At 42.0% G+C, this 72,089-nt stretch overlaps 2 protein-coding genes and 3 long non-coding RNA genes across 8 annotated transcripts; 2 read left to right on the top strand and 3 right to left on the bottom strand.

Moving 5' to 3' along the window:
- Positions 1-3,714: 3,714 nt before the first annotated feature.
- Positions 3,715-5,929, bottom strand: LOC139434118 (uncharacterized). The gene is made up of 4 exons (XR_011643547.1): positions 5,885-5,929; positions 4,927-5,107; positions 4,631-4,783; positions 3,715-4,341 (listed from the first exon to the last, which is right to left on the bottom strand). It is a non-coding gene; the product is annotated as an uncharacterized lncRNA (long non-coding RNA).
- A 1,806-nt stretch (positions 5,930-7,735) lies between these two features.
- LOC139434117 (uncharacterized) lies at positions 7,736-8,810 on the top strand. The gene is made up of 3 exons (XR_011643546.1): positions 7,736-7,834; positions 8,187-8,278; positions 8,660-8,810. It is a non-coding gene; the product is annotated as an uncharacterized lncRNA (long non-coding RNA).
- Positions 8,811-17,872: 9,062 nt separating this feature from the next.
- On the top strand, positions 17,873-32,994 carry LOC117449915 (solute carrier family 25 member 45). Of its 2 annotated transcripts, none has more exons than XM_034087844.2 (7): positions 17,873-18,006; positions 18,445-18,501; positions 18,602-18,645; positions 18,722-18,793; positions 18,899-19,087; positions 21,331-21,565; positions 32,481-32,994. In XM_034087844.2, the coding sequence occupies exons 2-7, from the start codon at positions 18,465-18,467 to the stop codon at positions 32,759-32,761; spliced, it is 858 nt and encodes a 285-aa protein (XP_033943735.1). In that variant the 5' UTR covers positions 17,873-18,006; positions 18,445-18,464; the 3' UTR covers positions 32,762-32,994. The 2 variants fall into 2 exon arrangements, with proteins under 2 accessions (XP_033943735.1, XP_033943736.1); XM_034087845.1 differs by lacking the exon at positions 17,873-18,006 and adding an exon at positions 18,031-18,088.
- Positions 32,995-42,697: 9,703 nt separating this feature from the next.
- LOC117450034 (solute carrier family 35 member E2A-like) lies at positions 42,698-53,575 on the bottom strand. 3 transcript variants are annotated; one of them, XR_011643545.1, is made up of 10 exons: positions 53,493-53,575; positions 50,313-50,758; positions 49,024-49,159; positions 48,746-48,873; positions 47,759-47,879; positions 47,624-47,677; positions 47,465-47,537; positions 46,646-46,791; positions 44,659-44,849; positions 43,135-43,215 (listed from the first exon to the last, which is right to left on the bottom strand). XR_011643545.1 is itself a non-coding variant. In XM_071203631.1 (9 exons), the coding sequence occupies exons 2-9, from the start codon at positions 50,590-50,592 to the stop codon at positions 43,053-43,055; spliced, it is 1,101 nt and encodes a 366-aa protein (XP_071059732.1). In that variant the 5' UTR covers positions 50,593-50,758; positions 53,493-53,575; the 3' UTR covers positions 42,698-43,052. The 3 variants fall into 3 exon arrangements, 2 of the variants coding, with proteins under 2 accessions (XP_071059732.1, XP_033943899.1); XM_071203631.1 differs by lacking the exon at positions 44,659-44,849 and having other exon boundaries at positions 42,698-43,215; XM_034088008.2 differs by lacking the exons at positions 43,135-43,215; positions 44,659-44,849 and adding an exon at positions 45,002-45,454.
- Positions 53,576-56,041: 2,466 nt separating this feature from the next.
- On the bottom strand, positions 56,042-57,725 carry LOC139434116 (uncharacterized). The gene is made up of 3 exons (XR_011643544.1): positions 57,634-57,725; positions 56,481-56,641; positions 56,042-56,343 (listed from the first exon to the last, which is right to left on the bottom strand). It is a non-coding gene; the product is annotated as an uncharacterized lncRNA (long non-coding RNA).
- Between the last annotated feature and the right edge of the window lie 14,364 nt (positions 57,726-72,089).

Below are 72,089 nucleotides of genomic sequence, written 5' to 3'. Positions count from 1 at the left end.
CTAGTTTTTATTTTTTAAAACAGCTATTTTTCAAGATTTTGTAGGCGTGGCAGATTACGTTTGATTGACAGCTCCCTTGTTTTGGTAATAATACTCTAATTAGCCAGTTAGGCTTTATGAAAAGATTTACTTAAAACGTGATTTGTTTAGGAACTTTCACTATCAATGTCCATGTTAGGCCCTGACACACCAACCCGATTTTGGGAGTCAGAGGCCGTCAGAGGCTGTCGGGCATTCGCGGCGCCGTAGTCAGGTTGGTGTGTCCCGCACTGTCGACCGTGACACGCCTTATTTGGACTGCCAGACCCGATGCATGGCCGATTCAACATGTTGAATTGGCCATGCATCGGGTCTGGCAGTCGGACCAAATAATCACTCTGATTGGCTGTTCAGCTAGTGAATCAGTGCATGAGAAGCGAAGCGGAAGTGAGGGACGTAAACAAACGATTTAAGAAGGCACACACAGACTGCTATTCATTTTCATCTCATCATGGCGATCTGGAATGATGCAAACGAAGACCTGCTCATCACCTTGATCCAGGAGAGGCCAGCTCTGTATGATATTACGGAGAAAAGATACTCTTCTTCTTCTCTGTCTTCCGGTTCTTCATGACGAATACACACTACCGCCGCCTGCTGGTAAGGAGAGTTATTGCCACTCACGCACTGAAGTCGGTGCGGTGTGTTCCCGTGCGACACATGGCCAAAACGCAGGAGAACACGGCCAGGCAACAGCCGACTTCAGCGTCGGCTAGTCCTCTGGTGACTGCTTGGTGTGTCAGGGCCTTTAGGGAGAGACAGGCTGCAGTCATAGGCGGCGCGTGAGGCTCAGGTTTGGGAAGGCTAAATCACTTTTTTTTACCTGACGCTGCCCGCCTCCGGCGTCTATAGAAAAGAGATCAACTCAGTGAAAGCACCGCCTGCTGAAAAATCAGAGCTCAGTGTGCGGAGTTTAAATCTATCAAGTCATATTACAGGATAAAGGAAATACAGTTTAAACTGCTGTATGCAGAGAAGACGCCGACGTGTCGCACTTATCATTCATATCACATTCAATCAGATCATCGATCATATCATATCATAGCCTATATTATCTCCTTATCTGAGTCAGCTGAGCCGTATCTGGCCGTGCAACACTCACAGTGTCACATACTGTATGTAGAAGCATTATTTTAAGCAACACATTAGGTTGACGAAACACTCAACTCAAATGTAATTAAAGTCAGTTCCACTCGTGTCTTAGATGGGGCAGTGATATCATAAAACTGTCACGCTTTCAAACACTCCGTAGTTTATTTGTTTTTTAACCAGTTGTTCTGTATTCACCTTGCAGGTGGCTTGTATCCTGGATTATTATGTTTAAATCATGAAGGTGGCTTCGTCACTATGGACTGACGGCTTCAGGCCGGGTGATGGGGCACTTTGTTGGCGTGATTGCACAGTATATGTTGTCTGTGGCTGATGATTGTGTGCACCAGGTGTTGTGTTGTCTCCTCCCCCCTCACCTGTGTCTGGTTGTGCTGATTAGAGTGGGATATAGGCTCGGTTTCTCTGTCTGTTGAGAGGGCTGGGTGTGTGTGAGATCCTTGTAGGAACAGCAGGATTGATTGAGGCTGTGAACTTTGTGTTTTTAATAAATGCCCACGCCGGGTTATATTTTTGGACGTTCTGTCTCTGCCTCCTTGCTTGGTCTGGGCCGCTCAACGGTCAGCTTCACAATGACTAATATTAGACAAATATGAACTTTAAAGTTCATATTTGTCTAATATTAGTTTACTTTTCATTAATGAAGTATGCCGCTGCGCTGTCAGTACACTTGTCCCTGTTTGTGATTGGTCAAATGTTGCTAACCCTACCCAGAGCCATAGAGAGATAAGAGTTACGACACTCTTTGATGTCGCCGCCAGCCGGTCACGTGGTTTATGTATGCCGGGATAGTTCAAAACGCACTTCCGGGGCAATGCTTCTCTATGGCAAAAACAGCACAAACATGGTCAAAATAGTCATAGATTAAACCAACGCTGTTATTTTTTAAAGATTGCTTTCATATTTACATGATGTGGTTACACTATGTATGGATTTGCAATATTTACAAGTTTCGTTATTTAACGATATTTTGAGGGGAAAGTGTGGTAGCACAAGCAGGCTATGTTGCTGTCACTGTCAGGTCAGTCACGTCCGTAGTATAGTTACGCTGCGCTGTTATGTTCTTCTATGGGACACACAGACAGCAGCGATTGCGTTATTGAATGGTAAATGTAAATATATATATTAAAAAAAACACACACACCCAAGTACTTTTTCAGCTGTAATTGCATTATTGCATACTTTTTATTGACAGTTTTGCATTTGGAGAGGCAGGGTGACAACGGAAAGCTTGGTAGCCTATTACTTATTAAGAACAGTGTATGGAAAAAGTGATGTGTGTTAGAACAAAAACAAAGTCAAATGAATGAGAAGGAGAACGAAGAGGGTTAGGGTTCAACAGAAAAAGATTAATTCAGCCAAAAAACACAATTTTGATTAATCTAAAGTGTAAAACAATCTTCAACACAGACCAAATGAGTGCCCTTGGTCAACAAAATATATGGTGGGGCAAAGAAACGATAAATTAAATTGAGAGAGTGGGAGACTGAAAATGATACTATGATAAATATTCAAACTATTTACAAAACTATTTACAGAAGCTCCTGTTGAGCCATGGTTCAACAGAGCAACACAAACAGGTTTGTCAACAATACAAATTAAAATGACGAGGCCACTTTGCCAGGGGGAGGTGATCCAGCGACGAGACAATAAAGCAATTCATATTAAGTTCTGTTGAGACACCACAGGATATAAAACCTTCCAAGCGATGACCTCTCCTCACCTTTCACCTGTCTTTCCTCAGGAGACTCAGGTCCTTCAACGTCTGCAGCACAATAAGCACCCACCCACAATTGTTGTTCGCACAAGCATAATTGTGCAAACAACAATTGTGGGTGGGGGCATTTTACAAATATTTACAAACAACTATTTGCAAAAAAGCAACTATTTACAAAAAAGCAATACAGAACTCTAGTCTAGGGCATCCAGGGGCCTAATCATTTTGAAAAAAACAAGAAGGTTCTTTGTGAAAGGGACATCCTCTTCATCTGTTTCCTGGGCCCTAAAAAGCAGAGCAAGAATAGGAACAGTGGTGAATAATGGGAGAGAATACAGTTGGGAGCAGACTGAACAGAGGACAGCAATATTCATGTTAAAATGTTTGCACAATAAATATTATGGCACTTTCGTTTATATTGCATTTTAATAGATCAGTTGTCATACATAGCATTTGGGTGCTCTAATCGATCCGAGAAGGGGTTCTGGATGTATGGCTTCCTAAGGACGTAGAGCGAAGGAAGAGATGGATGCCAATGGTCAACAGACAAATCCCTGTGTCTGACAGAGGACAACAACAGCAGAAAACTCTGTCATGTAAGTAATGTTCACAGAGGTGACATGACTTATTAACATTTTAAAGGGCATCATATTTCCAAGTGTCGAGAATTATGACTCTTCAATGACATTAGAAGTGTGCAGGGGAAACTGATCAAACCTACCTACCCACAGGTACACTTTGAAGACGACCAATATATTGGCAACAAATCAGGAGGAAATTTGAGGTTGAGGCCAGATGCTGTTCCAACAGTATTTATACATCGGCCTAAACCGAAAAGGAGAACATTCACGTCAAGGAGTATGCCTCCAGCTGTCAGGAATAATGACCACACCTATTACTGCACATCAAACATTGGTATGATATATGAAGCTAACAATGTTTCCCATGTTATATAATTCAAGGATAGACTACACTCCTAATGCAACTTTCAGATTATACAGCTTCAAAACTACCAGGGTTCAGGGATTCTCTGAAGACTCATATACCACATGTACATAATCTACAGATCTCTTCATACTGTAACATTGCCAATAGACGAACTTAGATGAATGTCACTATAGGAGTGTAGTGTACCCTTAAACGACAATAGGTGCACATGTAAAGGCAGCATACACATATAACAGCAAGATTGCCTTGTTATTGTTACAGAGATTCAGGGAGATATTGAGGTGGAGTTCCAAGGGAATGAAAGGGACATCACAGACAGAGAGAGTGAGACAGATGTCAGCAGACTGCCAGGGGCCAGTATGTCAGGGGCCGACAATCAAGAGGCCACCTAACCAGAGATCAGTGTGCCAGGAGCCAGTCAGTCAGGGGTCAGCTATGAAGAGGCCAGTTTGCCATGGTCAGGTGCTCCAGGGACCAGACTGCCAAGGGCCAGTTGTGACCGGGCTCACGTGGAGGATCTAATGAGGCAACTGAGAAGGGAGAGATTACTAAGAAAGAGAGCCGAGAGGGCTCTGGTAAACCAGAAGAGGATTCATTCGGCATTAAAAACAAAACACAATTTGATTAATCTAAAGTTTCAAAAAATCTTCAACACAGACCAAATTAGAGCACTTGGGCAATCAAAAAAAGGTGGGATACGGTGGGGGAAAGACACCGTGAAAAAAGCAATACAACTAAGGTTCTGTTGTGGCACTACAGGATATAAATAAGAGAGCTGGTCTGCTGGTATTAAAATAATTTAAAAGGGGTGCACTTTACCGTCCATCAGATGAGGTTTTCACCCTTGTTCAGAACGTGGAGCAGCTGCTCCGTGTGAGGATGAGCGATTCCCTCATGGAGTCCTCAAATGCAGTGTCACAGCTGGAACAAGAAGCCATGTTGCTGGACAGCAACCTGCCTTCATGCCATGACCTGAAGAAAAAAATCCTCTCAACATACATCAGGCTGAGGTTAAGGATTGCATCAAAGTGCATCAGGGCTGAGAGGAAGGATAAACATAAAGGGTATCTTGGCAGCAAGAGTCAGAGTAAGAAGGCAAAGAAGACCCAACAGACCTCTGCACCGAAGGTCATAACATCTAGGCCACTGCCAAACACCTTACTCGTTGCCATCGATGTACTTGGCATCTCCATTCCCGGTCCTCCATCAGCAGCCTCCAGCCTCCTCTTCCTCCAGCAGCAGCCCCCTCCTCCAGCAGCAGCCCCCTCCTTCAGCAGCAGCAACAGCCATATGAGGCTGACATATGAGGCTGAATAAAAAAAAGTGCTAATTATTTTTTTTAAGTGTTTATTTTGTTAAAAATAAACATTTTGGATGCATGACCATGTTTTAGGCTCACCCTTCATTCACTGCTGTAGAGTAGCCTATTCAGTAGGCTATTATATTTTTAAGACTGAATAATACCTTTGAAGAACAATCATTAAACTAGTGTGTATATTACAACACAAAGGAATCTATCCTAGCATGGCATCAAGCATTAAAAAGTAGCGCTAGGCTAGTTGTACAGTACAGATAAGTTAACACGGAACAGTACAAAAAAAAACTAAGTACAGTCAACATGTCACATAATGAAATGTTAGTATATCCCAAAATGCAATGAAATATTTATCACAAATGCCACTAGTGCTAGCAGTTAAGTCATATCATACAGAAAAAGTCATATCATACAGAAAAAGCCGACTAAGGATGGCTGACACGGTCAGGTTCAGCAGATAAAAACCAAAATAACAATAAAAACACATAATCAATCTAAATCCTGCTTGTTAGTTACCCAGCATCATTGATATATAAGCTGCTAGCGATTCATTACTGAAATCTTACCTTCAAAGCTGAGGAAGTCGCGCTAGCTAACTAGCAGGCAATGCTAGCAAAATGGGTTGTAATAACCAAGATAAAATATAGATAATTACGCTGTGTATATACAAATGAAGACCAGTATAAGCATCATAAAGGGCCTCTGATACAATATAGACAGTTGACAATTCAAAAGAGTTCGATATTTCAGCAACTTACCTCTGGAACTAATCGACGCGCCGTAATGTAAGTGAATGAGGTCCAACGCCCAAATGACAATATGTTGAACTATTTCGATCATAGATATATATAAACACTAGATGGCTCACACGCGCTGCTGGCCAATGGAGACCGACGTTGCCACTTGGCCGCCATCTTGCTACAGGCAGTGCTCTCATTCATAACATTATGGTTTACTATTTAAATAACCATAGCTTGCTCAATTTTCAACCGATTTTCAAACGGTTTGGTTTTTTATAAACATCAAAGATGTAGTTATGATACTGCATACTTATAATCATGGACTTTCATATGAAAATAACATTAATCAGATAACGCAATAGCTATACACACACACAAGGTATTTATATTAAATATTTGCCGGTGTATATATTTCCATTTATTTTATTATATTGTCAATATTTAAAATAAATTATAAATAAATTATAAAATTAAAATATTTATATTTTATATATAAAAATCGGTCTCATGTTACCACTCTGTAAACCAAGAGTTGCCTTAGCAAGAGTTGCCTTAGCTTGAAGAACAGGGACACAACTAATGACAATAGCATATGTTGGTATATTATTTAGATATTCACACCTTTATCAGAAGAACCAAACCAACATAAAATGTGCTCACAGACAGGCCAGTTCTGTCTAATTTATCACAATTATTTTTGACATGAGATCTTCATATCATCCTAGTTTTGTATTTAGTTTCTAGATTTGTAAACAAATCCAGAACCTTTGAAATATGTTATTGAAAAAAGACCAAGAATAATATAAACTGTACCATATGTCCTTCTGTAGTCCATTTGTGGTTTGTCTTGACTCACCCCGGCTGATATATCACAAAATCCACTGTTTAAATTGTTCCCTATATTGCCCCTATGCCCCTGTAAGGTGTCCTTGGGTGTTATGAAAGGCGGCCCCCCAACATAAATGTATTATTATTATTAAGAAGAACAACTTGGTGTGGTGTGGAGGGGATGTAGGAAGCAGGAGCAGGTGGGGAGAGATGGGGCTTCAAGGTTCAAGGTTATTTGTTTTAAATGTGTCTTGCACACAATAAAATAAAATACAGTATAACACAAAACCAATAAGACACACGGTGACACATGGCACACTAACAATCAATCATCGTCCAGCCTCAGCTTTGGTATTCTTTCACAACCATGTTATGGGTTTATTAGACTGAGCAAACATAAACATATGTGGTGATCCCACGGGTTCTTGTTTGCAGACAGCGGCGATTGGAGCATCCGTAGGCTGCACAAAAGTCCGGCATAGTCAGGTACTTCTGTAAACACAAAGCCAGCAAATTCCTGTATCATAATGCAAGATGTTTTTAACAAGCCAAACCACTTGGAAGAAATCATGTGTAACTTAAGTTATGTTGAAAAGAAAGAGCAGTGCTGCCTCTCCCACTGGTGTAAAGTTGCTGGGTGAACTTTGTAATACTAGGTCTCACTGACAGCCTCTTGTTATTAGCCAGCTAATAAATACAAACACATACACAAAGAAAAGCTGCAATTTCAACATGTCCAAGCATCCTGTATCATAGCCATGCTAATAATGTTTATAATAAACCAAACCGTTTGTAAATCAGTCAAGATTTCAGCGAGTTAAGAGTATTTTTGTGCAGATCACTCACCTTACAACAGCTACCATAACGCGAATCAGAGTAACTGTTGACTGTAGCAAGATGGCGGCCAGTCAGCTACGCTGGAAAATCTCCCATGAGCCATCTAGTGTTTATATATATCTATGATTTCGATGTCCATACCCCGGAAGTAGGCGCCACCATTTTTTACAACGGAGGTCTATGGGAGCATAGATTTATATAAACACTAGATGGCTCATGGGAGATTTTCCAGCGTAGCTGACCGGCCGCCATCTTGCTACAGTCAACAGTTACTCTGATTCGCGTTATGGTAGCTGTTGTCAGGTGAGTGATCTGCACAAAAATACTCTTAACTCACTGAAATCTTGACTGATTTACAAACGGTTTGGTTTATTATAAACATGATTAGCATGGCTATGATACAGCATGCTTGGACATGTTGAAATTGCAGCTTTTCTTTGTGTATGTGGTTGTATTTATTAGCTGGCTAATAACAAGAGGCTGTCAGTGAGACCTAGTATTACAAAGTTGACCCACAACTTTACACCAGTGGGAGAGGCAGAACTGCTCTTTCTTTCAACACAACTTAAGTTACACATGATTTCTTCCAAGTGGTTTGGCTTGTTAAAAACATCTTGCATTATGATACAGGAATTTGCTGACTTTGTGTTTACAGAAGTACCTGACTATGCCGGACTTTTGTGCAGCCTACGGATGCTCTAATCACCGCAGTCTGGAAACAAGAACCCGTGGGATCACCTTTCACGTGTAAGATATGACAATATTATGACTACAATTAGGATAATCGTTAATTACTTAGTGGATGTATGTACATTACAAGTCCTGCTACACAGGATCAGTGGGGCTATGTGAGATAATAGTATTGCAAGATTGTTGTTGACCCAGCCTCTTTAGAATATGTTGTTACCATTTCTTTACACAATTATTTAATGTTTCTATTGGACACCTTTTTTATTACTCTTAGTGTGGTTGTCTTATTCTTAAAGTAGGCTATACATACATGCATACATACCAAAAATATGATAATTTCGGTGTGTATTTTTGTCCTACCCTTAATGTTAAAGGAAAGAAGGGAGGAACATGTTGACAATAATTTATATATCTGGCTACCTTTCTCATGTTTTTAAGGTTTCCCAAAACCAAAGAGAGGAGGAGGCAGTGGGAACTCGCCCAAAGAAGGGACGGTTTTGTTTCCTGTGACAGGACACTGCTCTGCAGTGAGCACTTCAGGAGTGAGGAATTTGACCGGACAGGAGACGCAGCACTATGTTCCCCACATATGTTTATTTTTGCTCAGTCTAATAAACCCATAACATGGTTGTGAAAGAATACCAAAGCTGAGGCTGGACGGTGATTGATTGTTGGTGTGCCATGTGTTCTTCTTAATAATAATAATACATTTATTTTGGGGGGCCGCCTTTCATAACACCCAAGGACACATAGGATAGTTTATGTTTAAATTGTTCCCTATATTGCATAGGGGCAATATAGGGAACAATTTAAACAGTGGATTTTGTGATATATCAGCCGGGGTGAGACAAGACAAACCACAAATGGACTACAGAAGGACACAAAAGGACACATGGTACAGTTTATATTATTCTTGGTCTTTTTTCAATAACATATTTCAAAGGTTCTGGATTTGTTTACAAATCTAGAAACTAAATACAAAACTAGGATGATATGAAGATCTCATGTCAAAAATAATTGTGATAAATTAGACAGAACTGGCCTGTCTGTGAGCACATTTTATGTTGGTTTGGTTCTTCTGATAAAGGTGTGAATATCTAAATAATATACCAACATATGCTATTGTCATTAGTTGTGTCCCTGTTCTTAAAGCTAAGGCATTGCTAAATTAACAACTCTTGGCTTACAGAGTGGTAACATGAGACCGATTTTTATATATAAAATATAAATGTATTTTAATTTTATAATTTATTTGAAATATTAACAATATAATAAAATAAATGGAAATATATACACCGGCAAATATTTAATATAAATACCTTGTGTGTGTGTGTATAGCTATTGCTTTATCTGATTAATGTTATTTTCATATGAAAGTCCATGATTATAAGTATGCAGTATCATAACTACATCTTTGATGTTTATAAAAAACCAAACCGTTTGAAAATTGGTTGAAAATTGAGCAAGCTATGGTTATGTAAATAGTAAACCATAATGTTATGAATGAGAGAACTGCCTGTAGCAAGATGGCGGCCAAGTGGCAACGTCGGTCTCAATTGGCCAGCAGCGCGGGTGAGTCATCTAGTGTTTATATATATCTATGTATGGGAGTGTCGTAACTCTTATCTCTCTATAGAGAGGCGAAGTCACGCCCATCTACTTCCGGCCCATGGGACCCCGGAAGCGAAAAATTAACATTGAATTCAATGGAGAGAGAACACGTATCTTTTGATCCCGTTTGAATTGTGCCACGAACTACACATATGATGTTTGTCAATCTTAAACAATAAGTTCCATGTAAAAAAAGTCACATTTTGTCGTAAAACTGTTGAAATATAAGACTATGAAAAATACGCGACTACAAAGACTACAAATCCCAAATCCCATTCTGGCTCGCATAAGTGATGTCACAGGCGATAATGCTCCAAGTGGTTGCGACTCGTAATTAAAGCGAAGAAGAAGATCTCATAACTGATTTATTCCCTCCAATAAATAAGAGATTGCTAAAAATAAATTCACTTTTACAAGATGCCTGTGTGATTTGTACCAGGTTGCAATCACATAAGTGATCATACTTATAGATCATAGCTCGTTCTATCACTTCCCGTCTGATGAAAGGACCAGGAGTCGCTGGATCAGAGATCTCAGGTAATACACATGTTGTGCATGGAACACAGTCAAGCTAGCTACATAGCTAGTAGCGAGCACGTTAGTTAGCATCACATTACTTAGCCTTGTCATTTGTATTAGCCTTAACATGAAGTGAACTCAAATGTTAAACAGTAAGAGTAGTCATGATGTTAAGTATTTTCTGAAACATTTGAAGAGGAACCTATCGCCAGGTGCTAAGGGGGCGGGAGGTAGGCTAACGGCAGATTAGCATCTGCGATCTTTTCTACTTAATGCTATCTGCTCAAATGGTTAACATTGAACATTAAAAGATCAGGCAGTTCAGGGAGAGTCGGAGGAAGGAAGGCAGGCAGGCAGCTTTGCATGACATGTATTTATTTATAGAAGGACCATGCATACAAAAACATTAATCTCAGCAAAGAGAAGAGATGCAATATGCCAGATTATAGCTAATAGCTAATTTCCATCTGTGGTCCATTCTTCTGGACGTGTTTCATTGTGATGATAGTGAGTCAATCTGTTTGTTGGAAAGACAGTAGTTGAGTGATTACTGATAGAACATTATTAAAAGAGATAATTATTCAAAGTGTTGTTACTTCAAAGTGTTGTTACTGACCTTTTTCTCTTTTATTTCCTTTCCCTCACCTGTAACTGCTGAGACCCTGAGGAACATGCACACTGGACTGACCTGCTCTGGCAACCTGATTTCCACTGTACGTAATAGTATTTGGTTATGGTCAGTGTTGGGCAAGTTACTTCCAAAATGTAATATATTACATATTACTTATTACTCTCTTTTGAAAGTAATAAGTTACATTACAAAATTACTCTCTCTGAAATGTAATGAGTTACACTACTTTAGTTACTTTTCTAGTTACTTTCACCAAAATAACCGCAAAAGAATGGCTAGGTATTTTAAATGCTAAAAATGTTTAGTGCAGCTCATTATACATCCAATGAAGGGCAATGTGGTATAGCATAACAACTGTGTAGGCCCTTAAGGCTACTAACAACTTGTATTACACGGCTTAGTTGAATACTCCATTCTGATTGTAACTTCTTAACATGTGACACGTTGTTAATAGAGTAGTACAGACCACTCTCAAGGACTATAACGAAGGTTGCTAAGGAGGATCAAGAAAGAGAAAGGAAAAGAGGTTAAAAGACGGAGCGCTGGACGTCAGATAAATCACCAGAAGAAGGCAGACAGGAAGTAAACACTAACAGGACACGGAATGGTCTCTGTATTTTGTTTAGTATATGGCCGTGTGCAGGCCCGGCTCCAGAACAACATGACTCCGGGTGCATCTGAGGTTACAGGGGGCGCAGCAGTAGTAGGTTTACATGAGCAATAGTGGCCGGCAACAGCAATGAGAAATAGCATTGATGGTCCCAATGAACAGATTATAGCATTTGTTATGTTTTGAAACCAAGCAAGTGAGAACATTTCAAGTGAGTTAAAAGTGCAATCCTGTAATATTTCATATAGTCCAAAGTGGACTGTGGCAAAGAAAAGCACAAAAGCTTCAAAACTGTACTGATAAAACAAATGAGAAGATATTGTAAATCAAGGCAAATATTATTTGAACCAGCTCATGGTTTGAAATGGCAAACATTGAAAAGCAAAAGTATTATTAAAACCATGTAGCCTACTAAACATCACCTTGGTCCCATCATATACTCTGGGAAGAGAATATTTACTGTGCTTGAAAACTGGTATCACATCATCATGTGAGGTTGAATTTGTGACCTGGAGATCATTTCAGCTGCAACATCAGCTCGTTGATCAGCTTGGGATATGAGATCTTTGTGTAGCCATTCGTGGTGAAGGCATCTGTGCTATTGTATGCATTATTTTTGACCCAACATTTCTACAGGCATGGCACTATTTTCACATATTCTAGCCCTTGTCTATTTGTATACCACGAGCTGCAAAATGACCACCTAACCCCACTGTACAGGCGGGTACTTGTTTAGATATACCTGGGCAGGCTCTGTTTCGCCGTGGTATCCTGGCTGGCACCTGCGGGCCGCAGAGGGGCGGCGGTGTTTCGGGCGATGAAGAGTGCTCCTCCGGGGTTGAGGGAGGCGAGTCAGGCGGGAGTAAGCTAGTGTCCACAACGGAGGGTAACGTGATGTCCCCATCTGACCTGTTGCTACGGTCTGCAGTAGACGCAGTGTTGCTGGCGTTTAGTGATGGTTGCTTTAACAATTTTCGTATAAATGATTATCCACAGATGTGTGTCACTGCTGTGGAAGCACTTTGGAAATGATGCACGCGCAGCGGAGCAGGTCACGCGCACCTGACACAATTTGTTGTTAGTATTTTTCGCTCCGTTCTCTTTTTTGAATAGATCCCGGCGCGAGGCCTGAAGGGTAAACACCTGGTTTACTAATCTACTCGCACGTATGTCTGGTGTCGGAATGTCTCGCTATGTTAGTACATTGTTAAAAAACAAAACACCATTTAATTTCGGGTTAAAATGTGTTGTCACTGCGTTACTGAGCATTGTAACGGGTAATATATTACCCACATTTCATTAGTAATGCGTTACATTACTTCGTTACAGCAAAAAGTAATATATTACTGTAACTACGTTACTTTTGTAACGCGTTACACCCAACACTGGTTATGGTATATTATTTATATACATCAAAGGCACAATGCACCCCCCAGAGACACACATGTATTGAGTGTGATATTGTGCATAGGTCAAGTGAAATCATCTTTACATACTAGAAAACTGTAGGAGCGGCAACTTGTTTTGAAATTGAATTTTTAATATCCGATAATGAAGTTGATCTGTTTTCTTTATTCTTCTCTCTTCCCAGCTCCACCCATCACCGTGCTCTGTTCCTGCAGGTCCTGCTTGCTAATCAATGCTTTATTTTTTTACACAATTACAAATAAAGTCAATGTGTTGTATGACATGAAGTTGTGCTTCATTCTGAGTCGATAATACATTAATTCTGCCTTCAACTGCACAATGATTGTGGACTGCACCGACATCCATGTAGCTGCCCCTCAGTAAGATGAACCAAGCAAAGAGGGTCAACATCATGCCTAAGGACATCCAGCTGGCCCGCCGCATCCGCGAGAGAGGGCTTAGACTGACCTGAGACCAGCACACCCAAACACAACGGCTCTTTTAAGAGCCACCTACAGTTTCAAAGAGTTGCAATCCTACGTTATTATAATTATTAAACTGGTTCATGTGTCACTTAGTTTACTGAACCGTGATGAAAGAAATGAGTGAGGTCGTGGTTTACTGAAGTTACAAAGACATTAATATATGAGTGACAGGTCAGTGTAAACACAAGCTTCTGTCAATTATGGATCACTCAAACTATTTATATAAAAATATGTAATAAAGTTCTAAAACAAGTATTAGGTATATTCCTTGATAGCTTTTGGAGAAGGTTGTTTTTAAGTTTACTAAAATCTATCGTTTCAACTGTTTCACTTTATAAAAAGGAACAGGTGAGTAGAGCATCATTGAGTTTCTTATTCTGTCAGTAAATTATCCAAATTAAATGTTTATCATTATTTTATTCAACCCTAAACAAATTGATTGTACCTTTTTAATAATGACCTTACATGGTTAAGTTAAATTAACTTCAGAAAATCAAATCTGTTCTGAGAAAAAACTAATAAATGTTTAAAGATAGGAACTTGCCATCCCACTGAAAAACAGTCCGTAGAGATTTAAAGGCGTAGTTGTAGTTCAGTCCAACGTTTCATTTGGATTCATTTCTCCAACAGTCAACTATTTTCATAAAGAATATATATATTTTTCAAAGTCAACTTTATTGTCAATCTTACTCAGTTTGTGTTTATAGACAGAGATCAAAAATACTTTTAAATCAAATAAAATTATACAATTTACAGATATATATATATATATATATATCCTATATAATGATGGTGGACACTTCACCTCCAGCAGGGCAGATGGCTGCACAAGTCCATTGGGGGATGCTCCCAAAACACAGACTCACTCACAAAGAGACCAGACTCGAACACTGTCTCCTGATAGGCCTGCACAAAAGCCTTCACCGCTTCGGCCTCGTTTACAACCCCCCAGTTGACAGCCATGACTCCGTCCAAGTTGTACCCCCCGAGCACCCTCTTCATGAGGGACGCGCATGGAGTGGATGAAAGTCCCGACCGCAGCACAGAACCAAACTTGCTGGCTGTCAACCTGCCCCGCCTGTGTAACTGCCACTTTGTCCGCTGTCCTCCGGTGGCTGTCTGGATGGCAGCTTGCTGGTCTCTGCTCAGTCGCATTGAGGCAAGAATTGCCTCAAGCCCCCGACCCCCTTCACCAGCTCCGGCACGGTGACAATGGCCTGATGTTGAGGCCGCGGCTCTAGCTCAGGTGACAAAAGCCATGCCATGCCACACTGTGCGCCCCTCAGTGCAGACCTGAACCAGTCTACATCCTGAGTGGCGATGTCTCTGGCCAGTGGGTTGTATGTCTCCTCTCACTGTTGGTAGAGTTGAGACACCGGCTGGACTACTTTGGAAGTGCCAGGCTTCCTCCACTGGCACTCAACATCTGTGGAGCTGATCTGCCACATGGCACATATTGCCAATGCTGCAGCGTGGCTGCATTTGTACATCCCCCGTGCACAATCACAGACAGCGCTCTGCATCGCGCCATCGCCTCCCATGCAGATCTGTACAAATAAAGAAAGTACCATGTTTGTTAGCATGCTATAATAGATTGAATGAGCAATAATACAAGGATGGTCCGGATCTGGGGGTGGGAGGGGTTATTTTTCCATAGTTCTGTCTGATTGTTGTTATTGTTTGTTTTTTCTGTATTTTTTGTAATGTGTGTTGTACTGGTTGTGATTGTACATTGTATTTTTCTAAATGTGTATGAATACATTTTTGAAAAACATTTGATCAACAATAAAAAAGGACTTGGTCAGGATCTAGACTCAGTGTGTAGTTTATTAATTAATCAATGCTCTCTACATTAGGAAAACACATACCAGTGTACCTGAGGGAGTCACACACAGCTGTGCCTGGATAACCAAACAAATTGACAAGATAACCAAAACCCTTGAATCTACACACAGCAAATAAACTCAAATGACACAACGAGATGTAAAAGGAGATCACACATACAGTATAGTCGATATAAAACTGGCCGTTTCAATCTGAAGAGCAACTAAAACAAAACACGGGAGTATACCTTGTTCTTGTGAACACTAATGTTATCCACAGCATACACAGAGACCACGAAGTTCTAAAGGAGAACACTAGTTACTGAAACAAAACACGTTAGTGTACCTTGTTAGCTAATGTTAGCTAGCTGACATTAACGTTACACATTGCACTCATATTACTCACCAACATCTTGTAAAGCCGGTCCCGCTGCTCTTACAGAACCGAATAACTCCCCTTTCGTGTATGTACAGCTCTCAACGTGTCCAGACTTGTAGTCACCTCGTTTTATACTTTTATTCTCATTCTGAAAGAAACAGGTGACGTGACGGCCATCTTTGTGATGGTGACGCGTATTGTGCGAGACCAAGAGACCTGTAGTTCACTCAGCGGTTTCACACAAAAAAATGTGTAACTTCACAGTTTTACGACACATTTTAATTTTTTTGAATTGCAAAATATTCTTTTAAATTGACAAACATCATATGTGTCATTCGTGGCACAATTCAAACGGGATCAAAAGATAACCTTTCTCTCTCAATGTATAATTTTACGCTTCCGGGGTCCCATGGAGGCTCCCGGAAAGGGAGGGACTTCGCCTCTCTATGGCTCTGACCAGAGCCATTTAATAGAAGAGTTACGACATCTCCGTTCACTCCAATGGACCACTTTTTTACAGCAATGGCGGATCGTGGAGCCTCTCAATCGTTCCCCGGAAGTTAGGGCCAAGGCTGGCAGAGCTGTGGAGTTGCAGCATAATACACCGTTCGTGACGGACTTTTAAAGGTAAGAAGAAGTTTAAAGATGTATATTGCGGATATTATCAGTACATCTGATTCAAATGAACATGTGTATTAAAGGATGTCAGTGAATTATCCCTAAATTAGTAGATTTAGGGAACGTTTACAGATAACAGATTAAGCTAGCATACCGAAGCAAGTTAGCACACACGTTGAACAGCCTTTTAATTGTACATTCCATTCTCTCTATGTCATTCCGTCCAACATGTTGAATTAGAGAAGAGGGGCTTCTAAACGGGATTGTATGCGGGGGTGGAGGGAGTTAAATATTAGATAAATATAACTTTGGTGCGTGTAAGAGTGAGTGTTTTTAGCAGAGCCATATTGTGTCCTTGTGATTCTGTTGATTATTACCTGTCTGTATAATGTTGCAGCCCAGCTGATTCTGGATTGATGGCAAAGGGAGAGGGACTTAAGTGAGAGTGAAAACACAAGGTATGTTTAATACTACTGTTTTATATAAGTAAACACGTTATCTCCCCAAGGCAATAGGGGTGCTATATAGGTGTGTATAACCCTTTCTCCTGTCTGTTGCTCCCTCTCTCAGCACAAGAACCAGAGGGGGGTTCAATGGAGCCTGAATACCTGCACTGAGACCCTCACCCTGCACCCTGAGTCTCAACTCTCAGTGTTTTTCAAGCCTTTCCCTGTTTTTTTGTATTAAACAAAACATTAAGCTTTCCCAATGGTGTGGTTTTCGTTTTGTGAAAAAGTGCAAATGCAGTGTTTGTATATAAATCACATATTTTGTTGCTGTTGGTCGTGAAATTGCTCCTGCTGACTTGAGCCAGCCATTTTTTCCTCCGCTCTGTGTCAGTGGGGAAGCCGTACATTCGTACTCCTTTCTCTGAGCGATTGGAGCATCCCCAAGCAGCACATCAAACCATGGTGGCGACTAGGAGGCAGCACAGCAAACCAGGACAACACAGAGGAAAAGGCACCGACAAACTGCATGATATGCTCTTCTATGTTTATTGAATTCCATGTATTTGCAATGAATGTTCCTAAAGCAACACATTTAACATCATCATCATCATATCCTGTCGGTCTCCTGTCCTTTCTGAAAGCCATAAAGACGACATTAGTCATTTAGATAACTTGTGTCCTCAATTACCAGGGGATTACTGAAACTACCATGAATTTAAGAAAATGGTAGAAATGAATCCAATCTGAATTTTAAAGCATTACTTTAGATCCCCTCCCTCTAAATGTATCAATAAACATTAGAAAGTGATCCTCCTGACTACCATACAAGTTTAAGAAGATAATATTGGTTTGAAAGAATTCAAAGCTATAAATAAACAGCAACAGGCTCTTTAACCAAGGCACTGTTAGTAACATGTAAACTAGTTGTTCACACTAATCCTAATATTATCACTTAATATTAGCAAATTCGATTTTATTTTTGAAAACATATTGATGTAAATACATACACATATCGATTTGTTGTATAAATATTGCAAATCAAAACCTTTATTCACTAATAATTACCAAAAATCGTAGGTCTATCTCCTGTTATCAATGCATTCACATTGCCCGCCATGAACTTCCGGGGAACGATCCCTCGTCTACATGAACCACGTGACGATAACCGTTTTTGGACTTCCGGTGTCGTAACTCTTCTATTAAATAGCTCTGGCTCTGACCCTACCCCTTTCATGTGAACGCGCTCTCAGCTGGTGAGAGAAGCCCTGGCTTGATTTACCGAGTTGATATTAACCAGCGTTGAGATTAACCAGCGTCGAGATCTCGTTTGTTAGGGTTAGTTTAGATAACTCAAACATATCCAGGGTTTGAACTGGCTTCGTAGTACAGGGCACAGGTGGCTGCATAGCAGTGCTAATGTCAAAGACACAAACATTATACATTATATTTTTATTTTACCAGGATGCAGTGACACAAATATTTGGGAAGGCTTACCTTCCCTAGCCTACAGCACCCGCCGCCCCTGGCTGCAGTGTTTTTTGTATTACAGTTTTACAGGATTTTGCCAACTTTGATGTAAACATTTACCAGACCTACTGGCTGCTGGACTATAGTCAGGTCTCTTTATAGCAGCTGTAAAGCATTATCTTCATGCATTATCTTTAACACCACGTTGGTGTTCTTCTTCGCAGGTTGTGAATTTGAGGCAGACATGCCTCTTTTAGAATTCTTAGCTGGGAGCATTTCAGGTAAGAAAAACTTGTATTTGTTTTAATTTGTGACAGAAAATAATAGTTGATTAAATAGAATATGTATTAAGGAGTAATATTTGCCTGTTGGTTATTGTAGGTGCATTGGGACTGGCAGTTGGACATCCAGTGGATACCGTGAAGGTACATGACACACTGCAATCTATAAACATTACAAAATGCATAAACCTAGTTTTGTAACCTCATGTTTTATTTGTAGGTGCGCCTGCAGGCCCATTCTGCATACAAAGGGATATTTCACTGTATAGCTAAAACATACTCTGCTGAGGGGGTAGGTGTTTTGTCCTTTTAAATTGTTGCACCTTATAGCTCCAGCCTCCATCACAAAATATGAATGCATATTTAACTCTTTTTTTTGTTGCCTTTATTATATCAGCTCCATGGATTCTTCAAAGGCATGGCATTTCCGGTGATGACCACAGGTATCAACAACTCCATCATCTTTGGCTCATACAGTAATGCCTTAGACTACCTCACTCAGTCTCAGCTCAGCGACCGAAATCAAGGCAAAGATCCTTCTGCTGCACATGTCTTCGCTGCCGGATGCTTTTCAGGCTTTGTGCAGGTAAGAAGGACTGTCATTCATGGTCTGGCTTCTTTCAAAGCACCTTTGTAATTAACATACCCAGATATTACTGGCATGATAGCACCACAAATTCTTCTAAATAGGACATTTCAGGGTGTGAAAACTCTGCATGGTTTAAGCGAATGTCAAGTTTCTCGTTGCATGTGTGTTTCCCACCACAGGTGCAGGGAAATAAGACTTTAAGTATAAAGTGCTACTGGCCCCTAGAGGTTGCAATGTTTATTGTATCCCACAAATAACAAAAAGTCTTGTTGCTAAGAACTAGAATGATCAAGAATGTGACCTGAGCCAGGGGCCCAGGATCATGAAAATCAAACATAGCTTTCAACCATGTACATTTACAGGGTGTCCGCGTGGTCTTACAAAGTATTAAAAGTTGATAAATCAATTTAGCGGGGGGGTTATCTGCTCGTGGACTACCTGAGAGATATACAGCAGGAGAACACGCCGTCCACCACGGAGAATAAACAGAAGGGTAACCATGACAACCATGCTCCGGGGTCTTCTTCGCTGCTTTTGAGGTATTTTGTGGCGGAAGCAGCGCCACTTACAGGCCTGGCATATGTACTACAGCGTTTCCAGCATTTCCAGCGGTCTAGTGTGAACGGACCAAGCGGCAAACTGTGGGGTAGAGCCGGGTTGCGTTCCGATAATCCAAAAATCAGCTCCTAAATTCTAACCCTATCTCCTATTCCTTGACCTCTGAGTGAAACGTCACGGGGTTAAGGGATAGTGGATAGGAGAATTCAAAAGGACTTAGGAGAAGAGACTGCAGTACTTTAGAGAATCCGAATGCATTTTCACTATCCGACGTGTTTATGATGCGCCAGCGGACATCATGAATGTGCGTCTGCTGCTGTGGGCAAACTATGGAAACTACAGTTTTCTATACAGCGGACTACAACATGGATGTTCAATAAGAACCACGGACTACTGTAAACTCATCTAGAGACTCTGCACCGTGCTCTGATGCTGTTGTTTTATGCTTTATGAACGTGGACAACAGAGAAACATATTCTTCATGACCAAAGTTGGAATTGAAATAAAAAAGGAAAGTGAAACTTATGCTCGTCACCCTCTCCCTCCGGTCCACATTAATACAAATGATCCCAATACGTATGATTGTATGAAAATATCTTAAAATCAATACAAATGTATTTATTATAAACGTTTGGCAACTTACCACATACGTTTTAAAATGCTTAATAAGCACCGTAACTTTCATGATATCATTTCTCGGTCATAATCGGTTGTTTCCGTGAACGGCCGACTGTTGAGTGACGGCAAATGCTGCGGCTGTAATGCATTGTGGGGCAGCATTTTCTCCTCTCCTTTCGGTTAGGGAGGTCCAGTGGTTCCTAAGCTAAAGGAGGTTATAAAGGAAGTTTGAAACCTCCTTTCCTTTCATTTGGAGAATTGGAACGGCACTTATCATGGCTGCCACTGAGGGACTTCCGGGTCATTTCACTTGTTAGGAAGGCTCCTAAGCTAAATGGACTATTGGAACGCAACCCCGGTGTCAGTACCATATCTGCTCGGGGTACCATATCTGCTCGGGTGTATTTCCGTCGCATCCGTCATATGACGGATTGTACGGCAACTCAAGAGGGCCATCATACACGGTCAAATTCCGAACATTTAAACATAGCCTACACTTCATTCTTTACTTTGTCCGTTATTATATGTAGAAGATTAGCCGCAAAGCTAGCATCACAGCCACTGCTCCGTTTTCGGAGACTTTGCACAACATTTTCACAAGCTAGGAGTACTTCCATTCACTTCGTCTTGATCTGTAGATGTGATTTGATGTGTCGTGTGTCCCCCAACTCCTCTCCAAAGTTCAGATATTTAATAAAATACTTAGGGGAGTTTCCTGAATTTTCATGCCCAAAGCCAAGCACTAGACCCTGGGTAAATTAAGAGGCTGATCTCAGGCACTTTTGTCCACTTTCCCTGGTGGTAGAAACTCAAGCCAGGCATCCCTGGAATTGTGTCAGAGTAGATGATCAATGCGGCCTTGTTTTTACTGAATGATGTGTTTTTTTTATGAGGAATTCAAATATGAGCTTATTTTTTGGATTTTCGGAGACTTTGCACACGTTGTTCACAAACATTTTCACGCTAGGAGTATAGTCCAATAGTTTCCAAACCAATATTTATTTTGCATTTAAAGCTGCTAAGAATTATGTGTACTTACCCTTTATCTGATCATCTGCCTTCAGGTGTTTGTTTGCGTACCCATCGACCTGGTGAAGGTGCGTCTGCAGGGTCAAACAACAACTGCCCGATACCGTGGCCCTGTTCATTGTGTGGCCACCATCCTGAAGGAGGAGGGTCCCAGGGGTCTGTTCAGAGGAGGGTTGGCCCTCGCCATGAGGGACATTCCCTGCTTTGGACTCTACTTCCTGCCTTACGAAGTCACGCGAAAGGCTCTGACTGAGAGCGGCAAAGAGCCAGGTGGGTGTCAGAGGCAATAGAGCAACAGTACGACCCTCAGTAAATAAACATGTATCCAGGGCAGTTTATGAAAAATGGAAGGTCACTACTACAAATGGTAAATCAAAATATCTAACTTTTTAAATCAAAATGATGAGGAACAGAACAAAAATAGAATTATTCAAAGTTAAAGATCTCAGCCTTTTCCTAAACACACTAAAGGCTTGTTTCTTTCGGATTTCAGTGATACATTATTCCAAAATGTTGTTCTTAGTCAAGATAATCCATCCACGTGTGACGGCCACACATTGATTTAAGGTGTTTTTTCTAAACTGTAGTGGCATGGGAAAAGGTTGAAGGCATGTTGATTATCATGAAATTAAATGAACTATTATACATGTATAATATCCTCGCAACTGCAGTTCTTAATGTTCACTGCTATGTACTGTTTGAGGGTGTGGGTCATTAAGGCTGCGGCCACACGAGGACGAAAACAGCTAAACGCATAGGATTAACGCAAACGCAATCGCAAACAAGCTTCCGTCCACACGCAATAGTTATCCGGATAGTGTCTGTCCACACGAGACCGCTCCGTTTAGCTCCAACCGCTGCAGAAGCTGCAGTACATATGCCGAGCCTGTAGTGGCGCTGTAACTTCCTCCACAAAAGCAGCGAAGAAGCATGGTTGTCATGGTTGCCCTTCTGTTTATTCTCCGCGGTGGGGGCCGAGGGAACCGCGCAGAGTTTTTCGCCAGTCAACGTGTATTAAAGTTTAAATCTTCCGGACAAAATGATAAAAGTGCCGGTCAAAGGTCTTTTTTGTTATTTATTAAGCTTTAAAACAAATCAATAACGACTCTATATATTATAATAATAAAATACACGCAGCCTCTCTTTTTCCTCACTCTCTTCTGACAGCGTCAGTGTCTGTCTCATGCAGCAGCTCATCCAGTAATGAGTGACCCGGCCAAAAATAAACAGTAAAAATAAACATATTTATAACTAGTTTAGGGAGTTTGAGAGGTAATTAACATAGCTAAGGGTGATGATCTGACTTGAAGTGTGTGTTTTGCTGCAGCGGGAGGAGCTGCAGGTGAGCAGAGCTGCGTGTCTCCGTCCTGTCAGATTAGACTTCACTCGCGTTTAGGTCCATATCGAGAGAAAGATAAATAATCTGAATTCAGGGTGCAGTTTACTTTGACGCGGGGGTGAGCAGCAGAGGTGGGGAGAGGCTGGGCTATTGCCTCATCATTATTGCTGTAGATGTTGCACAAACAACTGTAGCATGGTCAATAGCGTCCGGAGCACGATAGCAACTCTGCGATCCGCCATTGTTGTTGTTGTTGGTGGCGAAACACTTCAGCAATGGCGCGGGGTAAGCGGAGGTGAGCGGGAGAGGCGGGGCTATTGCGCAATCACTATCAGTGATCTGAAAATGTTCGGATAGGGCGCACACACGGAGCCGTTTGACCCCCCAGAGAGTTGCGTATGCCTTTCTATCCACCTTGGGACCCGTTATCGTTTCCTCAGTCGTTTAGTGCTGTATTCGGTCGTCCTCGTGTGGCCGAACGGTCTATATGACACTAAACAGTAACGCAAAAGACCGAATCCGCAGCCTAAGCCTCATCTACATATTCACTTGTCGCGGCGCACCCAGGGCGTGTGCGTGTGTGTGTGTGTGTGTGTGCGCGAAACACGTTCTCACTCTCATCCCGTCACATATTGACGGACGGTCAGGGCCCCTCCCCGTCGCTATATTACGTACAGGGTACCCCTTTCCCGCCATTTTCTACGGGCAGGGCGTCCCATAGACCTTCATTGCGGACACAGCGGACCCCTTGCCCGTCAGGCTTCTACGGGCAGGGCGTCCCATGGACCTTCATAATGCCTATTTCAAGGTTCATTTGGCTTTAAAATGCGTTTTGATCTCATTTTATGCGAGTAATGAGTTTTTATTTCTGATTATTTGTGCAGTACATGTACATGATGTTTAGTTTGCTAGTTATGACGAAGATTACTTCATGAATGTGTACACATTCATGGTTGCTAAGGTGGTTGCTATGGACGCTGCAACAGCTCCCAGACCACGTGATCAACAACAATGGCTGTCCTTCGTGTTATTCTCGGTGAAAATGCCTATTTTAAGGTTCATTTGGCCATTAAAATGCGTTTTGATGTCATTGTATGCGAGTAATGAATTTTTATTTCTGATTATTTGTGCAGTACATGTACATGATGTTTAGTTTGCTAGTTATGACGAAGATTACCTTACGTCTGTGAAGAAAATACACGGGGCTCAGAGCCTCGTATTTTTTAAATCTTTTTTTCCTTCTAATTTATTATTCTTTTCAAAATAACACACTGTTATTTGCTCACCAATAACACACAATTATCCTTGCTTTTATTTATTGGTTTAATTCCATAATCTCGGTCTTTTTTGGTGTCCGTCAGGAACTGAATTTCAAAATAAAAATAACCGGAAACAGACGTAGGCCTATAAGGGATATTTCGAGCATCATTGCGATTGTCAAAATGTTTGAGTTTAGGATGGCCGAAGACACTACACTACCCAGAATCCCCAGCTATCGTTTAGGACTACAGTCCCCGTGATTACTCTTCAAGGTCTGGGATTGGATGTTGGAGTGGCAGTGCGCCAAGGTTACAGCGTCAAACAGCTGTTTGAAATGGAACGAAACCACGCCAGACTATCCAAAACTGGAATCGAACGCCCCCCCCAGAACTACACACTACACTATTGTGTTTCGCAAAATGTTCTATGGGACGTCTCTACTGAACGTTTTCGTTTTTCCCACAATTAGAAGTTGCCAGTATTAAACACATTGGTGTTATCAAATGTAAAACATATAATTAATAAATGGGTGAAAATCGCTGTCCATAATGCGCAGCATCAATATATAGCATTAATATACCCACATGACCGCTCATTGATACTTTGTAATTCTACTCCACTACAATTCAGAGGGTAACCTGGTATTTTTACTCCACTACACTTATTTGAGTTACTTTGCAGATTCTGATTAATGATGTGAAATATAAACAACCCTTAAATCAGACTTTAGTTACACCTGAGTGACATTCAGGTAAGGTGATTGTCAAGTGCCAACAATCAGGAGAGATATTTGATAGTTGGTGCTTGAGAAGACTAAACATGTATCTGCAATTGACATTAATGGAAACGAGTAATAAAGTATGCTCGTTATTCTCTACTAATAGTTAATTAAATACTATATATTATGGCTATTTTGCACATCCCTTTCAAGATTTCAAGATTTTAAAGGTGTATTGACATATCATACACAACTTACGGTGTAGTTATGAAATGAATGAAAAACTTGGGTCACAGGTCCCTTAACAGTGCATTACAAGACATCTATCAATATGTGTGTACCTTCACCATTAAACTGTCATATTCTGCACATTTCTTATTCTATCTACATACATAAGAGTATAATCCATATGTATAATATCAGTTAAAATAAGTGCTTCAACATAGTTAACATTGCAGGAAAGCAATATAGTACTTTGTATTTATCTGTAGATAGATACCCCCAACGTTTTTTTCTTATTTAAAAGAAGACCGTAATCTGTTATTTAATGTTTAAATAAAGGTTAATTCGTTTTTCTGTTTTGCACCTCCTCCTATTAATATCTTTGTACATCCTGCACTAAACTGTTTTATTGAAGAGATCACTTATAGTATCTTCTTGATTTTTTATATTCTATATTTCTATCACAGACCTTCTACTTTCCCCCTATGAAAGTATATGTACTCTTAATATTTTTTTAATCAAATATAACACATAAAAACAATAATTCAATAACGTGCTTTAACCACTAGGCACACAAGGTACACACAGACACTTGTATGTACAACATCTGAAGATGTGTAGTTTTATTCATGCTTTCACATAATTGTACAGCATATTGCTATACTATTTCAGACTCAGTATTTACATTCTTACATTCAAAATTCAATCCAATTCAAATCAGTAATATCTTTAAAAACTACAAGTCCTATTATATCAGCTGTGCACCGTTATGGTGTAAATATAACCTATCTATGAATTATATCAAATGTAAAAGTCAGCCGAATTAGTGTTGATACTGCAAGGAGACGTATTGTGTGAAGAGAAATTGAGAAGTTTTTTAATTGTTGATATATTTATGATCCACGTCAAGTATTCAGTTTCGGCGGCATTTCTTCAGTTTTTCCAAAGGTCTTCTCATCAGGGCGCTCTAAATAAAGAACTACGGCATATCTGTAATATGTAATGCAGCCGAACCGTGTATTACAATGCCGTTATGTGATGACTTTCAAAGAGAAAAGCAAGAACACTCGGAATTAAGTATTATTTTAGTCTTTTCAAATGTTTTCCGGATTTCATCTAATATAAACATCAATCCCCAGCATGCATTGCGGCTAAAACATCCAATCAGCGTAGCTGAGAATCTTGGGTAATCGCTCGAAATGCCCACGTCAGTTTCCGGTTATTTTTATTGTTAAATTCAGTTCCTGACGAACGCCAAAAAAGACCGAGATTATGGAATTAAACCAATAAATAAAAGCAAGGATAATTGTGTGTTATTGGTGAGTAAATAACAGTGTGTTATTTTGAAAAGAATAATAAATTAGAAGGAAAAAAAGATTTTAAAAATACGAGGCTCTGAGCCCCGTGTATTTTCCTCACAGACGTAAGGTAATCTTCGTCATAACTAGCAAACTAAACATCATGTACATGTACTGCACAAATAATCAGAAATAAAAACTCATTACTCGCATACAATGACATCAAAACGCATTTTAATGGCCAAATGAACCTTAAAATAGGCATTTTCACCGAGAATAACACGAAGTACAGCCATTGTTGTTGATCACGTGGTCTGGGAGCTGTTGCAGCGTCCATAGCAACCACCTTAGCAACCATGAATGTGTACACATTCATGAAGTAATCTTCGTCATAACTAGCAAACTAAACATCATGTACATGTACTGCACAAATAATCAGAAATAAAAACTCATTACTCGCATAAAATGAGATCAAAACGCATTTTAATGGCCAAATGAACCTTAAAATAGGCATTATGAAGGTCCATGGGACGCCCTGCCCGTAGAAGCCTGACGGGCAAGGGGTCCGCTGTGTCCGCAATGAAGGTCTATGGGACGCCCTGCCCGTAGAAAATGACGGGAAAGGGGTACCCTGTACGTAATATAGCGACGGGGAGGGGCCCTGACCGTGTGTGTGTGTGTGTGTGTGTGTGTGTGTGTGTGTGTGTGTGTGTGTGTGTGTGTGTGTGTGTGTGTGTGTGTGTGTGTGTGTGTGTGTGTGTGTGTGTGTGTGTGTGTGTGTGTGTGTGTGTGTGTGTGTGTGTGTGTGTGTGTGTGTGTGTGTGTGTGTGTGTGTGTGTGTGTGTGTGTGTGTGTGTGTGTGTGTGTGTGTGTGTGTGTGTGTGTGTGTGTGTGTGTGTGTGTGTGTGTGTGTGTTTTTAGAAAAAAAATATATTATTTATTTTGGGAGTGATGCCTAAGTTGATTACATATTATCAAATTGAATAATTCAATGTATATATACGACTGTGCCATAGCTAAATGTGTTAGGTGACGTCTAAAGGTGTGTTTTGCTCCGCTCACCGGTCCCTCACAGCGGGCAGAGCTGCAGGTGCTAATCTCTCTCTCTCTCGTGTCCGGTTATACTTCCCTTGCGTTTATGTCCAAATCCATCAGATCTAGCTAGTTCTTGCCAATGATATGGCTGCTGCCCCTCCCTACACGCAGATCACGCAGACTCAAACCTCATCTTAGGCCCAAATGTGGGCGTGCTCCCCCGCCCCCTGTCAACACTCGTGACACATGAGTGGCCAGCCTAAACAACAATAAGCGCTGCTTGGCAATAGTGTGTGGCGGCAAAGTACATAGACATTTTGAGATTTAGTTTTGCTGGTATTCAACATATTTTGCCAGTCAGTCCGGTAATTATTTACACTCTAAGAAGAGTCCTACACAGACATGGCGTCAAAAAGGAGTAATGTGTGGAAATATTTCGACCAGGTTAGTGAGTGCGGTGTAGAGGTCAAACTATGCCAAATTAAACTTATATATACATGCTATACCTTGCTATACCCGCAACCTCCGTTCCAGCTGAGAGGGTCTTCTCTACAGCTGGTCTGATTGTGAATCGCCTCCACACATGAAAGCTGTAGGCCTATAGCTGTCAAACTGTGATCACCAGTTCAATACATTTGACAAATTCGACTTGGTTTCTACACTTATTTGAACATGTATGTATTTATTTCTAAAAAATTATTGAAAAAAAATTGGGTAAAAAAAAAAAGTTCTGAAAAAAAAATGTTGCCCAATTTTTTTTAATAGGATATGTACATTCCGGTTAACCGTTTTTTGGGGGGTCGAATATTCGAATATACAATTGCTTTCAAATTCCCATCCCTAGTGTGTGTGTGTCTGGCGAATGCGGGTATTCAGAGGGATATTTAAGTTTTCCTCAGCATGGGTTTATATTAGGGCTGTCAAGGGCTGTCGTGTTAATAACGCGTTAACGCAAACAAAAATTAACGCCACTAATTTTTTTAACGCGATTAAAGCATGTGTATTTTTTTTCCTCGGCCGCCCCATAGTTTCAGAGCGCATCGAGTTTAAAATACCATCTGCTGACAGCCCCGCTCCTGCCGCCCGCTTGTGGCAGACCACACTTCCACGCTCACCGGCAGGCACCGACTGGCCATCGGGAGGACCGGGAGGGTGTGTGTATGTGTGGCCCGAGTGAGAGAGAGACTTTACGTGCATTGTTGTTGTTGTTAGCATCTGGTGCTAGCTAGCTGCGCTAACGGATATAAGGAGCTGTTTAAATGAAAACAGAGGAGCGACATTTCGCCACAACTGCACCGAGCACTTGACTTTATGCAGGAAGCCAGACAGCGGGACATTGTAGGAGAAGTCAGCACACTCATGATTGCAGCGTTCAGGCAGCTCCCGTTCGAGCATATGCCTTGAGTTGCACATAGCTCCAACGATCCAACACACATATACACACACATATACACACACATATACACACACATATATACACACATATACACACGCATATATACACACACACACACACACACACACACACACACACACACACACACACACACACACACACACACACACACACACACATCCCATTTGTATTGTATGAGAGAGGTTCCAGGTTGAATTGAGGCGAATATTTGTAATGTTCAGGTTGTTGTGTTTAATATTCATGAGAATATTTGTCATTGTTCAAATGATAATAAACATTAGCATAAAGCATATTTGTCCACTCATATGTTGATAAGAGTATTCAAAACTTGAAAAATATTCCTCTAAGGTACATTTAGAACAGATAAAAAATGTGCGATTAATTTGCGATTAATCGCGATTAACTATGGACAATCATGCGATTCATCGCGATTAAATATTTTAATCGACTGACAGCCCTAGTTTATATATGTTAAAATGCAACGGGGAAAATAACTGAATGTGGATATTGCATCGATCCGACCAAGAAGCACGTCTCCGTGGAGAGGACGTGCACAGATAGAGATTCTCTCCAACACAGGGGGAGATTGCTCCAGGCCCGGTTCCAGAACAAAATGACTCAGGGCGCATCTGAGATTGGAGAGGGTGCAGTGGTAAAGTGCTATTTTTATAAGTAGGGAGTGGACCCAACACCCTCTAGGGGGTCCGAGGGCATGCTACTCCGGGAATATATATTTTTTTAAATATTGAAGTTAAAAGCATCAATCTGGTGCACTTTGAGAGCAAAATGAAGAGATCTATGGATCTATGTGCTCTTTGCTTGATTCATGCCTTCCCAGTCCCTTATCACGTACAAGAGCATGGCGCCAGTTGTTGTAGCCAGTGAAGGCATCTGACTTACTTGAACCGAAATGTCTACATGCATAGCAGAAGATGGCATCTTTTTAACATGAATATTCCAGCCAATCTCTGTTTTGAAACCATGAGCTGCAAAATGAGTGCCTTACCCCACTTTAGGCGAGTTGGGTACTTTTTAAAATATACCTGGGCAGGCTCTGTTTTGCCGAGGTCCTCTGGCACTTGCAGGCCGCCGAGGGGTGGCGGTGTTAGGGGCAACGAAGACGGCTGCTCCGCCTCCGTGGGCGAGGCGGGCAAAGCCGGTGAGTCGGGCGGGAGGACGTTAGGGCCCTTCTCACTTCGGTTAAATGGATTCCTTGCGTCCCTCACTTGCGTAGTTTCTCTGCGACTAGTCCCTCCCACCAGGGAAGCATGGAGAGATGCAAGGAAACCACGAGAAGCAGGGGCCGTTTCTCAATCTCGAGGAAACTGGCTTCCAAGCCAATATTTCAAGGATGCTACGAGTGCCGCCGAAGGACTGTTCCAATCTCCAGCATACTTGGAATTCCACCGAGGCCGCGTCCTTGGTTTGGGGGTAATTTCGAGGCTGCACATGGGTAGACTTCGCGTCCTTAAAATCCCCACAATGCTTTGCACACGGACCAATTTCCCCAAATCTGTGGCGGAAAATGTAAGGCGGGGCCTCTCATATGACGCACACTTGCACACTTGCTAGCCTGTTCCACTCTTCGTTTTCTGAATGCCAGGAAGGATTCTTGCCTAGCTTCTGAAGCAAGTGACTCGGAAAACATGTGCTACCAAGCAAGCATCCTCGCGATTGAGAAACGGCCAGGGAAATTAGTTTTAAGAGCAATGGGACGTCCTTTCCTCCGGAGCGTCACGTGAAGCGACGTCCGTTTGTGATGACGTCGCACAGCTGATCGTCTGACAGCAGCTCTGTCCCCGTTATTTTCACCCCCGCCTACACATTTACTGACACAAACATTTGTATCATCTGTTGTAGACCCAAATAAATCAAATCAAATAAGAACTCATTCTCAAAAAAGATGAACGCCATTCTTAAAATGTATAAACGAACATTAGTTGGATTAATATTGATTAGAGTGCACAATAGAAATAAAATAATTGAGAGAAGAAAAAGAGATATGTTATCTATCAAAACCCAGCTAGATTAACATTCATTGGATTGCACACTTTGTTTGTTTGGATATGCAGCAAATTAACATTTGAAATGGCACTTAATGACTGACTGAATGGAAATGACAATAAATGAAAATGTAAAACGAAAAAAGTGATCATGAAAATGTTTCCAATAAATGAATAAAATGATTTTTGACCACTTTGTTGTTCAGATATATCACATATTTGTAACTAAATTATACATTAATTGAAACAAAACACGGTATAAACTGAGGAGTGACTCCAGTGAGGTTCATGTATTTTCTTCACTCCGCTGGGAAACTGCTCTCATGTCAAGAAGCATCAGATCAGTGCATGCACTGCATCGTCCAATCAGTGAGCGATACACAGTAAGGGGGCGGGGCGAGTGTCTGAGGATTTCATCGAAGGATGGTCTGGTGGTTCCTCGATTATAGCTCCTCCATTAGCACTCCTCCGGCAAAAATAAGGCCATTGGGACGCTACTCAAGATGGCGCAGACAAATCAACTTCCGGTGAGACAGAGGAGCGAGGAAATTAAAAATAAGAGAAGTGAGAAAGGGCCTTAGTGTCCACCACAGTGGCCGCGGTAACGTAATGTCCCCATGATCTGAACTGTTATTATCTGCAATAGATGCAGTGTTACTGCTGGCAATAAGGGCTGGTTGTTTTAACCATTTTCTGATGTCCATCATTGACTGCTGTGTAAGCACCTTGCAGATGAAGAACGAGCAGCGGCATAGGTCACGTGCACCTGACATAATAACGTTACTTACCGTTTAAATTGACCAAATAAATGCAGCAGACAATGTTATTTAACCACAATTACAATTTATTTTATTTCAACTATATTCTTCTTCTTATTATTATTACTATTATATATGTAATATTTTTCACTTTTTATTGTTTTCACTTTTAATTTTTCAAATGAAGGTACATAACGACTCAACTGAGGGTGCAATGCACCCTTATGCACCCCTGTAGAACCGGTCCTGGATCGCTCCTTTGTGCCACGCCGATCACCGTGTTTTTCTTTTTGTGGATTAGGCTATAGCCTAAATAGGCCCACAAACATTTCCGTTTTTTTTGCTGCCGACGGGTGCAGGAGCAACAGTTTTTTGTCAATTAACTATAGTGGCTTGGATTAGGCAGTAAAGACAATTTCGGTTTATCGCCGAGCGGACTTTTTGTTGAGTTTTGTTTGTCTGGAAAACTGTGAATATAATTGAATAACGTATAAAACCTGTCTTTGTTTATTTTGTGAATGTGTGGATATAGACTGTAGTAAATACACTTCCGTGCGGACTATTTGGTGGAAAGAGTAGATTGTGCGTTTATCAGTTATGTTTGCCTTTAATATATTATTTATTTCATATCAAGAACCCCTTGTGTGTTTACAGCTATTTTTGATAGTTGATCGTTACACACGTGACAGGTGGTTTATCAAGATGCTGATTAAACATGATTATCACACAGGTGCGCTTTGTGCTGGTCACATTAAAAAGCTATTATTATTATTTGTTTTTGTCTTGAAAACATTTTTTTTTAAATTAGAACTTCACCTTAGGGTTACAGAAATGCATTTCTTATTCACAGATACCTTACAGAATCAGTTTGACCACCATGTGCCTCGTACAGTTTGTAACACACAATTGCTGCACTCCTCTTTAATGGCTGTGTAGGCTACATGTAGGTACGGTACCCACTGACCCAAACATGCTCAAATAGATGTTTATAGTTTCCAGAAGTTTCCTCTCAAACTGTTTTTTTGAATATGACAATGAGTTCATACTCAATGGCCTCCAAAGTAAAAATATTGAATTAACAAGTTTCATTCAGCGTTGCGCACTTAATCTTATCTCATAATTTTTCTGTCCTCAGGTACATTTGCAATACTGATGGCGGGCGGCGTGGCGGGCGTGGTGACCTGGGCCTTCGCCACGCCCATGGACGTGGTCAAAGCCCGGCTCCAGATGTCGGGGGCCGGCGGGCGGGAGTACAGCGGGGTCCTCCACTGCATGAGAGTGAGCTTCAGAGAGGAGGGAGTGAGGGTCTTCTTCAAAGGCCTTACCCTGAACAGCCTGAGGGCCTTCCCCGTCAACGCTGTCACCTTCCTCACCTACGAGAGTCTCATGAAACTTTTCTATCCGCCGAAGAGATGACATATTTAGACTCTCTAAAAGCCTGAAAACACTCCACCTGAACAAAAAGTGATGAAGATGTTCAGATTGAGCACCCTGTGAATTGAACTGCCTTAAACAAGGATATCAGATTAAGCTGCACATTATGGACATCAAATCTATCATAGGCTACTTGACAAAATATGAATGTAAACAATGCTGCGGACCGACAAGTGTTTATTTCCAAGCATTTTATTCTTCCGAACTGGACACAAACAGTGAATGATTTCCTAATAAAAACAATACAAAGAATGTAGAGGATTTCTGGTGCCTGGTCCATGGAGTTTTTCCTAAAAACCCCACCAAGAAACAACTAGTGGATACGAACAGGAGTCTCCTTTGGCAGTCTCAACTAATTGTTAATCAACAGTCTCAGTGTCATTTTTGATGTGCTGCTTCCTTTGTCAGCTCCAGGGGCGGACTGGCCATTGGGAATACCGGGAGTTTCCCCGGTGGGCCGGTGCTGTGTGTGGGTCTTTTTTTTTTTGCCTAAATCCTACCGGCCCACATTTGTAAGTGTTCCGGCCCAGCCCAGTGGGGTGTGGCCAGGGTTGGTTTGTAACGGAATACATGTAACGGTGTTACGTAATCAGAATACAAAAATCAAGTAACTGTATTCAGCTCGCGTTACATTTGAAAAACGAGTAATCTGATGACAGTTACTTTCGTAAACCTGAAGTGAATACATTTTGAATTATTGGTGGAAAGATTTCCTCACAACATTTTATATTCATTACTAAAGGTACAGCCGAATCATCACAGCGCACAAAACCGCGCAGATGGACCAAAAAGGCGAGCGTTTGAAAAAAATGTGCGGGTCCGCTCAGTGAAACAATAACAACGTAACATGGAGGAACAAAAGTCTGCGTTTAAATCGTGTGTGTGTAGAGGTGTCAGCCACACCGCTCTTTAGCCTTTCTAATGATTCTGAAGGTAAACACAGTGAAGGCGGTGCGTGAAAGGCGGTGCGTGAAAGGCACTGCGCGCTCCTCTTCTCAGAGGCTGAGTTAACCCTCCCGCTGCCTCCTGGTGCTGCAGAGATTTCATGAAGTGAAGGAGGTGTTCCTTCTATAAAACAGCTGTGGGCAGCAGATACTGTGAGAGTCACAGACATGAATACATAGATCAAGGCAGACTGGTGCACACACTCTCCTGTTTTGCCAATCCGGTGCTTAAACAAATATAGCTCTACACCCCTGGCCGAAATCTCCTGAAAATGAAGTCCGAGTTCGACATTTTAATTAATGTCCTGCCGACACTGGCAGGACAGAAGGCGACACGCCCTTTCTAAGATATGTCCTCACATCCCAAGCTGCATCCCCAACAAGTTTATTATGTTGTTACAACAGGGTTCAGGGGGAGTGACTGTACGGCTGTACCCGTAGGATAGAAAAGGGGGAAGTGACCTCTGACTCAGAGGTCGCGCGGCTGTGGAGAAGAACGTGTTGCCCACATTCTGTTACTGAGTTTAGGCTAGTTAGCTAGCAGGTTTATTGTTTTGGGTGCAGTCACTTTTGCCTCCACTTGCTGTTCAAATAAATGTTGAAAGAAAAAGTTAATCTGTTTACAGTTCCGTTTTATATGGGTGTTGAAGAAGAAGAAGAAGAAGAATTGGGAGGGATGAAACCCTCTTTAATGGTCACACATGCAGAGCACACACAGTGAAATGTGTTCTCTGCTTTTAACCCATCCTAGTACCAGGAGTCTAGTACTAGGAGCAGTGGGCAGCTATTGCACAGCGCCCAGGGAGCAATGGGAGTGAGGGGGGAAGGGGGATGTCCGGTGCCTTGCTCAAGGGCACCACGGCAGGGCAGGAGGTGAACTGGGACCTCTCCAAGTAGAAGTACACACTCCAAATAGGTCTGGTCGGGGACTTGAACCGGCAACCCTACGGCTCGCAGTCCAAGCCCCTACTGACTGCCATAGATTTAGTCCCTAATTTTGCTCTCAAAATGGACCAGATTGATGCATTTAACTTCAACATTTAAAAAAAAATCTTCCCGGGGGAGCTTGCCCCCGGACCCCCCTAGAGGAGGTGAGGTCCACCACCTGCCCACACCCCCTGTTAAATGTTTTCACCCACATTGAGGATGCTTCCTACGCCCATGTTTTATTCCATGTGTCAAGTCAGGCAAATTGGGTCCAAATGTTATTGCATCAAGGCAAGGCAAGGCAAGTTTATTTATATAGCACTTTTCAACGCAAGGCAATTCAAAGTGCTTTACAAAAAAAAATGAAAGACATTAAGCATTAAAAAAGAAAAGCTAATAGAATAAACATTAAGGAAAAAAAAAGATCTGTTAACATTAAAATCACTAAATATATGCTGTAACTATTTTGCTCTAGGCAACTCAAGGGCTGCTCAGGTAATGTGATATGTGTGTGATAATGGTCCAAAATAACATAAAATGCATAGGGTTTTTTGTTAAGTAACATACTTTCGCCGCCGGCCGGCCGATACATGCCGCGCATTAAGTGGGCCTGTCTGTCAATTAATCCCCGGGCCACTTTTTCCCCCGAGTCCGCCCCTGGTCAGCTCTATACACATTACACCTTTTGCACGGTGGAAATAAGACCACTGAGGTGGGGGTTTTATGTTGCAAACGGTAGATGTTTTTGACAGCCAAGCTAAGTAAGGTCCCTGGTCTTAAAACCATTACCTATACCATAACCATTTTTGACATCAACAATAGATCAACCACCTGTGTGCTATGTGCAAAGGGTCACTTGTTACAAATTCAGAGAAAATCTACCAACTCCGAGGTTAATTATTTTGGTTTTCTGACCCACAACCTTCACGGTTTAGGTTCACTCTCACCGCTCTCATCAGCATTGATTTCAGCAGGCAGAGTTTTCTTTTAGCAAGAAATCACAACAGTAGTCAAAGTATCAACGAGCTGATGAGCGTACTGGAGCTTTCAGCTGCACAAAAGTCAAATATTTCATTAAGATAGAGCTAGAAGGAAACATAAGCCCACTTAAATCTGTCAACATATTCGGCCAATAAACTTTTTAGGTTATAAAATATGTTTTGCGATAAGAGCTTGTTGTCTCTGGCCAGGACTCTAAAAAGATCATTTTAATCTCATGAGACCTATCCTGTTTAAATAAAGGTTAAATAAAGTGGTTATTGTAATTGTTGGTCAAAATGTTATCTCATAGTTGACACATGAACAAAAAGTGTTAGATAAGTAGCATATTTTCCAAAATGAGTTTTAACCATGATACTCCCATGCTTGTAAGTCAAGTATAACAGTTTATAACTGCTCACTTCTACCTCAACACTTCCACTTCTGAAGCTTTAATGATACAATACTCAAAAACATTCAATCAATATCAAATATTTTCTTACACCGGGATTTTAAAGGCACCAAGAAACAAATGGTCAACATTAGAAAGGAAAAAATACATGAAATGAATGAAAATATGTCCAAGTCAGATAACCTTTTTAGTAAAAATTAAGAATGGATGCCTTAGCACAACACATCGGAAAAAGAAAAAAAAGACAGTTTCTTGAGGCACAAAAGTAGAGCATAATGAAAATGCTCAAACCGTGTAACTGCCAGACTGACAGTCGTATCAGGCAACCTTATGATCTCATATAGGGATTTTTCCTACCAAAACACAGACGAGAAGCCAGAACCCAACACCACTTGTGTAGGGGACAAAAAGTTGGGTTTTATTTTTGTTCAGGCCATAGTGCTATTTGTAATAACGACATAGTTAACTGACATCTGGGAACACAGTGATATGGCTTTTAATAGATCGAATGAGGACAGAAAAGCAAACAGTGACTGTGTTATCGCTAATAATAATCCTTCATTGCACAATAGGGCAAACAACTCTAGTGGGTCATGGTTGAATCAGGGAGTTGGTCTGTTAACTTCGATGGATAGTTAACAGACGGATTGCGTAATAGCTTTACAGTGTCCCTTCTAATCCCAACAATTCTAGACATTATCTGATAGGCAGGACAACAAAAATAAAACCCAAGTTGTTTCATGGAGATTATGAATGTGAAATGTACAACAGCTCATCAATCCATTATGTCAAAGGCTCTTTTTTTCCCTAAGGTTGTCAAGGTTGCTATCCCAGATTGCATTGGGGGAAAGTCAGTTTACAAAGAAAAAGAAAAGTACACAAACTTCTACATACACCATCAATGTATTGTACATGATGCAGGATGAGCATTCGAAGAATGCAGTATGTGGCTTTAAAATATTTCACACATTGTTAAATAAAAAGTGTGTCATAAGGCAAGACTGGCCTCGTATCAGGCAACCTTATGATCTCATATTCAGATTGTTCACACAGGTATGATACAGTTTACACCACCACAGAATTATATTCTTACAGCTTCAATGCTTTACAGATATTCACAACAGCATACATTCAGCAGCAGCTGCTGTACCACAGATGGAGAGAAACACTCAGGAATGCAGATGTAAGACAGAGATCTTACAGAAGTCACTTCCTTCATTCCCTGCGCTTCCCCTTTAACTGACCCATATAAGACAAAGCCAAGGATGTGTAAGTGTAAGCACATCATCTAGCTAGGGATAAAGAAATACTGTCTATACGGTTGCACAAGAAAAGGAAAGAATTTGTCAAACAAACACCGACCTGTTTTTCTCGTATGCCTCCATGGTGAACGGAAAAAACTAAAAACTGGTTCGTGATGAATGGAAGGTGAGGAGGGCCGCGTTAAGGCAAAACTATATCCAAACAACCTTTCATGACATTTAAAACAGCATTTGCAAGAATTTCTCCAGTCGTATGCCAACATTTTCCTGAACACTCACATTTTTCATAAAACGTTACTATGTAAGCACTTTGGCCTGTGAAAGTGTGATGTTTATAGGCAAGTGTTATAAAAGTAAGATTTTAGCTTAAATGCATGTTCTTGTAAAGAACTGAGCATTTGATCAGATAAACAAAAACTGTATTATACTGCATGAGATGGTTGGAAGTTTGTAAACAAATGTGATATCATGTTGCTGTCGTTAATCGCGGCCGCCATGTAATTCAATTCATCACAGATGTTGCCTGTTTTTTCATTCTTGGTTCACCGTGGAGGCATGCAAGAATACATTCGTTTTCTTCAAGAATTCAAGTTAAAACGGGAATAGTCATTCATATACAAATTCAGATTTTAGGGGTAAGACATTTAAAATGGATCATAAGTGGTCCTCTTTATGTGGAATATGTGCACGCACAATGAAGAAATATCCCATACACCCGTCTGGTCATCCACAAACAGAATCTTTGTTTAAATACCTTAATCCAATGTTCAGGCCGCATTTTCAGTCTTTAGTGTAACTTAATCGATCGTTTTAAAACTCTTGATCACGGCAACTGCCTGACGTTGTAATCACACGTTACTACAGCTTAAGCACTCACAACTCTCCTTCGCTTAGCGACTGTAACTCCACAGTTGCCTACACTCTTTTCGGGTTTGCTAACGGTAGCTACTTTAGCTTGATAGCTAGCCATGGCTCTTTCCCCACCCTCGGGTGTTATTTCCTGCTCTTCCTGTCTCATGTTTGGTTACTTCCCGGCCTCCTTTACTGGTAAGGATACATGTGTTAAATGTAGTATAGTTGTTAGGTTGGAGGCGGGAATCATAGCCATAGAAGCCCGGCTCCGCATCTTAGAAAGTAACTCAGCTACATTAAAGCCCATGTTAGCCAGTGCGGACCGGCCAACGGTAGCTCCCCTTAGCCGTCCCCTGGCAACTCCCGAGCAGCAGGGAGACTGGGTGACTGTTCAGAAGAGGCATAACACGAAACCCGCAGGTCCCCACCAAGCGGCAAACTCTGGGGAAGAGCCGGGAAGCCAATACGGAAGTGCCACACACTGCAGTTCATATATTGGCCGATAGGCGATGGCTGCAGAAAGGAGCAATTTCCATAGACCCCCATGTTAAAATGCCCAACTTTACAGCAGAAAAAAACATGTTTCTCTCCCTGGCTCCATACATTTTTATTATCGATATAGTTAGATTCCACCTTCATGATTATGGATCTGTGAGTGAATTGTTTTCTAACGCGACCCTTTTATTTATATTATGTCTTAAAGTTTGTGCATAAATTAGGGCGTGGTCACATTGAGTGACGGCTCTGTCAAGTGCCTGCCGCTGTTAGCTTCTTGTCTCTCTGCTAGCTGCTCCATGAAGCTAGCTACAGGGACTCTGCCTGCTCAGCTCATCCAGGAAACACAACTTGTAGCCGGCCGTGGTTGTTTGTTCTTCATGCTTATATATCGGACTATTGTGACTCGCTCTGCGGTTAAAACAGACGGTGCATTAATGCGGTAAGTGAAATTCGAGTGCTTTATTTATGTGTTAATGATTTTAATCAGCTACGTAATGAATGGTAAGGCTTGGGTTAGCATGTAAGCTAGTGGTAGCTACATCGGTGCTAACGATGCTAATCGTAGCCTCCAAGTTAAAATCATAGACTGTATATATAAAGGTTAAAACGAAATAGACAAGTGTTAAGCGTTAAGTGGGATAATACTGTTGAACAAACGGCTTCTGTTTGAGGTTGATAAAATAAGGTTACATCCTTGTAACTTAAGGATATTTTATTATGTAGGTAGAACTGGATGCATGTAAGGTTAATTTAAATTGGCTATGCTAGAGTATGTAGACAAGCTAATGTCGAAGTAGTGTATGTGAAATCAACCTCACAATAAGATGTGTGTATATTACAATTATTAATGTCATATTTCAAGATGATTACTTAGATATTACAATATGGTTGATTGAGCTGGAGTTCATTATCGAGTTTACACCTTAACGTCACAGTCAGAGCTATTTAATAGAAGAGTTACGACATCTCCGTTCACTCCAATGGACCACTTTTTTACAGCAATGGCGGATCGTGGAGCCTCTCAATCGTTCCCCGGAAGTTAGCGCCAAGGCTGGCAGAGCTGTGGAGTTGCAGCATAATACACCGTTCGTGACGGACTTTTAAAGGTAAGAAGAAGTTTAAAGATGTATATTGCGGATATTATCAGTACATCTGATTCAAATGAACATGTGTATTAAAGGATGTCAGTGGATTATCCCTAAATTAGTAGATTTAGGGAACGTTTACAGATAACAGATTAAGCTAGCATACCGAAGCAAGTTAGCAACACACGTTGAACAGCCTTTTAATTGTAAATTCCGTTCTCTCTGTCATTTCGTCCAACATGTTGAATTAGAGAAGAGGGGCTTCTAAACGGGATTGTATGCAGGGGTGGAGGGAGTTAAATATTAGATAAATATAACTTTGGTGCGTGTAAGAGTGAGTGTTTTTAGCAGAGCCATATTGTGTCCTTGTGATTATGTATAATGTTGCAGCCCAGCTGATTCTGGATTGATGGCAAAGGGAGAGGGACTTAAGTGAGAGTGAAAACACAAGGTACGTTTAATACTACTGTTTTATATAAGTAAACACGTTATCTCCCCAAGGCAATAGGTGTGCTATATAGGTGTGTATAACCCTTTCTCCTGTCTGTTGCTCCCTCTCTCAGCACAAGAACCAGAGGGGGGTTCAATGGAGCCTGAATACCTGCACTGAGACCCTCACCCTGCACCCTGAGTCTCAACTCTCAGTGTTTTTCAAGCCTTTCCCTGTTTTTTTGTATTAAACAAAACATTAAGCTTTCCCAATGGTGTGGTTTTCGTTTTGTGAAAAAGTGCAAATGCAGTGTTTGTATATAAATCACATATTTTGTTGCTGTTGGTCGTGAAATTGCTCCTGCTGACTTGAGCCAGCCATTTTTTCCTCCGCTCTGTGTCAGTGGGGAAGCCGTACATTCGTACTCCTTTCTCTGAGCGATTTGAGCATCCCCAGGCAGCACATCAAACCATGGTGGCGACTAGGAGGCAGCACAGCAAACCATGGTGGTGACTAGGAGGCAGCACAGCAAACCAGGACAACACGGAGGAAAAGGCACCGACAAACTGCATGATATGCTCTTCTATGTTTATTGAATTCCATGTATTTGCAATGGATGTTCCTAAAGCAACACATTTAACATCATCATCATCATATCCTGTCGGTCTCCTGTCCTTTCTGAAAGCCATAAAGACGACATTAGTCATTTAGATAACTTGTGTCCTCAATTACCAGGGGATTACTGAAACTACCATGAATTTAAGAAAATGGTAGAAATGAATCCAATCTGAATTTTAAAGCATTACTTTAGATCCCCTCCCTCTAAATGTATCAATAAACATTAGGAAGTGATCCTCCTGACTACCATATAAGTTTAAGAAGATAATATTGGTTTGAAAGAATTCAAAGCTATAAATAAACAGCAACAGGCTCTTTAACCAAGGCACTGTTAGTAACATGTAAACTAGTTGTTCACACTAATCCTAATATTATCACTTAATATTAGCAAATTCGATTTTATTTTTGAAAACATATTGATGTAAATACATACACATATCGATTTGTTGTATAAATATTGAAAATCAAAACCTTTATTCACTAATAATTACCAAAAATCGTAGTTCTATCTCCTGTTATCAATGCATTCACATTGCCCGCCATGAACTTCCGGGGAACGATCCCTCGTCTACATGAACCACGTGACGATAACCGTTTTTGGACTTCCGGTGTCGTAACTCTTCTATTAAATGGCTCTGGTCACAGTCATCTGAGGAACGAACCCAAACCTTGTTGTTTTTATTAATTGCATTACCAAATGGGTATCACATAAACAGTAAGCATTGGTAACACAACTTCCAAAGTTACAGTAAAATAAAAAGGACCCTGACTCGGACAATACACAATCCAACATGTTCAACAGAAGAGAATCAGTTATATTGTTTGTACACATGGTACTTTACATATATATATATATATCTGTTTGTTTAAGGTGTCCAGGTGATGCAGACAGGCTGGACCAGAGAGTGAGAGACAGAACTGGACTCCTCACAGCAGTGAACTTCAGGTACAAAGAATCAAGAAAAAATATTGGTTTAAATAAATGAAGTATTGACTTGAATACACTGATATACATTCCAATAAACAATACTAAATACCAGATCACCTACACATCAGTTAAGTTGAGAGTTTATTCCATGCAAAAAGTTACATTTAGATATTTAGCAATATGACTTTGTCAGCTTTCTAATGTAATGTATTGAAGGCAAAGATATTTAACACAGTGAGTACTGCTACTATTTATCTCTCAATATTGTCTGTAAAAACGTGGTAAAAGTTATTCTTTCAGTGAGACAACAGAGCAAGCTTCTACAGTTGCACTACGTTTTGTAACAGTTAAATATTATTTTGATAATAACATATATTTCAATGTTGATGAACTTCATACTGTTCATTCATAATCTGATTGCTCACTGTTAAAATAAAATTAACCAAAATAAGATTTTAAGACCAGTAGCCTACAGGACATTCACTAAGAAACTACTTTTATTGTGATTATGCTGTGTTAGGAGTTGTTGGGAGGTGCAATGTTTACAGTGTAGTTTGTGCAATCGAGAAGGTTAAATAGGGGAAGTGCATTGTGTGTAAATATGGACACAATATGGATATGTGCAATTTGACGGACACTATGCATAGGTGAAATAGGGAAAGTGCAATATTGATTTGTGTATGAATACAATAAGGGAAAGTGCAATATTTGATTTATGTATAAATACAATAGGGAAAAGTGCAATATTTGATTATGTACAGTATGAATGCAATAGGGAAAGTGCAATTTGATTATGTATGTGCAATAGGGAAAGTTCGGTACCTGTATGTTTCTTGTTGTTTCTTTGCCATGTGATATATATGATCTCTGTTCTGTATCTATGACTGATTGACTTGAATGTTTTTTATGTGTATTATCTCGATGCCCAAGACAAATTTCTCCTAAGGGAGACAATAAAACTCTATCTAAAATCTAATTGTAAAAACAGTCAGCTGATCGAATGCAGCTATTTCCACATCTACACTCCATCAGCTGATTATTTCTATTTGCCTCACTTTATGAGCTTCACATCACTTGTGCCTTGTACCGCAGAGTTTGCAACGTCACAAATAAATGGGGCCAATCTTCAGTCAGATGTGAATGTGTAATCTAACATTTTCAGTAAGAATAATGGACAAAAGGAGAGCAAATACAAATACAATTTATTGAAATGTGAACCAAAAGTTAATCAAATGTTTTAAATAAAAAGCACATATGGACAGAAGGTGTAAACCTATTACATGTATAAGTAAACACATTTAGTCAAATAACGTGACAGACTAGGCCTGTGCAGTTGGTATCAGCTTTGCCCAGCATGGGCTCCTCCATCAGTCCTGGTCCTCCTCACAGAGGAAAGACCCTCAGTCCTCTCCAAACCAACAGACAGGACGTCCATCACACGGAGGTTTCTCCCTGAAGTCTCTGCAGCTTTCTGGACACCATGCTGTCTCAATCCGTCCACACTGAATATGAGAGGGGGAAAATGAAAATAATAAATACTTTAGACAATAAGAAACATAAAGTTGACTGTTGAGTTGCTCCGTTTTTTTAGATTGTCAATACTATTACTTAAAAAACAATGATTTATTTGAAGATTTTCAGTCTGGCTTTAGAACACATCATAGCACAGAGACAGCTCTGGTTAAAGTCACAAATGATATTCTAATAGCCTCAGACAAGGGACTTGTCTCTATTCTTGTTTTGCTCGATCTTAGTGCTGCATTTGATACTATCGACCATGATATCCTATTGCAAAGACTAGAGCACTTAGTTGGCATACAGGGAACTGCTTTAGGCTGGTTTAGGTCCTATCTATCTGAACGCTCTCAGTTTGTACGTGTTAACGATGAATCTTCCACGCAAACCAAAGTTAGCCATGGAGTGCCACAGGGCTCAGTGCTCGGACCTATTTTGTTCACATTATATATGCTTCCGTTAGGCAATATTATAAGGAATCATTCTGTAAACTTTCATTGTTATGCGGATGATACTCAACTATATTTATCAATCAAGCCTGATGAAATTAATCATCTAAATAAAATTCAAGACTGCCTTAAGGACTTAAAAACGTGGATGACCTTAAACTTTTTGATGTTAAACACGACCAAAACTGAAGTTATTGTACTTGGCCCGAAGAATCTACGAAACAAATTATCTAAAGACATACTAACTATGGATGGCATTAATTTGGCCTCCAGTGAGACTGTAAGGAATCTTGGTGTTATATTTGATCAGGATTTATCCTTTAACGCCCACATAAAATCAATTTCAAGGACCGCCTACTTCCATCTACGTAACATTGCAAAAATCAGGCATATCTTGCCTCAAAACGATGCAGAGAAACTAGTCCATGCATTTGTTACTTCTAGGCTGGATTATTGTAACTCTTTATTATCAGGGAGTACCAAGAAGTCAATCAAGTCGCTTCAGCTGATTCAAAATGCTGCGGCTCGTGTACTAACCAGAGTTAGGAAAAGGGACCACATTACTCCTGTTCTGGCTGCCTTACACTGGCTCCCTATAGAACACAGGATAGAATTTAAAATTCTTCTTCTCGCCTACAAAGCCCTTAATGGGCAGGCGCCATCTTACCTTAAAGAACTCATTATACCCTACTGTCCTACTATGGCATTGCGTTCCAAGAATGCAGGGTTGTTGGTTGTTCATAGAATCTCTAAAAGTACAATGGGAGCCAGAGCCTGTTCTTATCAAGCTCCACATTTGTGGAATCAGCTTCCAGTTTGTGTTCGGGCGGCAGACACCCTATCCGTTTTTAAGAGTGCGCTTAAGACCTTCCTTTTTGATAAAGCTTATAGTTAGGGCTGATTAGATTCAGACCCTAGTTTTGCTGATATAGGCTTAGTTTGTCGGGGGACATCTTACTTCTTCCTTCTCTCTGTCTATACCTGTGTACTCTCATGTTCCGATTAACCCAGCTTCCCCAAATGTCTTTCTTTTTGGTGTCTATATACGCCAGGATCCGGAGTCATGGATGATCCTGCGGTCCTGTGTCCTGGATCGTGAGCCCTGGATCGCGCGTCGTGGCTGTGGTCCTGGATCATCGGTCCTGGATGGATATCCTCGTGGATTCATCTTCCTATTATACACACATGCATTTCCAAACATTTGGACTACCTATGTTGCAAATGTATTATCTTTTCAATTTACACACAGCATCTATTGCACGTCTGTCCGTCCTGGGAGAGGGATCCCTCCTCTGTTGCTCTCCCTGAGGTTTCTCCCATTTTTCCCTTTAAACTGGGTTTTCTCTGGAAGTTTTTCCTTGTACGATGTGAGGGTCTAAGGACAGAGGGTGTCGTATTGTCATACTGATATTCTGTACACACTGTGAAGACCACTGAGACAAATGTAACATTTGTGATATTGGGCTATATAAATAAACATTGATTGATTGATTGATTGATTGATTGATTGATTGATTGATTGATTGATTGATTGATAGTGCTGAGTCGTCAGTGTGACTGAGGGGAGGGGGAGATCTGTTCCTGCAGAAGAGTTGTTTGGTTCTGCTCGGCAGCCAGGGCCTGTAAGGTGGTCCTCTGGATCTGCCTGGCCTTGTTGTACAAGAAGACCCCCAGGAACACCAGGCCGGTGCCGGCGGCACTGAGGATGGTGATGTGGTTGCTGAACACGATGATGCTCAGCCACACCGACAGGGCGTGTTTCACACTACTGGCAACACTGAGGAAGACAGGAACGTTCAACTGTCAAAATAATCCAACTCATGTCATATGAGAGCATTTTTAAAGATGCTCCATCCTGTTTTATTACGCCAAAAACATGACTCGTTTACTGGAAATAGGACAGATTGCTTTAAGCAGTGTTCTACATCTGCATGTACAGCAGCAGAAGACCATGCCAGGTACCAACTAAAAAAAGATTAAGGGTACCAAACCTGGACAAGGCCTCATATTGTTGCTTTTAGCTGCATACTAAGGGTGCCCATCCGTAATGGAGCATTCGGGTTTTACAAACCTAACTGAGCCTCATTTATATTACACAACATTTATAAGCACTGTGGTTGATCATCTACCTCTTTAATGGCCACAAGCTCTGCTTTCTTTCAGCAGGTCAATGTTTCAAGTCATAACGTACTTATCATTTCAAGATTGGGACAGATTTCAACTTGATTAGATGTCCTGAACATTTTCTTGGTATCAATCCATCAGAGCGCCATTAAAGGAGTAGCGCACCAATTCACATCTCACTCTTTAACTCGGTCAGAATCAAACTAAAATGAGAAATAAAGAACTTGAGTTATAAGTCTACTTAACAGTGCAAACTAATGTCAAGTGGGAGAACCTGGCACCAACATTACCCACAATGCAACTTGCCCGCAGACAGTTTGGTAGGATATAAGTTGTGCTATGCTTGAAGAGTAAGGTAGCCTCAAGCAGAGTTGAGAAGAGGGCTGCAGCCCCCTGATTTATTTATTTACAGTTTTTTCCTGAACTATTTTCTTACATATGAGGAATTAACCCCCATTACCAGTCAGCAGTCATTCTGTAAAAAGTTTAGTTCCCCTTTAAGATAAATGCATGACTACATATGTTGGTATCTATTAAGCAAGGTCCATTTCAGCATGTTTATTAACCTAACAAAGTATTGCAATAAAAGCGATCGTATTCAGACAGGTGTATTCAGACAGGTGTACACAGTACTGTGTCAAACAGTGCGCGTGTAGAATCAGGCTTCAGGAGGATGACATAAATGGGTTTTTCTTTTGTGCCTGTCACCTGATATTCTGTACAAACTGTGATGTCCACTGGGACAAATGTAACATTTGTGATATTGGGCTGTATAAATAAACATTGATTGATTGATTGATTGATTGATTGATTGATTGATTGATTGATTGATTGATTGACCTACCTGAAGGTAACGGGGGAAATCCGTCCCATGAGCGCATAGGCGGTGACACTCTGCAGGTGGAACAGGGCGCCGTCAAAAAGCAGCAACAGGACAACGTCCTGAGTGATGACTAAGCTTCGGCCACTCTTCCCGATCACTGGGATGTCCTGAAAACATGGAGACAGAGCACGACACGCATTAACATCATAACTGGTGCCTCAACCTTGCCCTTAACTATCAGAACATGTACTCTAAATACACATTGCTGTATTTTGTGCCTCTACTGTGACATGCCTCCATGCTTTAATGTTCAAAAAGCTCCTTATTTTTCTCATACTGCCTGTGCTGCAGCACCTCTTTTCACCCTCTGTCTGGAACCAGAGCCCAGTCTGCTCTGATTGGTTAAATGCCCGGCTCCGTCGTGAGTGCTTGCCAATAGAAGTGAGAGTGTTCCGTAGTGATGTTACTATGTTGCGGTAGAACTTAAAAAAATGACATTTGGGATTTTAGCCTTTGCAGACCATTTACATGCACCCAAACCTATATAACACACTACAGGAAATTGCAAAAGTCAATGCCAAAAATAGCTTCAGACTTTAGGTATATAACCCACTATAAATACACTTGCAATAATTCAGTTAAGCAATAATTGTAGTGTGTGTGTGTGTGTGTGTGTGTGTGTGTGTGTGTGTGTGTGTGTGTGTGTGTGTGTGTGTGTGTGTGTGTGTGTGTGTGTGTGTGTGTGTGTGTGTGTGTGTGTGTGTGTGTGTGTGTGTGTGTGTGTGTGTGTGTGTGTGTGTGTGTGTGTGTGTGTGTGTGTGTGTGTGTGTGTTGACCTACCAAGACAAAAAGCCAGGCAGGTATAAGCATGATGACTGCTGCGGCACTGGTATAAAACTGCAGCTCCGGAGGGCTGAAATAAGTCCGAATCTTTATTATAAATGTGTTTCCATTTTTTAAATTTCACTGCTGGAAATAGGAGGGTTCACATATTTTTACCTGAACTTGTATCCGTCTCCACTTAGCAGCTTTTTGGAGAATACGTTCTGCAAACTGAAATTGGAGAAACATGGTTAAATAAGGCATATAAAGCATCACACTGCTGTGGGATGGTTCTGCTGAGTGCTGCAGTACCAGTCCATGATGTTGGTGGAGAGCGCAGCGGAGAAGCCAATCATGTTGAAGCTCAACTCCGTGGCTGTGCAGAGAGCCAGGCCCGCCATGATGGGGAACAGGGACAGGTTCACCCACAGCCCTAAGGAGCAGAGGCGTTGGACACAATGAAACGAGTCAACGGCTTCTCCAAAGACATAAACCATTCAGCTGCAGTCTAACTGAAAGAACCAGATGTAATGCTGTGTTGCCAACACAAATGTTGATGAAAGTAATTGATGGAAGTGATGTAATAAAGGTGTTTTACTCCACTCTGTGAACAATGTCGTTTTACTGAATGACATCAAGTCTCAGTCCAACAAGAATGAGAGATTGTATATATAATTTAAACCTAGTGAAATCTTTAATTTTGAATAAAAGTTGTAACTGCTTATCTCATGCCTCTCCTAGAAGCTGTCATACATTGTATCCAGTTTTAAGCCAAGATTGTATTTAACTGTGTATCTTGAACACACAAAGTGTTGTTAATCAAACATCAGGATCTTAAGTTATAAGAGGATAACAGGTAAGCAAACATTAGCAGTAAATCCGTAGATCCTTCATCCTTTATCCCCTGAAAACCATTGTAGACACACTGTATTCATTTGACACTCCTTTACTCAGTGTAACTCCCAGTTATATTCATGTGGTCAGTTTGTTTGGGAGAGAAAGAGACTCCTGCATATAATTCAAAACCTTCTGAACACTGAAATAATCCTAACCGGGAGAAATGTCCGGGACTGACGAAATGCAATGATCCAATGCTACTTTACGCCTCAACCAAACGATCGCTTTTGTTTTGATTAGGAGAACCCTAGTGGCAAATAAGTTATATATGCTGCGTTTAACTCAAGAAAACTCAAACTCAAAAAATCCTGAGGAAAGACCAGGACCAGTTTGACTCTCTGAAGTGAAAGACATTCAGTGTCCCCTAAAGCCCTGCTCTCCTGACATCAGTGTGTCCTCTACCTGTGTACTCCCCGAGGATCAGCCTGGACATGATCACAGTGAAGATGGGAGCCGAGCTCTTCACCGTCTCTGCAAAAGACACCGCCACATTCTTCAGGCTCACCAAGCCCAGAACCACAGTGGTGAACCTGAGGAAAGAAGACAAAGATGATGCCAAGATATGACTTGAGATTGCATCAGCATTTGTTAATCTAGCACAAAATCTGTTCTACTTTCTTAGAAGCTACTAGTTAGTCTCTAACTTTATTCAATGACTAAGAAAACAAAAGGGGACCCACCTCATGAGTCCAACAAACAGCATGATCATGATGAAGTTGGGGGGGTACTCTGTTCTGGACTTGTGCTGGTAAAGGCAACAGGGTACAAACATCTTTAGGAAGCCTATGATGGTGGTGGAGAGCATCTGAACAGCACCTGGGAGCACATGGAAGCAAAAAAACCCTGAGGCATGATGTTGGATGACCTTTAACTCCTAGAACTGCAGCAGTAATATTTACCATTGTCTTGTTGGACAGATAAAGGTGGAAGCAGAACATGAACAGCAGCACCCTACCTGCTTGTTTAGGACACAGATGTGTTTCCATTCATTTCAGGGAACAACGAAAAACTATTGTTTTTGTCAATGTAACATTATCATCACGTGTGTTAGCAAATCTTAAATATATTAAAACAATCTTAGAGAACTAATTACTGGGTGAAAAAGGTAAAGTCTATACAGTATCATTAAAATGGTTGGCATTTGTCAGATTTTAAAGGTCCCTGAATGCACCAGCAGAGTCAAAAAAATGTCTATGGACATCTTTCGTTATCACCTATTTTAAGGAAGTGACATGTTTTTTGCTGCAAGTAGTTTTTCTTGCAGATCAGGCATGCCATCAATCTTAAGAGTCATGGGGTGCTTTACAAAAAGCTGAACAATGATATAGCAAAACATCTGATGATGCAGAGGGACCTGCACAACCACAAAGGTTGGTTTCACGTTACTTGCAGGCTGTATGTAGAATTAGCATGCAAAATCACCTAAAATAAAATAATTATTAGCATTAATTTGATAGCATCTGTCCAATGTAACTATGACTTGTTCATCTGAGTCATGACCACAGAAGCAAAGCTGTTTTTCTCCTGCTTTGTTCTACACCAAGTGCTTATAAACTTTGTCCGAAAGGTAGGAGTTCTAATTTACAATGCAAAGGGCTGGATTAATCATTTAAAAATAGAGCTGGGTGTCCCCTGCAACCATTTCGATAACAATTGAAAACACTTTTTTGTCCATATATCACCCTCTCGCCGAAAAGCTCTGTTTAAGTGCCTGTCTCTTTAAGACCCCCTTACGATAAAGCCCAGTCTGCTCTTATTGGCTGTTTTTTGAGATACTAATCTTGGGGACAATATCCTAATGAGCCTGAATGTGACATAGGACGTAGAGCCAAATCTCAATGGCTTGTTGAGTCCCAGGTGTTGATATTCAATGTAACCTGCAGACAGCTGACAAGGTTGTTGTAATTGGTTAGTAGTTACACCCGTATACCAACATGTGTGTGGATAAGTATATGTATCATGTATTTACCCAGCATGCTTGGCTCCCCCTCCAGCAGTGACAGGATGTACTTGTTGAGGAAAAGAGTGCAGAAGCTGAAGAAGCACCAGAGGCCCAGGTAGGTCATGGAGCGCCAGTTCCAGACCCCTGACTCCGCCTCGATCACCGTGGTCTCTGTGATGGTGATCTTCAGCAGCTGCTCCCCCGGCAGGCTGTCGCTGCGGGTCAGCACCATGCGCTCCCGCTGGCTGCGGAACGGAGACAGGAGGTGCCAAAGCGGATGCCGCGTGTTTCGCCTACCGCCCAGCATCACACCTGCTGCCTGAGGGCCCACAGGGGCCCGACAGGTGGCTGATAGGAGGGAGGTGAACGTTTGATGGTTAGTTCATCTTCCGATTGGTCCAGCAATCGATCAGTCTTGCCGTTTATACTGGGACTGGTTTAAGTCCCGGTGGAACCGTCCTTTCTATAGTCTTCTGTCAGTTGAGATACAAGCCGAACAAAAGAGGGGGGGGGGGGGTGAGTTCTGTCACGCTCTGGTCAAAATACCGGTTCTTGTATTACATTGTGTCACACATATTGAGTGAGTGTCCATCAACTTGTTACATATTTAAAAGTGTTACATAAGGCAGTGTTGGAAGAAGTACTCAGATCCTTTACTTAAAGAGCCTGTGACACGGTGTTCCCCCATCATCCAAACCCATCAATTTGAGTACATATTGTCCCCTTGAAAACCGTTACTGAACTGATTTTGGATATTTGTACTTTGATAACCATTAATCTGCCTTCAATGTTGACAATTTTCTGGATCTTCTCGCGGATTCTTCAAGTCCCGCCAAATGATGGGTGACGTCATTGCGGGCACAGCGCTCCAGCTGCACCGTCCAGGATCCCAGCATCTGCATGTAAACCTTTATATATATACAGTCAGATGTAAACGCACGACGGCGCACACAGCAGCAAGCTCAGACAGCGATGACAGGTTAATGTTGAACGTGTCTGAGCGCTCATATGAGGCTGAAGGATCGGTTTATGTTGTATCTTCTAAGTTTAAGAATGAGGTGCGTCAATATGGGCGATCATATGGTCATGTAGCCAGTGGTGGACTGGGACTAAAAATCACCCCGGGACTCTCGACCGGCCCACTTCGGTACCGAGCTGTCAACGGGGGGAGCGGGGAATGTAAAATACAAATATAATGTATAATGTCTGTGTCTTTGACATTAGCGCTGCTAGCCACCTGTGCCCTGTACTACGAAGCCAGTTCAACAGACCCTGGATATGTTTGAGTAACAAACAAACTAACAACAACAAACTAACAAACGAGATCTCGCTAAGCGGTCCTACGACGCTGGTTATCAACTCGGTAAATCAAGCCAGGGTTTCTCTCTCCAGCTGAGAGCGCGTTCACGTCTAAGACACGAGTGGATCTGACTTTAATTACATTTGTCTCGAGTGTTTCGTCAACATAATGTGTTAAATAATACTTCTGCATCCAGTCTGTGACAATGTGAGTGTTGCACGGCCAGATGAGGCTGGAGAAGCTGACTCAGATAAGGAAATATATGATATATTATGATATTATCTGATCGATGATCTGATTGATGATGTAATATGAATGATAAGTGCGACACGTCGGCGTCTTCTCTGCATACGGCAGTTTAAACTGTATTTCCTTTATCCTGTAATATGACTTGAGAGATTTAAACTCCGCACACTGAGTGGATCTCTTTTCTATAGACGCCGGAGGCGGGCAGCGTCAGGTAAAAGAAGTTATTTAGCCTTCTCAAACCTGAGCCTCACGCGCCGCCTATGGGGGATGTGCTAGTTACTTATCCGACCGGCCCACTTCGGTACCGGCCCATCGGGATTCGTCCCGATGGCCAGTCCGCCACTGCATCCACAGTCCGCCACTGCACCCAGCCCACGTAAACTGTCAACGGGGGGAGCCTCGCTGCGGGGAAACGGTGGACCTAGTGTCCCGATCGGAGTGGGAATAATAATAATAATCCGTGCATTTTATCCATTAATTTCCCCAACATTGTGGTAAAAAACCACACGTTTAATCCACGTTGTTGGTGTACTACAACTACAAAAAGCATCGGTTTGTTTTCTCATCAGTAAATGCAGACCGGCTCAAACAAACGATTTTTAATCATCATCCTCACTCATCATTTAATGTATCATATGTTCGCCGAATTGACATGAAAGCACTAATAAATGTAGTTTCATCCACTTGAGTTTATAACCACAAAAATAATCGATTTGTTTTTATATCACATCCGATGGGAGGAAATTCAGCAGCTCTCACTCCCGATTTGTAATCCTAATGTAATCATCATCTTCACCACGATCATGTATATTTATGTCGCCGAATTGACATGAAAGCACTGACAAATATGAATATACTGTAGTCAACTTCATTAAAACGTTATTAACGTGCCTAAACTCAGTAATTCACCATTTCTACGCATGACACAACACACTTTGTCCGTGTTTGGCTCTCGAAGCGTTCCCGCATTGACGTCACTTCCGGCTTCCCCCAAAACTTCAAAATGAGTGAAGGAATTTCCCCGCGATGTTCGAAATTATTGATATTTAACGAAACGGTATCGCTTTTTCTTTTTTAAACTGACGGTTCGAGATTACTAGTAGCCCAATATTTCATTGCACAACAGTTGTTGGGATGGTGTCACAGGCTCTTTAAGTAAAAGTACAAATACTATGGTCTTAAAATGCTATAATAGAAGTAAAGTCTGGATTTCAAAATGTAAAAGTAAAAGTTTTCATTTTGCTCATGATTATAATAATATAGAATTCAGAAGAATTGATACATATACCTCAAGTATCAAAAGTAAAAGTATTCCTGCAGAATGGATCTTTTCACAGTATTATATTATTATGATTATTATTTTTATCCTGTTTATAGGGTTAGGTGGTTATGCATTTTAGTATTGCGATTGGCCAATATGGACCAAATTACGAAACTTGAAATACTGTGTAGAAAAGTACAACTGTAATGTATTATACCATATCAGCATATTATGTGTTTCCATTTGTAAGAAAGTAATTTTAAATAAATGTAGTGGAGTACAAAGTAAGACATTCGCCTCTGAAATGTAACTGAGTAGAATTATTAAGTAGCATAAAATGGAAATACTCAAATGTCAAAAAAGTACAATACTTGAGTAAATTTAGTTAGTTACTTACTTTCCGCCACTGCATATAGGCGATTTTTACTCCAGTTTACTACTGGGGTCAAGTCAGCCTCCACTTCGGAAAACACAGTCAAGCCAGCATCCGCGTTGTTTTGCGGTGCGCGAATATCCTATGCATTACGGTAGAGGCCTGGAAAAACTGCCTTCAAAATAAAGGTGCTTACTCGGTCAATAACAATTATACCAAACATATTAAAATATGTACTATATAGGCCTAATGTGATCAATAATAATGTAAAACAAACTACATATAACTACCACATTATAACTGAGTGAATGTAAAACTTAAAGAGTTTCAAAATAAAAGACCTTTGAAGTCTCATATATTTGAGCTATCATCCCTCTGTTTTTAGATAAGAATAAAACAAAAACTGTCCTGTATCAAATACTAATATCACTTCGGGGTGATAGCAGGACACCCCATCTAGTCACTCAGAGAAAATCAGGACAATCTGATGTACAGTTTCAAAATAAAAGATCTTTGAAGTCTCATATGAGCTATCATCCCTGTTTTTAGATGAGAAAATGCTTACCTAAAAAAATGATATGTTGTCATCTTGTCTGTTTCACCAATTTGTGTGTGTTTGTGTGTATTTATTTGTTCAAGATGATATGATTATTAAAATTCAGAAGTATAGTATGGGCCTTGTGACTGTCTTTGCCCATTCCAATTTAAAAGCCTTTCTGTATTTCAGAAAAGGAAAAATACAAAAAAACACACAAATATAAAAAAATTAAATACAAGACGAATACGCTGACACCCACTGCGATCAGTACAATACAGAACATGTTTTTCTTGATGTAGAGTACAATAATAATAATATTAACAATAACCTTTATTTGTATAGCACCTTTCATACAGGAGTTGCAGTCCAAAGTGATTCACAGTCTCATAAGATAGAGTTTAAGAAAATGGATGTCAAATAAAATACAGTTAACAAGAACATTGATATCACATATGAAAGGGTTAAAAGACATACAAATATAAATAAAATTAGCATAGAATAGACATTGAGTAAAACATAGATTTAAAATTCAGGATAATAAAAGAAAACCAAGTAGCTATCTAAAACTTTAGCTTTTTCTTGAATATTTAGACCGAGCAGGCTTCCCTGATGTCTAACGGTATCGTGTTCCACAGCTTTGGGGCATAATTAACGAAGGCCGCATCACCAATTTTCTTATTTCTGCCTCTGTTTAATTGTTAAAGGAGACCTATCATGCTATATTTAAATGATATAGTGTATGACCATACCTATATAACTTATATTTATACATTTTATTTTTCAAAATACCAAACAGATCATTTTTTAGACATGCCTCGTTTCGCTCATTTTCGCTCTATTCCAAGCCCGTCTTTGAAAATTCTGAGCAGCAGCTGACCACGCCCCCCTGCAGAAGAGCAGGCATGAGCCGGCGAGAGTCACGTTACCATGCTTGCTGTGATTACGAGTGTCGAATAAACATGTCATCTCAGAGCAATGCATGTGTTCAAGCATATTATCAATTTGATCCAGAAACTGACCCTGAAGCAGCGGAGGTTTTGGTGGAGGTGCAAAAATCTCGGCTGCAGCAGGACGTTTCTGAATGGTTAGCTGACAAGCTGTTGTCCCTATTTATTTTACTCTGTTACGATGCTTGCTCCTTATTACGTTCATAGTTTGGCTAATTAGCAAGAATGCAATGTGTACAGTTTGTAACGCAAAAACAGCGATATATATATATATATTTATAAAGGGAGACATTCATATTTTCAGCATATATACAATGGCCTCATTGCGTTTATTAATAGTTTACAGTCCTTTTCTTCCAACATCGTGCAACAACCGTTGGAAAGTTGAATAATTTAGGATGATAAAAAGTATAACTCCAACAACACCTCAGTTGTCAGCAATGTGTGTAGTTTCATGTGTTTTTAAAAGCTCAGTTATTGACTTCTTTGTGCAAATTGCGCCACGATGCCTTCTGAACGGAGAATGTGTGCTGCATGGAGATACCACAGGTAACATTTTTGACAGCTTTACTAAGTTGTCTGTTTAAATACATTTTTCACATGTCATTCAATATATGTTTATCACAATGTGTCAAGACGGATGCAGTGACTTGAGGACTCTGTAACCTGTATGGTGGACCATCCTGTATTGGAGCCTGTGTGCCTAAATGTGTTCTCCCTGCAGAATGCGTTGAATATTTACAGAGCTGAACATGGTGGACTACAGTTGAGGCAAATAGAGCAGTGAGCGGTTTGTTTGTTTTGACTGAAATTGTAAAACGAATGCTAATATTGTTCATGGAAATAAATACTGGTGTATATGGCTTTATGCAATCTTTCATTCTGTCATTGTACATGTACTATTATATTATATACTACACAGCAATGGCATAACACACCCATGTGTACGACAAAAAGGTCCACAACCTTATGCTTTTGAAATCAGAATATTCTTTACCCATCCAAACATGAATAATCACGACACATTTTGATATCAACTCGAACTTTATTGTCAAAATCAACGGTTAAAAAAACCCATACAAAAAAAAACTAAATGTAGCCTACTTGTATTTTGTATAAATGACACTAAATAGTTTTACAGAAGCTTTGTGAGCTGGTGCTGGGGCTTCCTTGGACGCAGGATCAGAGTGGTGATTCCGGCCTGCATTGTCCTCAGGATACGCAGGGAGTTTCCTGATCCGTGAAATGTCGATGTTGGGTTCAGACAGCAGCCAAATTGAACCGTGTAGCATACCCGGCGATGACCTCCTCCCTGTCAGGTCGCTCATAATGGTGCAGGGTCCACAAAGACTTGGTCGAAGATGAGGTCCATCAAGTTGGCCACGTAGGGCTGTGCAATGGTAAAAAAAAAGCACAACAAAAAATGTGGTTTAGATTAGTATATGCATGTAAAAAACTGAAACTTCTTTCTAATTTTTTTATTTTATATTTGTAAATAGTTCTATAATAAATATTTTAAACACTTACGGAATGTGGAGTCAGTCTTTACTGGTTTTGCTCTGCATTCTCCCTTCCTGGCCTTTGGGAACTGCAGTTTATACAGAGGGTTTCCAGTGGATGTAGTGGCGTGTGCACGCTCAGCGTTTTCATTGTAGTGCAGGGCTGCCAGGTACAGTCTTTCATTTCCGCTATGATAAAAAAAAATGTAAATAATAGCAAAGGATGTACAAATTGTCACTAATTAGTAAGTATGTGAGGTGCTGGCCTGTAAAGAAGAACACATAGTTAGAACAAAATCATCTCAACTTAGTATTCAGGATGAGAAAATACTATTTGGATAAATATAGTCTGAAATCCCAAAAGATGGGGCTAAAACTCTCTATTTAGCAAAGCTCTTTGCTAAGCCTTTTCCAATCCGAGTTAGTTTTGAACCGTAACGTGCATGCTGTGTTTCTGACTCAATACAGGTGATGTGTTGGAGAGGGGCTGAGCTCAGTAGACTGACTGTAATGAGTGCTAGCCACTAATTAGCCTGTTGCTAGAGGTAAGGCCTTGTCAACAACAACAGACCAATGGGGCTTTAGCTCAGTTTTACTCGTGGTGTGTGTCCCCCCTCGCATACATACACAGTGTTATATCCTAACACACCCCCATTTATATTCATGTGCGCAAACAAGTAAACACACAAAAGCTTTTACATATAACGCTGGAAAAATCGGCATGTCTCATTAGCGTAGCGTAGCTTAGCTTACAGACCGATGATATCTGATCGTTCTTACAGACTACAATCACAAAAGCTTTTACATATAACGCTGGAAAAAACGGCACTTGCCTACAGAAGATTACGTTTGTTATTATAACTTACTCAATATGATTGTAGAGGATACAAAATACTAATAAATAGGAGAATAAATACTTGTGTTATCGCCTAGGGCGTGGCTTTACAGCCTGCACACAGATCACCATTACGGCAGTATGTCTGAACATGTTAGCAAATGCCTGATAATTCAAATAAAAGACAAAGCAAAGACTGCGGAGCGTACAAAATAAAATGCTACAAAAATATATAAACACCTAACCGATTACTATTTGGGTTTGAGGCGACATTGATACGACGAAGCTACATGCTACAAGCTAGAGATAGCTTTATCAGGAAAAACACCGCTAAATAAAAACTTACAGCTTCAAAATTGGATGTGTCCTCACTGGCCTGGTCCCGGATGGTTGGTATTGATCCCGGGTTTAGCATTACTTTGGAGGCATATCCGTGTTGGACTTGAGAGAAGTTCATAAACATGTCCGTCGTAAAATGTTTGGAACACACCAACAGAAATCTGCCGTGGTCTTCTGGCACATGTCCCTTGAAAATGAAGTCTAGCCACAGATTCTTTTCTTTTTCCACTGATGGCATTGCATGCAGTCCCCTTTCTAGAGTCTTGCAGCCCCTTTTTTAGAGATTTGGCTAAGGAGGAAAATAGAGAGGGTTGTGTTTTCTGACACTTGGTGAGTTCCCTGGAACACCGGGGACACATTCATGTATAAAAGACGTACAAAGGTGCATTTTGCATGATAGGTCCCCTTTAATCTAAAGGCGCATTCACACTGCGGTACTTTTCCCACAAAGGTTCTGTTACGCTCCTCGTAAAGAGACTCAAAACTTGAACCCGCTATGCAAGAACACTTGGGATGGAGACTTAGGTGAAGTGTCAAAAAAACTGGATTTATTTACGTCCTCAAAAAACAGGCAGGAGACAAAGTAAACTCTCAACAGAGTGGGAAGAACGTGGAGCAGGGCTGAGATGGAGGTTGGGCTGGACGTGGCAGGCAGGACGGAATGGAATATGGAGTTTCTGGAACAGGCACAAAACAGAACAGGATTAGTATATGAAAAAATCCAACTGGAAGAGTTTACAAAAAGACTAGCAATACTAGTCAGCCGGAACTGGAGTTTACCACTGTGAGTATACGAAGAACTGGCGAAGTCTGATGATCGAACCGGAGTTTTAAGCAGCAGCAGGTGAGTAGTGGTAATCAGTGATGATGAGAAACAGGAGCGGAGGTGAGTTGGCGGAAAACGGAAAGTAGGTCAACCACGCCCAGCCAGGAAGACAGACAAACAGATAGACAAACAAACAGAAAAAAGGAGAAGGAGATACTGCAATTCCTCACAGTACCCCCCCCCCCCCCTCAATGGGAGCCACCTGGCGACCACCAGGCTTGATTGGATGAGCCCTGTGAAAGGCCCTCACCATGATTGGGTCCAGGACACGGGAACGAGGAACCCAGCATCGCTCCTCGAGGCCATAACCCTCCCAGTCCACCAGATACTGGAAACCCCTGCCCCGACGTCTGACGTCCAAAAGACGGTGCACCGTATAAGCAGGGTGATTGTCGATGATACGGGCGGGAGGAGAGGGTAAGGCCAGAGGGCTCAATTCACTGGTGTGAACCGGCTTAATCTGAGACACGTGGAAAGTGGGGTGAATTCTCAGAGCTCTGGGAAGCTTCAACCGGCCTGCGGAAGGGTTAATGATCCTTAGGATGGGAAAAGGACCAATGAAGCGTGGGGAAAGCTTCTTGGACTCAGAGATGAGAGGAATGTTGCGGGAGGACAACCAGACTGACTGGCCTGGGACGTAGAGAGGAGCTGCCTTTCTGTGACGGTTGGCTGATCGCTAGTTCCGTGCCGAAGTCTGGAGAAGGGCAGATCGTGTATCTCTCCAGATTTTCTGACAGCGACGCACATGCTGCTGGACTGAGGGAACTGCCAAGTCTCGCTCCTCTTCGGGGAACAGGGGCGGCTGGTACCCCAATGAAGCTTCAAAGGGGAGAGACCAGTAGCGGAGCAGGTAAGAGCGTTGTGGGAGTACTCAACCCAGGAGAGATGAGAGCTCCAAGTAGAGGGGTTTCGGTCATTGATGCAGCGGAGAGCTGACTCCAGGTCCTGATTAGTTCGTTCTGTTTGGCCGTTTGATTGGGGGTGATATCCAGAAGTCAGGCTGACTGAGGCTCCCAGGGATTGACAAAACTCCCTCCAAACTCGAGAGGTGAACTGGGGACCGCGGTCTGAGACAATGTCGGCAGGGATACCATGTAATCGGAAAACATGTTCTGTGAGGAGTTGGGAGGTCTCCAGGGCTGACGGGAGTTTTGGAAGAGCAACGAAGTGAGCCGACTTGGAAAACCGGTCTACTATAGTGAGGATTGTGGTGTTGCCCTGTGAGGGGGGCAGGCCGGTAACAAAATCCAGTGCGATGTGTGACCAGGGAGGACTAGGGATAGGAAGGGGTGGGAGGACTGGTGGGAGGACTTACTCCTAGCACACGTGGGACAGGCAGAAACGTACTCCAGAGTGTCCCTGTTGATCGTTGGCCACCAGAAATGTCTCTTCAGGAAAGAAAGAGTGCGGTTTACTCCGGGATGGATTGAGAACCGGGAATTGTGGACCCACTGTAGAACCTTGGAGCGGGCAGCATCAGGAACAAACCGACGGTTCGGAGGACCATTGCCTGGATCTGGTTGCTCTCTCAATGCCTCCAGGATGGTGTTATTAATCTCCCAAGAGAGGGTGCCTACTACACAACTCTTGGGAAGGATTGAAGCATCTGGAGGATCAGGAGAGTCAGGAGAGTATAGCCTAGACAGAGCATCGGGTTTTATATTCCTGGAGCCAGGGCGGAAGGTGAGGCAAAAGTTGAAGCGACAGAAGAACAGAGCCCATCTGGCCTGTCGGGAATTCAGTCGCTTCGTCGACTGGATGTAGGAGAGATTCTTGTGGTCCGTCCAGACCAGGAAAGTCTGCTTGCTGCCTTCGAGCCAGTGTCTCCACTCCTCTAGTGCCAACTTAACAGCCAGAAGCCTCCTGTTACCAACATCATAATTGCGCTCCGCAGGAGAGAGGCGACGTGAAAAAAAAGCACAGGGATGGAGGATGTTATCAGGACCAGCCGTCTGAGACAAAACTGCTCCTACTCCAGTATCAGATGCATCCACCTCCACAACAAACTGCTTCTCTGTGTCTGGCTGAATAAGGATGGGAGCTGAGGTGAACAAGGACTTGAGTTTGATGAAAGCTCTGTTAGCCTCTGGAGTCCAACAGAACGTGATGTTGACGGAGGTGAGTCTGGAGAGAGGTGCAGCTACTTTACTGAAGTTCCGGATGAAGCGACGGAAAAAGTTGGCAAATCCCAGAAACCTCTGGAGCTCCCTCCTTGTAGTTGGGACTGGCCACTCCACCACTGCCTTGATCTTTCCAGGGTCTGCCTCCACCTTGCCCTGACTGATGATATAGCCCAGGAAGCTGATCCGGTTCTGGTGGAACTCGCACTTCTCCGCCTTAACATAGAGCTTGTTCTCCAGCAGTCTCTGTAGGACCCTGCGGACATGGTTCTCGTGTTCCTCCTGATTCCTGGAGAAAATCAGGATGTCGTCTAAGTAGACAAAGACAAAGCGGTTAAGGAAGCCACGCAAGACATCATTGATCATAGTCTGGAAAACTGCTGGGGCGTTAGTGAGACCAAAAGGCATGACCAGATATTCAAAATGGCCCAATGGAGTGTTAAACGCTGTCTTCCATTCATCCCCCTGGCGGATGCGGATCAGATGTTAGGCGTTTCGAAGGTCAAGCTTGGTGAACAGGGTTGCCTCTTGGAGAGGTTCAAAAGCTGAGGTGAGAAGGGGTAATGGGTACTTGTTCTTGACCGTGATATTATTTAACCCCCGAAAGTCTATGCAAGGTCGTAGTGACTTATCCTTCTTGTCTACAAAGAAGAACCCGGCACCCACAGGAGAAGAGGAGGGACGAATAATACCAGCAGCCACAGAGTCCGTGATATAAAGCTCCATAGCCTCCCTCTCAGGACGGGACAGATTGTAGAGGCGGCTGGAGGGTAGAGGAGCTCCAGAGAGCAGATCAATTGGGCAGTCGTAGGGTTGGTGGGGAGGAAGAGAGAGAGCCCTCTCTTTGCTGAAGACCCAACGCAGGTCGTAGTAAGTAGTAGGAACACCAGTCAAATCTACAGATGCATCAGGGCAGACAACAGGATTTGGGGAAACAGAAGTTGAAGGTAGGGCAGAACACAGGCAGTTAGCGAGACAGTGCTGATCCCATTCAATAATCCTTCCCTTAGCCCAATCAATGTGTGGGTTGTGAGTGCGTAGCCACGGGTAACCCAAAACCAGAGGAGTAGAAGGAGAGGATATTACCTTAAACTAGATAAGTTCACGGTGGTTTCCGGAGCCAGAGGAGTTGGGATGATCAAAAACAGCTGAGAACCGATCAGAGAAGCCCTCAAAACGTAGGGTGTCAAAATCCACCGAAGAGTTTAAAGCCTCTGCCCAGGTTAAAGCTCTCCCGCGGAGCAACCCCAAAACAAAATTAATCCTCGTTGCTTCAGCAGCAAATGCAACAGGACGCTGGCGAAAAACCTTGTTACATTGGAACAAAAAACCTCTGCATTTCTCCACATCTCCGTGAAATGGCTCAGGATCGGTGATAGGAAAATCCTGGCGAGGAGGGGGCAAAGGGGCTGGACTGGGAGTAGCCTGAAATGCTACCGTTGAGGTAGTGAGAGCGGAGATCTGGCACGCCAACTCGGAGACATGATGAGCCATGGACCGGTTACTCTCCACCAACGCTCGGATGAGCTTTTCGTGTTCACCCAGGAGGGAGCCCTGACTTGACAGGGCATGAAGGATTGGGGTAGAATCCGCTCCGGATCCTGCAGGGTTCATTCTTGGCCAGTTCTTCTGTTACGCTCCTCGTAAAGAGACTCAAAACTTGAACCCGCTATGCAAGAACACTTGGGACGGAGACTTAGGTGAAGTGTCAAAAAAACTGGATTTATTTACGTCCTCAAAAAACAGGCAGGAGACAAAGTAAACTCTCAACAGAGTGGGAAGAACGTGGAGCAGGGCTGAGACGGAGGTTGGGCTAGACGTGGCAGGCAGGACGGAATGGAATATGGAGTATCTGGAACAGGCACAAAACAGAACAGGATTAGTATATGAAAAAATCCAACTGGAAGAGTATACAAAAAGACTAGCAATACTAGTCAGCCGGAACTGGAGTTTACCACTGTGAGTATACGAAGAACTGGCGAAGTCTGATGATCGAACCAGAGTTTTAAGCAGCAGCAGGTGAGTAGTGGTAATCAGTGATGATGAGAAACAGGAGCGGAGGTGAGTTGGCGGAAAACGGAAAGTAGGTCAACCACGCCCAGCCAGGAAGACAGACAAACAGATAGACAAACAGAAAAAAGGAGAAGGAGATACTGCAATTCCTCACAGGTTCATGCGAACTTAGTTCCTGCAAACTCTTTAGTTCGCATGAACTAAGTACAGATCGCGTTCACACCAGAAAAAGTCCCTGGGGGTGGATTAGGCAAATGAAGCCGCTGACGTCACTTCTTCTTCTTCTGGTTTGGGTTTACTGGCAGGCTGCAAACCACTTCACGGCGTATACTGCCGCCCAAAGTCCCCGGCCGGAAGTCCCCGGAGTTGGGGACTCCCAGCAGCTTCTACTGAAGCCTTCCGAGGAAATCGCCAGAACGCCGACACCTCCTCATCTCCACCGCTCCCATGTTTTATTTTGTGTTGCCATGAGTTAGTCTCTCTGCATTTCTGCGCTGGGCTAATGCTAATAATGCTAATGCGAGGATAATAAAATGGCGGCTTCAGAAAACTTTTTGGGAGTTTTACCGGGCGTGGTTTGCAATCCGCCCAGCCAATCAGAAATATAGCTCTTTTCCCACAAAAGAGCCGCTCGAAAGTCCCTGCTCTCTAGCAGGGACTTTCGAGGGGATAAAAAGGTTCGCATGAACTAATTTTAGTACCGGCTCTTTTTGGTGTGAACGCGATCATGAACTAAGTTTGCATGAACCTTTGTGGGAAAAGTACCGCAGTGTGAATGCGCCTTAATACAGCTCCGGCGATCCGGTCCACTACCACCCCCCTCAGTCTCTCAGTCTGACAGCAGAGGACTCTCCTCCACCTTGTTGACAGAGCTCATTATATCCGTTAGCGGCGCTAGCTAGCACCAGATGCTAACAACAACAATACACGTAACCAGTGCGCGCATTTTCCTCTCTCGCTCGCGCCACACATACACACCCTCCCGAGCTTGAATGACACACAGAGACCAATCGAGGGCATTAGTATGATCTGTATGAAAGTGGCCATGTCGGCAGGCCACATCATGTAGACAGCCAGTCACCCTCTGTGAGGTAGAGTCAGACCCACATTTGCGCAGCGTTGCGTTCACAATACATAGCCTACATAAAAAAAGAAATCCTCAGGCCAGCAGGCCACTTAACAGGCCAGGCCATCGGGAAACCTCCAGGTCCTCCCGATGGCCAGTCCGGGCCTGCCATCCGTTCACTGTTATTGACCATTGTGAAGAGGCAGACGTTTTCCTGTTGTTTTGTATTATTGCAGCAGCTATCGGATGGAATCAATACATGGGCTATGTGGCCATCACAAGTAAAATCATAACAAAAACTACGCCGGTAAAATATGCGTGTAGAAAACGGCTTATGCCACAATATGATAGCAAGTAGTCAAGATAGTCTGATTAGCTTTGGTTGCTATGCTAACATCCCCTGTAGAATGTGTTAGAAATTAAAATCAATGTTTTTAATGGCATAAAGTACCTTAAACATACCCCGTCAATTTAAATGCTGTTTTATACTGAAAAACCAGAAGTTCTTGTGCACAACCAGTTGTTAAGCTTTTATTCTGAAAATCCTTCATCTCCGGTTAGCATTTAGCATGTGGCTAATATAGGTGTAGGTGTATAGGTGAATTTAGCAGCGAAATGACATGGAGTGATGCACACCGAAACCTACTGATTTAACACTACAACTAATTGAACCAAGAGATTATTATTGCTGAATATTAAATGAAGGTACAGTTTATTTGAATACGTTATTGTTTACAGACGTGGGTAGCATGTGACAACTTCCGGAACGACCGGAAACAAAGCTGCCGTGAAGTATTTCCTGTATTTTTTGGAGTATTGATTACAGCGTTTAGAATGTGTTAAATGAAAAGTCATGAAAGAGTTAAGGAGGAGAAAAGGCGTGTCTAGTTATACAATGAATGTAAAATGTTTAAATCCTCCGTTTAACGCAATATCGTACACAGAAGAACGAGGGGGAAGTCTCCTACGTCACCATAGCCCCTAGAGAGGAGGAGCAAATAGCCAGCAAGCGGGAAGGACGAATGCTTGTGAGGTCTCTTCTGCACGGCCACCACTGGGAGAGGAAGCTGCAGCCTTTCTCTCCTGACTGAACAATCTCCTGCTTGTAACATTACCGTGCCTTTTTATTAATTAAAGTACCATTTGAACCTTCTCAGAGACTCCATTTAGTCTCCTTTTAAAGCTTCTCTCTTGGACGCGAGAATAACGAACATAGATAACAATTGGTGATCCCGACGTGATTCTCGTTGAACTGGTAGAGACTAACAACCAGCTGTTTTCCAGAGACGCGGCATCCGTTCAGACACACAACGAGCTCGTATCAACTCGGTAAGAAGAAGCCTGTTATATCGAATTCTTCAATAGTTTATGCAGGACAATGTTAACATGTGTGTTTGACGGCGGCAAGCGGATCCTGAAAATAGCTGTGCATTTAATGTCAAAACAACCACAATTGATAAATATAAGCATCCTATACCTCGTGGCGCTGGTCTGTTGCAAGCAGGGTGAGTTCACACTTTCTTTTGTTCTTCTATTTAACCCTGCATGCTATTAATTTGTGTGTGTGTTGTATTTTAAATATAAAGGTGTGTGGTCATTGTACTTCGGGTAGGTGTCTTGTTGTGTTTTCATGTAGGTGTCTCTTGTTACGTTAGTAGTTAGTTAGCCTATGACGTAAGGATATATAAGTCCATTTAACGATTTTTTTTTTAAGATCTATGGGACATAGCGAATTGGTTAAGCACCGAGTAAATGAAAACCAACAAGGCATAGCGAATCAGTAATGAGTAAATGAAGCTTAGCGCAAGTTCAATAAGGAAGACCTAACACGAGTCACTTACACATCACTCGATGGCTCCCTTCCCCCCTCATTAAATATGAGGGCGTCACCCCTCAGCAGCCAATAGCTGCACATGCTAAATTCCTTAAATGCCTGCTCTTCCTCCCTGTCAGTTGTCATTTGCAGATGACCGCAAACAGTAGCAGTACTACAATACTCCTCCTCGTGAGAAAAAGAAAAAAGCACAAGAAAAACTAGCTCAAGATGTCCAACTCGGACAATTCAGATCACGAACCTGGTATGGAATTATTCGAGCCCGGTTCGGCTCCCCACAGCGGCCTATCACCAGAGGCAGACTTCCTCATCGCCCGGCTCCTGCAGCAGGGCATCCCCACAGCCCCAGGCCTCACTCTCTCGCAGCTCCGAGAGCTTCTCGGATCAGGTCTCCAGCACAGCTCCCCAGTCCGGGGCAGCAGCTCCAGTCAGCTCCCCAGAGAGCAGGGCGAGGACGCGGAGGTAAAAAAAAAAGAAAGAAGTCGAGCCCTCCAGGATCCCGTCCACCTCCAAAATCCACCCCTTCCCAGGCTCGCCAGTCCGGGAGCGTCACTAACACACCCCTCATGGAGAGTAGCGTGGCCGGCTCCCTGCAATCCCTGGCTAGCTCCATGACAGCTATCGATGCTCGCCTCCAGGCCCTGGAAGACTCCGTCACAGGAGCTTCGACTTCCGTGGCACTCAGGTCAGGTACTAGTGTTAACGAAAATGTTTGCACTCACCCACACAGGGTCGGGTTGTAACGGAATAGATGTAACGGCGTTACGTAATCAGAAATACAAAAAATCATGTATATTCAGCGGGCGTTACATTTGAAAAACGAGTAATCTGAGTCAGTTACTTTCGTAAACCTGAAGTGAATACTTATTGGAACTATTGGTTGAGAAGTTTCCTCACAAAATGTAATATTCATTACCAGCAGAACCGTGTGCACACTGCACAGCGCTGCAGCGTGTCTGTGAGCGAGAGATGCAGCGTGTCTGTGAGGCCCCGCCCCCGCACGCAGATGAGAGAGAGAGAGAGAGAGAGAGAGAGTTCTCTTTCAAAATATATTGAAAGATAGAAACGGAGATGGTTAGATAAAACGTGGAAGATAACGTTTATGTAGCATTTATTTATTGTCGAAATGATGACATTTATAACGGGATCAAATCAAAGTGAATGGCCTGCTGAATGTATAGGGCAAGTGACTTGCCCTATACAAAAAAAAGTTATTACATCGTTTCAGATAATAAATAATAATGATAATTCATTCTATTTAAGGGCGCCTTTCAAAGCACCCAAGGACACCTTACAATGCATAACATATTCCAAGGAAAGGTCTTAAGACTGTTCAAGAATGCAGTATGGGTGAGTTTTACGTGTGGTGCAGATGAGAGCTGTCCAGAATGACACTAAGATGTTGCGTTGTGCTCTTGATAAAACAGTAAAATACGTGTCTCCCGTTCACCAAAACATACCCATCGTTATGGAAAAGAAAGTATTCCGAAGAAGAAGAAGAAGAAGAAGAAGAAGAAGAAGAAGAAGAAGAAGAAGAAGAAGAAGAAGAAGAAGAAGAAGAAGAAGAAGAAGAAGAAGAAGAAGAAGAAAGAAAGAAGAGGAAAGAGAAGAAAGGAACTTGGAAGTATTCTAAAAGTAATCTGCCAAAAATCTGGCCCACCCTATATTTTTACAGGCCCACCCTAAAGTACATTTCTGCCTACGCTACTGTTTTTTTTTGCGAGCAACGTGACCAACAACCAATCACATGAATCTCTTGCCCCCGAGATACAAAGCAATAGCAATGTTAAAAAAAAAAAAAAAAAAAATTAAACATTGCTCAACTTTTGAAGCGAGCAACACCAGCAACGCTCCACGTCGCTTCCCAAAATACAGTTCTGCTAAAAGTAACGTCACCCTATTCAAAGTGAATGGGCAGGAGCGTTGGAAGCTTTAACGCACGCCACCGTGTGGACGGGCCGTCACAGTAGCACTGCGCCAGAAACCTCGCGGAGGGGGAAAAAAAAATAAAAATGGAATATCACCCCTCCACTCCCATTATCATCCCTCAGCTAGCAGCTGTGCTATCTACTCACCCAGATTCCGTGTTTGTTGACTATCTCCTGTCAGGGCTCTCCCATGGCTTCAGGGTAGGGGTCCTCCCATCCGCCACAGTGACTTTCATAGCAAGAAACTTACAGTCAGCCGCTAAAGAACCCAACATAGTTTCCCAGCTCATCGACAAAGAACTTATCAAAGGATATATAATCGGCCCTTTTAGCTCCTCCCCCTTCTCAGCGTTCCGTTCAAATTCCATCGGAATAAGCCACACATAAATAAAAGGCTGATTTTCGATCTGTCCGCTCCCCGCTCCGGCCATTCGGCAGCGTCAATAGCATCATCCCTCCAGATCAGTTCTCCCTTCACCATGCCTCAGTGGATAATGCAATAAAGATGATCAAGTTCACAGGGCACGGAGCTCGGCTCTCCAAAGCGGACATTACCGATGCCTTCAAAATCATCCTCATTCATCCGTCTCAGTGGAATTCGTTCGGTATTAAGTGGGAGTCCAAACTCTATTTTCACCGTTCGCAGAAGCAGCCCCTGCATCTTCAATTCCTTCTCGGAAGAGCTCTGCTGGATCCTGCTGAACATCGTCAGAATCCCCTCCGTCCTTCACCTACTGGACGACTCCTCCCCATAGACCCGCCACAGGACAGCTCAGGGACCTCACTGGCCCAAGCTTAAAACACTGCTTCAGGAGTTAGGTGTCCCTCTCTCCGAAGAGAAAATGTTAGGTCCCGACACACGCTTAGAGTTCTTAGGCATCATCCTCGACTCCATAGACATGAAGGCGTCTCTCCCCTCCGACAAATTGCAGCGCATCCGGGACATCACCAAGTCATACTGCGAGCAACAAGTTATCACAAAAACAACAGTTGCTCTCCCTTCCCATATTTCATTTTGATTGGCTAAAACGCTTTTCTTTAAAATCAAGATTCATCCAATGGCTGTTGAGAAAGCAGGGAAGGCTATCATCAGGGGGCTGTGTTTGCTGTCAATCAAACTGTAACACACGGCGGCCGGCGGGTGCTGGTCAAGTGTTAACCAATGAGAGTAACTCACTCACACACACCCCCCCACCCCCCAAACAACAACAACGAACGCAGGCGACGCAGCAGGTTATGGAAAATGGAGGAAACTGAAACTACAGCTAAGAAGAAAAGAAGATGCACATACAACAAAGACTGGGAAGACACTTACCCGTGGGTGCAGCCAGTGCAGGGCGACTCTCAGAGAGTTTTTTGCAATCTTTGCAAGAGTAATTTTTAAATTTCACATGGCAGTGAATACGACGTCAAAAGACACAGAGAATGCGATTCTCACAAGAAACGTGTCGCTTAAAAAGAGACATCCCACTCTATGGAGACATTCCTACTCAAACCAAAAAATGATGGTCACTCAGACAAGGTAACAGCAGCAGAAATAACCAGTGTTTACCACGCAGTGCAACACTCCCAATCATACCGGTCAAATGACTGGTAACAAGTTAGTGCCGACCATTTTTCCAGACTCTGAGATAGTAAAGAAAATGTCATGTGGTCGTACAAAAGCAGCGTCCATAATAACAGATGTGCTTGCCCCTGCCTCTGTGGAGAGTTGTTTGACAGAGTCAAAGACACCAGTGGTTCTAGGTGACAAAACAGCCCACACACTGTGTGTGGGGGCCCACCTTCTGTTGCTGTGATGGACAAAACTGAAAGCTATTTTATTTTATGTATTATTATGTTTCTGTTCCCTCCTGGCCAGTGTTGGTTTTATTTTATCTATTAATTTATGTTGTGCCTACTTGTACAGGTAATACACTAGTTGCATTAAGAAGATGCATTTCTAAACACTTGAAGTGAATAATGCCTGCTGCCTTAGTTTACTTTTCTTTATTAAAAAACTGCATTTTGACTTCACTTTCTGCTCTGTTGTTATATATTTGTTACGTTTTTTTTTCCGGGGGTTGCTGTTGAGAGGGTGTCCCACATTGTCCCACACAACCATACTCCTTGTCCCACATTTGGTTTGTTGGGATCTGGTCACCCTATCCATGACTGCGTTTTCTTAGACGAAGGCTGCCGCTCAGACCTACGTTTCTGGTCCCTCCTGCTCGCCAACTGGAACGGAGTTACTTTCTTTTACGATGACCTCGTGCGTTCCTCTGACTCAATGAGGTTCTTCACGGATGCCGCCCCATCCGTGGGTTTTGGGGGTTTCTTCCAGGGAGAGTGGTTTGCAGGGTCATGGCCCCTGTCAATTTCTACCTCAAGCAAGTTCTCATTAAATCCGGCCTATCACCTACATCATACCCGGGACATTCCTTCAGGATAGGTGCAGCCACCTCTGCTGCTAATCAAGGTCTCTCTACCTCATCCCTACAACAACTAGGACAGTGGTCCTCCTCCGCCTTCACAACCTACATTCGCCCGGACATCAGCGCCGTACTGGCTCCCCAAAGATCTCTCAGACCCTAACTATGGTATCTATGCATATAACTGGTGGTGGCTCATAAACACATTCACAAGTATACATGTCTCACTAAGGTACCTGATATTCAAACTGCATTCCTGTCCTAATTCCGCGGGCCCCGCCCACAGGGAATAATGTCTCGTCTCACGCTGCAACTACATGTAACGGGCTTCATCTCCGGCACACAGGTATTTCATTCCCAGGCCTTGTTCAAACGTATCAGTGTAAAATGTATTTCCTGCAGTCAGGCGTGGACTCGGGCCACCGTACACCCCCGTGGCAGTTACAAAACAAATAAAATAAAGAAAGAGTAAAGAAGGAAAAGAAAGAGATATCCTGTGAAGTCAGGCATGGACTCAGGCCACCGTACACTCCGGTGCCAGGTACAAAACAAAGGAAAAAGAAAGAAAGAGAAAAGAGTAAAGAAAAAGATATATATATATATATATAGCCTGCGAAGTCAGGCGTGGCGGAAGGCCACCGTACACTTCGGTGTCAGTTACAAAAGAAAGAAAGAGAAAATATATATATATATATATATAGCCTGCGAAGTTCAGGCGTGGCGGAAGGCCACCGTACACTTCGGTGTCGTAGCTGCGGGCTACCGTACACTTCGGTGTCGTGGACGTTGGGCCACCGTTACAAAACGAAACCGCTCGCTCCTCGGCGTAGTCAAGCCCTGCTGGCCAGGCATGCGACCCGCAGGTCGTTTTCAGGTAAGACCGGCACTGATTTCGGCAGTCAGAATCTCAGCATGACCCGTAAGCTCCGGCAGTGATTCCGGCACTATGTCGCTCATATATGTGTTAATCTATTATCTTTCCTTCCCAGATCACCAGTCACCCCACAAGGTAAGCAACTCAGTTCATCTCAGTATTTCATACTTCACTGGTTTTGGAGCGGTGCTTTCCCTCCTGAATGATTATCCTGCAAACCGGGGCCTAATCGCCAAACACCATTACATTCTCCTGTTGTATTATCATGGCAATCATTTTATTCATATGACGTGTAAACAATAAATATGTAATTATTACATCACGTCTCTCTGGTTTGAAATGAAGCTTAGCGCAAGTTCAATAAGGAAAACCTAACACGAGTCACTTACACGTCACTCGATGGCTCCCTTCCCCCCTCATTAAATATGAGGGCGTCACCCCTCACCAGCCAATAGCTGCACATGCTAAATTCCTTAAATGCCTGCTCTTCCTCCCTGTCAGTTGTCATTTGCAGATGACCGCAACCCGCCTCCAGTCTCCTCCAGGACAAAGCTAAACCTTCCTTCTTCAGACCGGTCTCACCTACTCAGCACCACCACCAGTGTCTAGACCCCGGGGATTTCATCGGAGCGGTGCTTTCCCTCCTGAATGATTATCCTGCAAACCGGGGCCTAATCGCCAAACACCATTACATTCTCCTGTTGTATTATCATGGCAATCATTTTATTCATATGACGTGTAAACAATAAATATGTAATTCTTACATCACGTCTCTCCGGTTTGAACTGAAGTCAGTGCTAGTCGAAAACAGTTGAGAACTGTTTTAAAAAAGTCCTTTTCGTGGAAAACGGCTTGATTAAGGTGTAAGCCTTTATCAGTGGTCATACTGTTCTATTTTCAACCAAGATATTGCGGGTGGAATACGGTATTTGGGGTTTCAGCTGCATTACGTTAAATTGACGACGGTCATTTAATAGTCGCTGATAGGTTTCCATATTACTCCCACCTAACGTGTCTAAATAGCAACAGTTAACCAATAGTGGACTATAAAGTCAATTATTACGTAGATAGGTTTATAGCTTATGTGTAAGGGTTCCTAACTTTAAGTGATAATATCAATAAGATAAAGCCCATTTTTTCATAGTAAACTAGACAGAAATGTTATTTTAAACTACAGTGTTGTTTTGTATTGAATTTTCTAGACTAAAGATCACCCCCCATTATTTCAACTCCCCTGTGAGAGAAACACGAGGTGTGTTTCAAATCCCTTTGTTCTTCAGGTTAAAGGTTGGAAAATCAGTTGCCATCTTGTCATGCCCTCATGTTGAAAATAAGCCACACGGCAGTCGCCATTTCGTGAAATGCTAATTATTACTAATTATTATAATTAT

This window comes from Pseudochaenichthys georgianus, chromosome 7 (assembly GCF_902827115.2).
Source record: "Pseudochaenichthys georgianus chromosome 7, fPseGeo1.2, whole genome shotgun sequence".
NCBI classification, from domain to species: Eukaryota; Metazoa; Chordata; class Actinopteri; order Perciformes; family Channichthyidae; genus Pseudochaenichthys; species Pseudochaenichthys georgianus.
The sequence above is the reverse complement of the archived record's forward strand: the minus strand, read 5'-3'. Positions and strand labels throughout refer to the sequence as shown.

Bases quoted from the DNA above. Each gene is read 5' to 3' on its own strand.
- LOC117450034 (XM_034088008.2), bottom strand. From the start codon at position 50,592: ATGCTGGGCGGTAGGCGAAACACGCGGCATCCGCTTTGGCACCTCCTG. The intron at 47,538-47,623 runs GTAAAAATATGT...GACTTATTTCAG, and splicing joins GGAGACGGATACAAGTTCAG to CCCTCCGGAGCTGCAGTTTT. The intron at 45,455-46,645 runs GTAGGTCAATCA...TGTCTTCCTCAG, and splicing joins ATTTCCCCCGTTACCTTCAG to TGTTGCCAGTAGTGTGAAAC.
- LOC117449915 (XM_034087844.2), top strand. From the start codon at position 18,465: ATGCCTCTTTTAGAATTCTTAGCTGGGAGCATTTCAG. The intron at 18,646-18,721 runs GTACATGACACA...TTTTATTTGTAG, and splicing joins ATCCAGTGGATACCGTGAAG to GTGCGCCTGCAGGCCCATTC. The intron at 19,088-21,330 runs GTAAGAAGGACT...ATCTGCCTTCAG, and splicing joins GCTTTTCAGGCTTTGTGCAG to GTGTTTGTTTGCGTACCCAT.